Source organism: Panicum virgatum, chromosome 3N (assembly GCF_016808335.1).
Source record: "Panicum virgatum strain AP13 chromosome 3N, P.virgatum_v5, whole genome shotgun sequence".
In the NCBI taxonomy this organism is placed as follows: Eukaryota; Viridiplantae; Streptophyta; class Magnoliopsida; order Poales; family Poaceae; genus Panicum; species Panicum virgatum.
In genome coordinates, this window is record NC_053147.1 from 27,250,918 (window position 1) to 27,322,843 (window position 71,926).

A 71,926-nucleotide genomic window follows, 5' to 3' on the forward strand; every position below is an offset into this window, starting at 1 on the left:
CCTTGTGAAATATAAGCAAGGTCCTTTGAAAAGAAAAATCTCTCGGGAACAGCAACATGGTGAAGGCACCGAAGCGTCTATCCCTCTTCGCCAAGTGAAGAGGGGAGTCATCGGCGCAAAAACAAGCGATGACGCTTGAAAGAAGTAAGCACGGGACGCAATCCCGGATAGGGGCTTCGTTCCCCTTAGCTTTACTTTGAACTAAATTAATAACGAAGTCCTTATGAGTGAAAAGCCTAAGGCAGAAAAGTCCTTGCGAGCAAAGAGCCCAAGGCAGAAATTCGAAGACATAAAAGTCCTTATGAGCGAAAAGCCTAAGGCAGAAAAGTCCTTGCGAGCGAAGAGCCCAAGGCAGAAATTCGAAGACATAAAAGTCCTTATGAGCGAAAAGGCTAAGGCAGAAAAGTCCTTGTGAGCAAAGAGCCCAAGGCAGAAATTCGAAGACATAAAAGTCCTTATGAGCGAAAAGCCTAAGGCAGAAAAATCCTTGCGAGCGAAGAGCCCAAGGTAGAAATTCAAAGACATAAAAGTCCTTATGAGCGAAAAGTCTAAGGCAGAAAAGCCCTTGTGAGCGAAGAGCCCAAGGCGAAAAGTTCGAAGACATAAAAAATCTTCACGAGCGAAGAGCCCAAGGCAGCAAAGTCCTTGATGAGCGAAGAACCTAAGTCGAAATCTCGCACGTAAAAATTCATCGCCCCCCCCGTAAGTCGAGCGAAGGGGGGGTGGTGCTTCGCAAAACTGACATACGCTCGACTGCGGCGTCGACGACGTTCATCCTCTCGCCCGTGCAAAAGGGGGTGTGGCGCTTCGCAAAATACAAATTTGCACAGTCGAAGGATAAAACGAGGAAACATAAATATATTCATTGCATATAAAAAGCATGGTTTGCGTTACAAGAAAAATTACACTTCGCAATAATAGCGAAGAAAATGCAAGTATACACTTCGCATAAAAGCGAAGAAAGGTACAAATTTCTCCTCTTCGCGCTTAGTCTAAGAATCCACGAAAACTAAATCATGAAGTTACATCTAAAATTTCTTCGTCAAAGATAAGGCGGTCCAAGTCAGATATGACTTCGCGGACCGCAACATCTATTATTCCTTCAGCAGTCCGCGCGAAGAAATGCTTCAAAGTCAACCCCTGCAAGCGAGGGCATCCCAACGTTAAGAAGAGCCTTCGTCAAAAATCTCTTGGCGACAATACATGAATTCATGCAGAGCAATCATGTCTTCAACAGGCTCTGGCTTCGGCTCTAGAAGGCCCATGGGCGCTTCATAAGGCCTATCGGTGTCCAAAAGATGTTTTATTTCACGGCGAAGCCGGCACTCAGACAGAACTTTTGCGTGTTCTTCGGGATCGCACTGGAATTCCGCGAAGAAACACTTCGTATCGGCGTTCCGATAGTCATATACGCGTTCTCGATCAGACCAAAACTCATCAAATGAAAGCCAAGGGCGACGGGCACGGAACTTCTCCCAAGTTAAACCAGAAACATAAAAATTCCCGCGGTTCAAGCGCCCAAAAACAATACCTTCGATGATCCGCGCAGGGGCCAATGCAGGGTCCTACGCAGACATCGAAGGCGTTAAATACAGTGATACTTCTGTTTTCAATACGACACTACCACAAAAAACACTCGGCTTTCGGTCATCACACCTCGCCGGTCTTCGGAGCATCCTCCGCTTGCCCTCCACGCCATCTTCGCCCTCGCCATGGCCATGGGCTCCGTCTTCGTCGCCGGCGGGAGCGCCGCTGCGCAAGTTGCCGGCTTCAGCCTCGCCAAGGAAGCCTCGAGCGAAGATTTCAGCCTTCTCATGAATCTAAGAGAAATCAAACATGTCAATCAGCGAAGACGGTAACAAAAAGTGAACTTTGGGAAACGCGAAGTGGTACCTGATCTTTCATGCGCTCCAGCTCCACATCGACAAGTCCCCGCCCCTTTTCATGGAAGTACTTTGCGAAGTTCATGGTGATATTCTTCAACAGAACTGGAAGGGCTTCAGGGCGCAAGGAGTCCAGCGAAGGCCATTCGAAACACGAGTCCCGAAGAAGTCGCAGCTGAGCCTTCAAGATGCCCGTCGAAGAGCCGCTGCTCTCCGCTGGAAGCAAACAGCAGACGGCAGCACTAAGAGTACGTGCCGCAACCATAGCGGACAGCTCGCATTTGAAGTCCGCGCCAGATCTGGCCATCGCCAAGGAGGCACAGATCCAGCGGAAGAGCTCCGCCACTTCGACATTTTCCTCTTGCGATATCTCCAGGGGGTCAATAGCGAACTTCGCGAGCAGGCCGTGAATGTCAGCTTGCACCAAATCTGCGAAGGAGCTGATAGCGGTGCGCCATCGCTGAACAACATCTTTCCCACGGGCACGTTGGTCTTCGACAACCCTCCGGGCTTCTTCGGCTTCAGCTTTAGCTTTTTCAGCATTTTCCTTGGACTTCTCCACAGCAAGTGCGTCCCGGCGAGCAGCTTCGGCTGCCTTGGCATGGTTCTTCGCCTCAGCACGTGCAGTAACGAGGGCCTCCTCGAGAGTAGTTTTCTCCTTTTCCAGCGCTACCACATGCTCCTCCACTCTCGCCAACTGCGAAGTTCGTTCGTTGTCAATCCTGAGTTGACGGGAGGCGCAGCGTGAAGCGACGAAGGCCTTTAAGGAGAGGTCTTCGACGTCTTGAAGAATTTGGCTCACTCCGGTGGACATCAGGCGTTTCTCCATAAGGGGAAAGACGAAAGAGAAGCCGGCTTCAGCGAGAAATCTCCTCTCCCGATCGCTGCTCGAAAACCGAAGACTGACGACGATGTTGTCCCCGATCAACTTCGCCTCCGGCATCCCGAGATCGGCAGCCACCTCAACAGGGTTGGAGGTGCTTACATGGTAGCCGCTGCTCTCTGTCGAGGTGAACATCGCGGGCCTTCGACTGGAAGACCCGGCGGGAGGAACCCGGCCGCCCTCGCCGACAGCACCGGTCGGGCCCGTCTCGGGGGCAGTGGCATGTCTCTGAGGACCAGGACCGGACCCCTCCACGTCCTCGCTGCTTGACGACAACGACGAATCCGAAGATGTCGATGATGAATTCGGAGACGAAGGGGCTGCGACTGAGGTTTTCGCATGGGGCTCCATGGTTTCCAGGACAGATTGGATCTCCTGGACGAGTTTGTCATCGCTGTCTGGCTCCATGGCACTGTACTCCAAAGCCAGCGAGGGCTTCGGCGGTGGAGCGGCGGCCGCGATAGGACGAGCGGCAATGGGAGGCAAAGAATCAGTGACGGGACTTCCGTTTCCCTCGTTGTCTTCGGACTCCCCAGCACTACGAAGGGGCGAGGAGGTCAGGAACTCTAGAAGCTTCGAGCGTTTCGTTCCGCCAGGGCCAGAGCCCCTTTTCTGTTTTTTCTTCTCAAGTGTGGCAGTGGCACCCCCGGTGCCTCCAGCTTCCCCCCCCCCCCGCTTTCTGAACAGCGAGAAGAGCTTCGGCAGCGCGTTGAGGGGCTTCGATGCCAAAGAAGGAAAACACCCGATTGCCTCACGCGCGGGCAAGCTTGGACAGAAGCAAGTCATACTCATTGCCGGACACTTGTCCAAGCATCTCGTCAGCACGGGTCTCCACCTCCGCTACATCTATTTCTGAAAATGAAGACAAAGGTTCTTATTGTCCCCGCAAAAAAAAACTTACGTTCTTTTCGAAGTCCGAAGACTTCGCTGAAGTTGGGCATCGGAAGCCCATAAACTTCCCTCTCCGAAGGAGCCCAGGAGGAAACGATCTAGCCCTCTCTGAGAGGGAAGCACCCGCATGCGATGAACTCTTCTGTTATGTCACGCATGCTGAGCACTTTTGACACCCCACGAAGGACGGTCATGTAGGCTTCGTTCGCAGGGATGCGAGCCACGTCCACCTTCGGGGTGTCGCCCAAATTGCCAAGCTTCCGGACAACCGAAGGGTGGCGCTTCGTCTCCGGGTCGAGGGGAACCTTGTGGTAAAACCAGAACGAAGACCAGTCCCCCGGCCACTTGTTCTTCGACGCCCCGATGGGGCTGGGAGCAGTTTGTTGAAAGGCGAAGGTGTAGCACCCGTACTGGGGCTCCATCTCCGTTGAGGTACCATCAGAGCCACGAACGGAGATGCTCTTCGGCTGGTAGTGCACCCGCATCACCCGAGCGAAGTTCTCTGGGGTCGGGGCGATGCGGCAGGTCTTCGACAATCACATGAAAAGGTTGACGTGGGCAAAAGAGTTCGGGGTCATGTGGTGTAGGAAGATGCCGTACCGGGCGAAGATGTCGACGACAGCGGGATCGAGGGGGAAGCGAAACCTAGCGGGAAAGAAGTCCTTGAAGACGACCACTTCATCTTCTCGGGGCTTCGCATAGGTGTCCGTCTCTGGTGGAACCCGTCTGAGGCCAGGAGTCAGTACCCCTTGGTTCTCCATTTCTCCAAGCATCACCAGAGTCATCTTCGTCTGGCCGAAGAAGGTGGTAGGCGGGAACTTGCTCTTCTTCGGAGCCATCGCAGGACCAAGCGAGTTCGCCGTGGCGCAAGCGAAGGGAAAGGAGCTAAAACTGAGACGAAGAGGTACAAAAGCAGAAGGAAGCAAGAGAGTTCGGCGCCGGAAAACAAAGTGAGCGTACCCTCCCCCGCCCGGGCACCCTCACTTATATAGGAGGGGGGACATGAAAAATCTGTTTTACCCCTCCGGAATTTCCGCGGAGGGAGCGCGCGTGAAAGGGCAATGTCGGAATGTCGCACCGGAATCGAAGAAAAAAGTCAAATTAATTTTGATTAACCCTTTAATGTATTTATTAATACGCCTCGATGTCTGGTCCGTTGCTCAGCAGGTGAATTGAAAAGACTCAGGCCTCGATGGACCGCGAAGCGATCGGTCGAGGCATGAAGGGTGGCGCTTCGGGAGAAGAAGTCGAAGTCATCGCCCCTCCAAGGATGGGCAACGACTCCGAGGGGCTACTGTTGGGGGCGCCACCTTCGGCCATCGATCGAAGGCCCACGCGCAATTTGAATGCAACGACAAGGTCTCCTGCCGGCTCGGCAAGCCGAGCAGTCGAAGGGCTTCAAGCTTCGGGCGAAGACCGAGGTGCCATAGGCGAAGACGAAGAGGAGCGAAGAGTGACGAAGACCGAGGCGCCTACAGCGAAGACCGAGGCGCCACAGGCGAAGACGAAGACAAGCGAAGAGTGGCGAAGACCAAGGCGCATACGGCGAAGACCAAGGCGCATACGGCGAAGACCGAGGCGCCAAAGGCGAAGGCAAAGATAAGCAAAGAGAGGCGAAGACTAGGGCGCCTGCGGCGAAGACCAGGGCGCAGATTGCGAAGTCGAAGACCAGCAAAGGAAGGTGCCGGAGAGTAAGCGCTTCGGAAGCCGCGAAGAGAATCTTGTTCACCGAATGGAGATGAGCGAGTCTGGGCCCAATAGGCGGAAGAGGTTCGGATGTAATTTACCAAAGGATGTAGAAATACGGTTGTACCCCGGGAATATTCCGGGAATATAGTTGTTAGAGGGCATTACTGTGTAATAACGGAAGGTGGTAGGTGAACCGTTACCTATAAATACCAGACACATGTACATTGATGAGGGAGATTGGAATACAAAGAGAGAATCCTTCTTACTGTGCGGAGCCCTTTTCTGATTCAGAGTTGTTCTCTTCGACTGGTGCGCTCTTCCCTCACTGTTGTGGTGTTAGTCCGTTCCGGAGGCACTCTCCACCAACAGTCATCGCTGACTGTGAACTACAGCCAAGACTTGGACGGTAGTTTAGCGAGAACCTCCAGAACAATTCACGGTAACGGTAGGTATATGACCGTTCTTCATCATCGTTAGCATTCCAGCAAGTGACGCCGCTGACGGTCTCCACTCACGTCAAAACAACATAAACAGTAGTGCCCCGCGCGCAGTCAGCGATTGTGATGCATCTCCGCGTGCTTGCCCTCAAATTCCGTCAGAGAAAATATGTTCTTTGACTGTTTCACCTTCAGGTCAGGCCTTGACAGCTGTCAGCAGACTAAGGCGAATTAATTCATGTCCCTCCGGCCATGATCAAAGACTAGTATGCCGTCTTTTCGCAAAAAAAAAAAAAGACTAGTATGCCGTCTCTGATGAGGGACCCATCTGCCACCTTTTGTAACCGTCAGATTTAGGTACCCTAGTCTTCTTGCTTCCTTGGTTCCATGGCCCGCTTCCTTCAATTTACCTAGCACCACAACGGTCGCCGGTGCATCTTGCTATGCTACCGTCCTCCTCCCTTTCTCCGTTTCTTGTGTGCCTCCTCTTTCGTTTCTCACTCACCGTACGTGATCCTTTCTGCAAGCAGCCTTACACAAAACGGTTTCTAAAATATGTCATTTTGGTTTTGCAAAGCGGAGAATCCGTGATTGCAGAAGCCATTTTTTTAGAACCGCGCGGGCATCCGATCCGTACGTGATGCCAACAAGAAATGTAGCGTGCTCCTAGCACTAGCAGCTGGTAGCACTGATGTAACGCGGTGAGATCTTTCGAGAAATAGGGTAAATTCGATTGATGGAGTACGTGACGTTGGCGATCCGACTTCTAATCAGACACGAATTCGAAGCCTGCAACTATTACACTACCGCTCTGTTGGTTATCAACCAAGTACAACTTGATTGACCTCGCCGAGAAGATTTTTTCTGCAAGTGAATCGAAGGACACAAGTAAGAAGATGTAAACACGCAATCTAAGAATTACAGATATGGATCAAGCGAATCACAAGAAAGGGGTTCAAGAACTCGATTCCAAAGGACTAATCGACACAGTGGAGGAGATCAAGAACGGGGCCCTGATTCACAGCAAAAGGACTTGTCGTCACAGTTACAATGAAGAAGACAGTTTCATGATGGAAAATCTGATCTAAACAAAACCCAAGCCTAAGCGGCGGTGGCTACTGAGTTTATGGAAGAACCTAGGGTTGGGGGCGACCAGGGGGCACGTCCACAACATGGGCTGAAGGCCCGACACGATACACGGGCCATTGGCCCAAAAGAGGTGGCGCAGCACCCTGACAGATTCTGGACGTTGACTTATTTCGTGAATTGCTGTCGACTCCGAACAGCTATGGACCTGAATCTGGTGGCGTTGGAAAGGTTATGAAATTATCTTTCCAACCATATAAAGTTCTCAAACGGACTCCATATGTGGCCGTGGCGTCATTTTTGGTGCAGACTGATTCTGGAATCCGAGAAGGAAACAAAGTCCAAGTTGTAGACGAGTCGGACTTCAATGTGTATGCATCCGATGCAGCGATGTCCTCATCAACCACTTACTGCTGTCCTGAACCCTGGCTGACTCGCGGTCGTGGCGTCCCAGATCAGAGTCCCTCTCCGTCATTTCTGACCCCTTCTCGGTCAACCATCACTGGTCAAACTCGAGCGAGCACCTCACAGTCATCAACTTCAACAACCCCACAAGAAGCGCCTGAGATATAATGCAATGACACTTTTCAAGAGAAAAAAATTAAATAGATGTGTTTGGAGAACTAACTCTTGGCTATTTGGGCTAGAGCTATTTAGCTAAACAAATAGCTCTTCAATGAAATAGCTTTTCACATGTTTGAATTCAAAAGCTATTTAGGCTGTGTTTAGATCGTTGAAAAACCAAAATTTTATGAGCTACAGTGCATCATTTGGCATTTTGGAAGTAAACGACCCGGGCCGTAAAATTTTGGCTTTTGGGCCTGCGGAAGGTGCCTGCGCCACAGTGAACCTGCTACTCTGCTACTTCTACCTGTCAGTCCAAATTTTGGCAAATCTTGGCATCTAAACACCTGCCAGTTTACGTCCACATTTTTTGGTTGCAAAGTTTGCATCCAAATTTTGAATCTAAACACAGCCTTAGCCTTTAAAACACTTTTTCCTAATCATTGAAGCTCCATTATCTCTCTTATTGTGGTGGACCCCATCTTAAATAATCGCCGCCACAGGTATATATCTGCTGCTGCTGCTGCTGTGGCGGCGGCGGCGGCAGGGAAGGTGCGCGGCCAGCCACTGCACCTGCGACGACTGTGATGAGCAACGAGATGGCCGCTGCTGCGCGCGCGTCTCCCCTGCTCTTGCTCGTGCTGGCGCTGGTCGCCGCGCACGTACCTCTGCCCGTGCGCGCCCAGGACACGGTCGCCGCCGGCCGGCCGCTCTCCGGCGACGGCAAGCTCGTATCCCGCGGCGGCAAGTTCGCGCTCGGCTTCTTCCAGCCAGGTATATACCACACCCATGCACGTGTTGTGCCGATGGTGCATGTTACAATATACAGAGAGACTGTGCATATACTGTATGTGTGTGTACAGAAATTTAGTCGCCACTCCATATATGCACGTGAACATTTTTTTTAAATAAAATTTGAAACGGCGTGCGCGCCTGACATTTTGTACTCTGTTTTCGGCAGACGGAGGAGCCACCGGCAGCTGGTACGTCGGCATCTGGTACAACAACATCGCCGAGCGGACGCCGGTGTGGGTGGCCAACCGCGAGAGGCCCGTGTCCGACCCGGCAGCCTCGCGGCGGACGGCAACCTCGCCCTGCTCGACCCGTCGGGCTCGCCCGTCTGGTCCACCAACGCCACCGCCGGCAACGCGAACGCCACGGCCGCCGTGCTCCTCGACACGGGCAACCTCGTGCTCGCGCCGGCGGCGAACGTCTCGGACGTGCTGTGGCAGAGCTTCGACCACATCGGCGACACGTGGCTGCTCGGCGGGAAGCTGCGGCGGGACAAGGCCACGGGCGTCATCCAGGGGATGACCTCGTGGAGGGCGCGCGGGGACCCCGCGCCGGGGCCGTACACGCTCCAGCTCGACCCGGCCGGCGCGCCGCAGTACGTGCTGCGGTGGAACGGCACGCGCGAGTACTGGCTCACCGGCGACTGGAACGGCCGCTTCTTCGCCGGCGCGCCCGAGGTCGCCGCGTCGGGCGGCGCGGCCGGGTACGCTTTCCGGTTCGTGGACAACGACCGGGAGAGCTACTTCACCTACAACTTCGCCGACAACTCCACCGTGTACCGCTTCGTCACGGACGTGTCCGGGCAGGTCAAGGGGTGGTACTGGGTGCAGGCCCTGCAGCAGTGGAACCTGGTGTACGCCGAGCCCAAGGCGCGGTGCGTGGTGCCGCGCACCTGCGGCGCGTTCGGCGTCTGCAGCGACGCCGCCACCACGGCCTGCGGCTGCGCCAGGGGGTTCGCGCCTCGGGACGCCGCGAGCTGGAGCCTCGGCGACCACACCGGCGGCTGCGTGCGGAACGCTGAGCTGCGGTGCGGCGGCAACGGCAGCGCCGCCGCCGCTGGCTCCGAGACGAAGGCGGATAGGTTCTTCCGCATGGACGACATGAGGCTCCCCGACGGCGGTCGCGTCGCGGGGGCGGCGAGCTCAGGCGAATGCGAGAGGGCGTGCCTCGGCGACTACACGTGCTCTGCTTACGCGTACAACGGAAGCTGCGTCCTGTGGAACGGCGAGCTGCAGAACCTGGCGGACGGGCACGGCAGCCATCCCGGCGCGGGGAGCCTCTACCTGAGGCTGGCCGCGTCAGAGTTCCCCAGGGCGAAGAGCCACAGGCGGAGGACCGTGGGGATCGCCGTCGGCGCACTTGCCATCGCCTGTTTCGTGCTCGCTGCGTCCATCCTCATCGTCCGTGCAACAATGGCACGGCGAACGAAAAATGTCCAAGGCCTCACCAGCGCAGAGGGAAGCGTGATCAGCTTCAAGTACAGTGACCTCCAGTCCCTGACCAAGAACTTCTCCGACAAGCTCGGCGGTGGTGCCTTCGGCTCCGTGTTCCGCGGTCAGCTCCCCGACGGCACCGCCCTCGCTGTGAAGAAGCTGGAGGGGCTCCGGCAAGGCGAGAAGCAGTTCCGCGCGAAGGTGAGCACGCTCGGCCGGCACCATCCAGCACGTCAACCTGATCCGCCTCCTCGGCTTCTGCTCCGAGGGCGGCGACCGGAAGCTGCTCGTCTACGAGTTCATGCCCAACGGCTCGCTAGACCGGCACCTGTTCGGCGCCACGCTCTACACGCTCAGCTGGCGCGCGCGGCACCACATCGCCGTCGGCGTCGCCAAGGGGCTCGCCTACCTTCACGACAAGTGCCGGGACTGCATCATCCACTGCGACGTCAAGCCGGAGAACATCCTCCTGGACGCGGACTTCGCGCCCAAGGTGGCCGACTTCGGGCTCGCCAAGCTCGTCGGCAGGGACTTCAGCCGGGTGCTGACCACCATGCGCGGCACCATCGGGTACCTCGCGCCGGAGTGGATCGGCGGCGAGGCGATCACCGCCAAGGCCGACGTGTTCAGCTACGGCATGATGCTGTTCGAGATCGTGTCCGGGAGGAGGAACGTCGAGCACGGGAGGTCTGAGCCACCGGACTCCTCGTCCAGCGGCGCAGGCGACCATGCCACGACGGCGACGTCCTTCTTCCCCGTGCTGGCCGCGAGAAGGCTGGCGGAGGCGGAGGGGGACGTGATGGATCTGCTGGACCCGGAGCTGGGAGGGGACGCGGACGTCGAGGAGGTGAGGAGGGTGTGCAAGGTTGCCTGCTGGTGCATCCAGCACGGCGTCGATGCGCGGCCGACGATGGCGGAGGTGGTGCAGGCGCTGGAGGGGCTCACTGACTTCGAGATGCCGCCGGTGCCGAGGTACCTTGAAGTGCTTGCCGGCCGGACGGCCGATGCACATGCACCCGACAGGCCGACACAATAGACTACAGTTCGCGACTATTTGATTCATCAATGTAATATTGGGTCATTTTTCTTTTTTTTTTCTTGTTGGGGTTGCAGTAGTTTAAACTATAAATAGAATTGAAAACAGAAACGAAATGAGAGAGTATGAATCATTTAAAGTGGTCAAAATACATTTAAAGTGGTATGAATCATTTAAAGTGGTCAAAATACATTTAAAGTGGTCAAAAATTCAAAATACAATAGCTCAACGCCTCAACCGACAAGAACTTGCTTGCTTAGGCCTCTGTTGCTGCAAAAATCAGACGGTAATACGTGAGAGCGCTGCTTATCTCTAGCGCATGCAGATCCTGCTATCGAGGTTCAGGCATGCATGCAGATCCTGCCGGGCCAAATTCGGCGATGTACATGAGCCTCTAGTGTTATTGGACCTTTTCAGTGGATTGGACCTCTAAATTTTAGAAAAAAAATAAAGAGCGGCAGTGGAGATTATTGAGCCGCAACTAGGACCATGGCCCGGGTGGCCCTAGTGGAGGCCGGCCACAGGATACTACTATCGAGGTTCAAGCATACCACTTGTTGGCGCCGAATCAGGGCCAACACATGATTGCGCTCGAACGCGCGGCGCAAGGAGAAGCTCGATACAGCTCTCCCACGCAAGGCGGTCAGACCGGTCAAGGGGACCGGTCATACCGGTCGCCGGTGAAGATCGGCGACGACCGACGAACGCTCGTCCGGGAGGGACCTCATCAGGGTAAGCGCGCGCAGTGTTGTTCTAGGGTCGGCAGGCCGCCTAGAACGTCTTCAAACGTCGCGGAGACGAAGGAAGAACAACAAATATGGGGGTTGGAAGAGCTAGGGTTTGAAGAAGACAGAAAGTAATGCAAAAGAAAGAAAAGTAATGTATTGATGTGTTTTTGATCGATAATCTGTCGTGACCCTTTATATTTATAGGGTGGGATGGACTTATCCCGCAATGAATTCTTTTTACAGATCTAGATCTACAAATATCCTAATTGTATTCGGTCCTCTTCGACCGGTCAAACCGGTCGGACCCACCGGTCAGACCGGTTGGTTCCTGCCGGACTGGCTACAAAACCCCGACCGGTTAGACCGCTCGGTCAGACCGGTTATGGCCAATTTTGGTCGTCAACATATACCCCCTTTTTTTTGTAAAACTTACTTGCCAAAAAACAATCTGCTGGACCAAAATTGCCTAAGAGCGATGGTTAACAATACATCGACCATTTATTTGTGCTAAGGGCGATAAATAATTATCGGCCATGACTTGCTCTATTCAAGTCGATGTTGAAACAACTTGCTTCGGCCACCACACTTTTTTTTTTGTAATTGCTGGCTTCATTGTCACGACCTCTTCTTATTGCTCCATTGCTTTCTTTTTACGCAAACGTTGCAACCTTCGCTTCTGAGTATGAGATAAGCCTGAAGGACCCCACTTCGGCTGTAAATATTTTGAATCCTGCTTCTCACTTTTCTCATCCGCCTTGCTACAATCGATATCTCTTTTAACCAGATTATTGCTAGCAACAATCGGTCTTTGTGATGAAATATGACTTGGATATATAGGAGGATATTGAATGTAATATGACTGCATATGCATCCTACTATAATCCAGGGGTGTGCATAGCATAGTAATAAGGATACTAGTAATACCATGGAGCAATCGGTCCATCAGATGAGGCATGATTACCTTGACCTGATCGCTCTTGACGTTTCGACGATGGCTTTGTATCCTTAACCTTGCTTGATTGCTCCTTCTGTTTCTAGGCGATCCCCTCCTTCTCATATTTGGCCAAGAGCTCTTTAAAGCTTCGCCTCTTCTTGTCTTTACTTCTGGAGGAATTTTCAGGTTTACTAGGCGCACCGGTCAGACCGGTCTTAGCACCGGTCAGACCGGTCGAACTGGTCAGACCGCTATTTGAACCGGTCAGACCGGTTGACTTTCTGTCGGCCTTCTTTTCCTTGTCCTGCCCCCCGAGCGTTGAAACCTTTGTTGCAGCTCAAGAGGTCTTGCTCTACAGCACCCTTTTCTCAGGCCCACCTTCACCAACGACCATATTTTTTCCCTTAGCCGATTCGGCTTGATGTGGCCGAATCAACACTTTTGGATTTGTTAACTCAAGTGTATGAACGGGAAAAGGATTTTGATCAATTTGCATCACAGGAACAACCAATCGTCCTTCATTTATAGCCGATTGTTTTTGTCTACGAAAAATATTGCAATCATTGGTGGCATCAGAAAAAGTATTGTGTAACTTACAATATGCGCGCCGCTTCAATTCATCCATTGATGGAATAGTGTGAGAGAACTTAATCTTCCCAAGCTTTGTCAACTCATCAAAATCCTATCACACTTTGACACATCAAAGGTGAATTCAACCTCATCATGCCGATTTTTAGGAATCAGCTTTAAAGAAGCACAAGTGCTGGGCTTATCATTAGACGACCATACAAATTCAGCAGCATATACTTCATTGCCCTCATCGTCTGAAGATTCTCCTTGTAGCACATGCATACCAAGACGATTGGGTTTAAACTTTGCATCTTTACTTCGGCTTTCTTGAGCCAAAGCCCTTTGCAACACTTGATTAACGGTTAGAAACTCATACCTGTCTAATTTTTCTTTAATATGAGACCTCAAACCATTAAGAGCTAATTCGGTAAGATCCTTTTCAGAAATAACCAAATTATAATATCGGGTTTTTTATCTCTAAATCTTCTAATATACTCCGCAACGGACTCATCATACTTTTGCTTAACCGATGTTAAATGACATAGCCTCAATTTATTATCACCATTGTAAAATGCTCATGAAATTTACGCTCTAATTGAGATCATGTTTGGATAGAGTTAGGAGATAATGCCAAAAAAATATGAAAAAGTAGTACCAAATAATGACAAGGGAAACATTCTGATTTTCAAATGATCAAGACTACAATAAATTCCCATTTGTGTATTAAACTGACTAACATGCTCCCATGTAGTCCTACTATCCTCCCAGTGAATTTAATAAATCCAGGCACCTTAAAAAATTCGAGGATATGGTATAGAATCAAAACTCTTAGGATAAGGTTTTTGACAAACAAGAGTCTTGTTCTTAAGTTCTATGCCAAAAGATTCCTTAAACATAATAGCCAAATCTTTCTTATGTTTCTCAAGTATTTGATTAAAATAAGACTCATTTGGCCTTTGAACATTAGTACTAGAATTATTCGGCATTTGCGGTGCATGGTTCGGTTGTGTATACGATGTTTGCTGCAAATAACCATTATTTGGCGCTGCACCGTATGAAAAACATGAACTCTGGGAGACATAGGATACGGATTATATGCCATAGTAGCATATGGAGGAATACAATAACCAGTAAATCCATTTGTTGGGCTAAAATCAGTTTGAACAGGAAGTATACTAGCAATTGGTTCAACAGAAGACTGATACGCCACCAAAACACCAGGACCGGTCTGACCGGTTGGAACCAGTCCTCCAGGACCGATCGGACCAGTTTGTAAAACCAGTCTGACCGCTCCATTCGCATTGTATTGCTCTGGAGGTTTCTGACCATAATAAAAATTAATTGGCATGCCATACCGTGGTGCAGGTGTCGCCGATGATTCAAGAGGCATAGCATGATTTTGAAAAGTACCAACAATACTAGATACAGGAGCACTATTAATATTGGTCAAGGGTTGCTTTCCTAATGATTTATCAATCATGTTTTGGACAGTAGCAAACATCTTTTCTTGACCATCAACCAGTAATTGACTAACTTGCTCCAAAATAGCAAGTGATGCTGAAGTACTTATATTATTATTACCTTGTCTTTGAAGACTTCGCCCTTCCGATTCCTGGAGAAGTGAGACAAGAACCACTGACGTTTCTCTTTGATTTCTTTCTCTTTGTGTTGTATGCTCTCCTCCTCGCACTCCTTGATGAGGGCTTCATAAGCTTGACGATCTTCAACCGACAATTCATCGACAGTCGGCCTAACAATATTGCTGGCATCAACGTCGCTAGGACTTAACAGCTTCACCATTGTAGTAGATGGAGTAGATTAGATCGGTTTTTAAGTAACCAAGATCTTTCTTCTCCAGCGGAGTCGCCAAAATATGTTGGCGCCGAATCAGGGCCAACACACGATTGCGCTCGAACGCACCGCGCGAGGAGAAGCTGGATGCAGCTCTCTCAGGGCGGTCAGACCAGTCGCCGGTGAAGATTGGCGACGACCGACGAACGCTCGTCCGGGAGGGACCCCGTCAAGACAAGCGCGCGCAGGGTTGTTCTAGGGTCGGCATGCCACTTAGAACGCCTTCAAATATCGCGGAGACGTAGGAAGAACAACAAATATGAGGGTTGGAAGTACTAGGGTTTGAAGAAGACAGAAAGTAATGCAAAATAAAGAAAAATAATGTATTGATGTGTTTTTGATCGATTGGATTATGACTCAATCGGCCCAGCCGTGACCCTTTATATTTATAGGGTGGGATGGACTTATCCCGCAAGGAATCCTTTTTGCAGATCTATATCTAAAAAAATTCTAATTGTACTCGGACTCCTCTTTGACCGGTCAGACTAGTCGGACCCACCGGTCAGACCGGTTGGTTCCTGCCGGACTGGCTACAGAACTCCGACCGGTCAGACCGCTCGGTCAGACCGGTTACGGTCAATTTTGGTCATCAACACCAGTCTATTTGATCTTAAGGAGTTCCAGAAAACATATCCGCCATGAAGTCCGACACTGTGAATGAATCATCGGCTCTTCAGCAGATTCATTAATAGCAAATACAACCGAGAACAAACTTAATCACAAAGAAACATATCAAGCCGATGGAACCTAATCTAACGTCACTATTAGTCGGATCAGAGCTAACCGAGATAGCGCTAACAGTAGTATTCTTAACACCGAGGCCAAGGCTGAGATAGCGCTAACAGTAGGATGATATATAGTACCCTGGGTACTAAATAAAATTCAGTAAGCGAACCCAACCTCTCGGACCCGACCCGAGGCTAGCAGGTAGCAGCTCCGGCAGCCTCAATGACTCCCTCGGTGTGCCGGGGCCGCGCGGACTCCAACTCCGCCTCCCTCCTCGCCTACTGCAGGCCACGCTGTGTGGATCGAGGACGTGAACGGCAGCGGCCTTTCTCGGCCTCAATGCTTGCTCACCCTCACCTCAGCTATCGAATCATTGGGGATGTCCTCGCTGGTGATTCCTATGATTGTGCTTGATTTCTCGAGATTTTGGCATCTGAAATCTCTAACGATGCACCTCTCCCTCGCTGCAGGTATCAGATCGAGTTGGATTTCAGCTCCAAGAATTGCACCTGCTGCATTCAAAATGAAGGCATCACAGTTTGGCTAGTGCTGGATCTAGATCTCAGCCTTGGCCTCGGTGGAATGCAACTATGCAAGGTAGCGAGGATGCCGGCCATGGGAATCCCGGCATGCTCCAACTCACGGACAGAGCTGCACCGTACAGACGCAGGTATGGCCTGCAGGCAGGTTCGGATACGTTTTTCGTCCTGCTAGTTTGCCTATTATTGATCTCTTGAGCTTAGTTTTATTTTAAAACTCTTTTCATTCTCTGTGTTCCATATGCACATATTCGTCTGCAATTGAGATTGAGTACACATGCTGGATGGAGGATTTGAGCTAGCAGGTCAGTCAAACAGTCACGATTCAGCTTTTCACGGCAACTTTGATAAGTAATAATCTAGTAGAAAGCTGGATTAATTCTTTTCCTGTGAAAGCACATGGAGCCAGTTCTAATTTGGTCTTGAAGCTCAATGTACCTGCACATCTATTTGGATGCAATGATACTTGAATCGGGACTCCACCTAGTTTTGGGTAAATCTCATGTGCCGGATGCTTTCGACAATACTAACTGTGAGCATTGAATTGTGATCTCGATGTAACAAGCCTTCTGCATGCTCTGCCTCATATTCATGTAGTTTGTACTGATTATACTGTGCTGATTTTTTTCCCTTCTTGACAATCATTTTTAGTTGACAGTTCACTAAAAGATTTCAAGCACGCTACCCATGATTCAGAATTTCAGATCAGATATTCCTAGTATGAACAAAAGTGGTTCTTTTTATTTTTATTACTCCTTGCCCATTCCAACCTCTGTACCATATTGTCAGCATTAGTTTGTGAGTACTACCTCTAATTAAATCCACCTATGAATGGAAATGCTGCTGCATACGCATATCCTTGTGGGAATTGTTTTTTTAATTGAATACTACAACTTATGCAGTAAAGGGTGGAGTACATTGTTGATCCCATTTGCTTTGCTAACTGAACTAGCCTTTGGTTAGTTTTCTGAAATCTCCTGTCAGTTTAGCAAATAATATTGGTTCACCGTATAGGTAATTCAGTACCTAATGCTAGAGCATTGGAAGTTCTGACAATTTCCAAGATCAATTTTCTTTTGATTTTTGTTTACACAACTGATCAGGGGCGAAGCCGGGCCACAAGTTCAACGGGGTCTTGTCTACCAAACGATGGGGTCATCAAGCACTATTAACAAGTATGAACAGTGATTTACATTGTATTTTACAGATTTCGTCGGGGTCGGCAGACCCCGGTGGGAAGCTGCAGCTCCGCCCCTGCAACTGATTCATACCAAATTGTAGGTTAAAGAGCATTGGAAGTTCTGACAATTTCCCTGTATATATGTTCTTGCAGTTTAGCTGCAGACTTTAGCTATGTAGTATTTATGGCAATGCTTTTCGCGAACAAAGTATTTCTTATGCAGGACATTCACTCCATGATCCTGCTCACTGTACAGGTATTACCGATTATCACAACCGAGGAAACATTGTCTGTTTCTCTTTTTGACTAAGCCTGATTGTACTGTTCAATTTCTCTGTTATTTCCGCAGCAAATAGCCACATCGCTTCTGATACATTTTGATCAAGTTCTATGAATGTCAAACAAAAAGACTCCAGCTTGATAACAGCAAAGAAGCGAATTAGTGGTGTAAAATGAAATCTATTGCAACTATATTATGATAAATATATGTTTTATAGTATGTGTTAAAAGATTAAATAGATGTGAATGCGTGAGATAGATAATTAGCCCATGCAGGAGCACGGGTTGATATGCTAGTTTTACAAATGGGCAGAAATGCAGACATGTGACAAGCTTATTGTACACACTCAAGCATAAATAAATTCTTCCACATCAGTTTTAAACTAGGTGATAGGCAGTGGCCGTCTCTTATAACTTGCCATCACTTTCCCTTTAGGCTCTGGCGTTAACTTTCTCCAATCTGTCTCAGGGAAAGGGGATATCAACTTAAGCTCAAAGTTCCTGAGCAAATGGCTCCATATCACCTTAATCTGCATGTAAGCATAAGCCTCACCAGGACAAGTATGTCGTCCACAACTAAATGCTGCATAAGTGAATTTACCACCAACTTTGTCCTCCTGCCTTTCACGGCCGAAACGGGATGGGTCATACACATCAGGATCCTTGTAAATGTGAGGTAGGTTACTGTTAAACAGTATCGGGTTTGCTACGGTATGCCCTCTTGGGATCTCATACTTGTGACCTTCTTTGGTTTCTACCGTGAAGTTCTTGTGTACCTTCCGAAAATCTACTGCTGCTGGAGGGTGCATCCGTAGTGCTTCCTTGATGCTGCAACGCAGGGTCTCCATGTCTAACAGTACATTGTAGTCTATACGGTCCCCGTATTTTTTAACAATTTGTTTCTGCTCCTCAACCACCGCTGTCAAGGAGCTTTGCACTGCTAAGTAGGTGAGCTCCGGTCCACGTACTAGCAGCTGTGCTTGTGTGCTTTCCACCAAAGATTAAGAGTATGATCATACCCGTGACCTCTTCTTCAGTTGTGGAGCGGCCATCTTTATACTTGGCATCTACCAAGTTTTGCAACACATCTTCCTCGACTTGATTGGAGCACTTCCGAGACCTCACGATCTCAGTGAATATTTCTGAAAGCTTGGAGTGCGCTCTATCACGCCTACGGTTCACTGGAATTGGGGCATATGGGAACAAAACACTTGATAGGGACATGCCACTGTCTAGCTCATGAAACAAAGTGTGGATCTCATCGAACATCTTATTCCGAACATCCTTTCCAAGTAGACACCGACTTGATATCAGCATGAATAACATACTGAACTCATGTTTTAAATCAATTATGCCATCCTGTCCCCATTTTGCAAAGTATCCCTACAGAGTACATTATTATATTGTAAGTCCACTAAGCTCGTGGTGATGATATGATAGCAAATGTGAACTCGATGCATGGATGCATTCAAATAAGTGATATATAATGCACCTAAATGCTTTCTAAGCTGGTTTGCCATGTAAACTAACTGCTTTCTCCTTATTAATAAATGCCGGAATCTGTCCAGGTCTTTCGGAAAAAAAAAGATTAACAATGCTCGACTTCTGATCTCCACCAACAATAATATACAGCAAAAAACAGATTTTCTTCCATAAAAGAAGTATACATGAATATAATCAGATGGTTTAAAAATTTGTGCACAGTAATTTATGGTATACATACCTCGACTTCTTGAATCATAGGACCAACATGCACCCTCAACTTTGAAGGACGTGTTAATGCATCACTGTAGAAGCGGATCTGCTCATATCTGGTGGTAAAATCTACACCGTAGCCTACCTCTTTGCCAAACATGGGTAACATGAACTCAAGCATATTACCATGACTGATCTCTGAGTCCGGTCCTTGAAAATAATGACTTAAGTTCTCTGGTCCAACCAAGAATGTTAGCTTCAGTCCAAAGAAACTTATTGTGAAAACACTCCCCATCCTTTTATGTCGATCATGGATCGTTGCTCGTAGACCCTTTGTAAGGACCATAATTATAAATCGTATGAGAGATATGCCATCCACGACAGGTGGAGTTGGCATAGTACATCTGCTTGAGCCAAACATAATTCTTCCTTTTGCAATCTTTATGGCTACCGCAGAAATGAGAACAAATGACACTGTGAACCACACAGCACTATTTGTTACATCCATATTGCTATATCAGTGCTGATTGATGGATCCAATCAGCTTGACAATAGGAAGATTACTGCAAGAACCTAGGCATCAGTTGGCAGTAGGAGTATACCAAAGAGCATAAATAAATGGCCTTACATGCATGGCCAAACAAAAGCAAGAAGGGAATGGGTTGATCTGGTTTAGGAGCCACATAATAAACATATATATGGTCCAAACTTTAAGTTGAGAGAGAGAGAGAGAGAGAGAGAGAGAGAGAGAGAGAGCCAAAAGCGCAATCAAATAATTAGCTGCTGTAGAAACAGGAATAGAAACGCATACGTTTAGATCGATTCAGCAACAAGCTTTCCTCTCAAGTGCATCAACTTCAAGTTGGGCATCGATGAGGATTGCAATCCCACATACATACGCTCCCTCCTCAACTCAGATCAGTAGCTATGAACTTACGCAGCTATATATATAGCTGTGGATTAGCTAGTGTCCAAAGAAAAGGACAATCATACAGCGGGGCCAAATGAATACAGCCACCATACGTCACTGACTAAACAAAATTTACTACTACAAAAACGATTTTTAGGGGCGGACGTGATACCCGCCCCTAGTTTTCGTAGCTAAAAATCGAATTTGTAGAGACGGGTAATATGACCGCCCCCAAATGATTTGTAGGGGCGGGTCATGGGTTCATCCGTCCCTACAAATCGATTGATTGAATTGAATAAGTTGATTTGTACGGCTAAGTTCCGCTGTGCATATTTCATCATAAAAATTATATCTTGATAGTAGACGGGCTTGTGGTGGTGGCCGGTTGGTTGAGATGTTTTTTTATTATTTTGCTGTTTTCAAGTTTTTGTAATATTTTTATTTTCTAGAAATTTATTTGCCCGCCTCTACAAATGGATTTCTAGGAGCGGGCACGTTACACGTCCTTACAAATAATTTTTCTAGCTGTGAGAAACAGAGGTGGGTACCGTATGCTCTTCCCTAGAAATATATTTTTCACCCCCCTAAAAATATTTTTGTAGTGGTGTGTTTTCGCGCTAGTTGTCTACCAATTAAAATTCCACCAATGTTCAGAAAAAAATTGCTTGGCATTCGAAACATCAGGGACCTTCAGTTTGCGTAGCTCATATATCAGCCGCCGGTGGCGACTTTGTCTACGACCCAATAGCTGACATGTATTCGCTAAAATTATGCATACGTTGCATTGTACTCCGAAATACGATTCCAACGACCTTGCTTTGTTTTTTGAGAAAAGACCTTGCAGTTAATATAACAGAAATAATCCAAACGCATATGCGACAGCGTAACTTAAGAGCAGGATCAGTTTTAGGTGCTATGAGCATCATCCGATCGCTTACGTTTGGTGTTTAATTATTTTGTTTCCTGGAGGTTGAGATCGATGTCCTACGTACTGTCTGCTGAGAGCTGTGATAGACGCGCCCAGTTTATTTCTTCCATGCCTTCTGTTGTCGCCTTGCAATTAGTAATTTAGTAGTATCTTCTTAATACTCTAAAATTAAATTTAGGTTGTATGCGTGGCTGCTTCGCAAGATACAGATGCTACAGCTGGACTGCCGGTGGATTACAATATTGGTTCCGCCTTCCCCATAGCCCAGTTTGTGTTTTGCGTGTAGGCCACCTATTCTTGACTGGGTACAATATTTGTTCCTCTGAAAAAAAAGTTTGGAGTTAAGTTGATTGGGAGGGGGAGGTAAACCCTGGGTTTGGTCCTCCATATAAGAATTTATACCAGAAATTATTTCATTATTATAGCGGGCTTGAGTATCGAGGCGGGGCACCTTGTTATTTTTAGAAGTGATCATGTTAGTGCTAAAAAAAATCAAGTCCAAAGTTCTCAAAATATAAATAACACTGATACATTAAAGGTCTTTAATTCTTGACATTAGTCCCAATTGAGGTTGGGCCCAGGACTATGAAAGTTCAAAATAGACTAAATATAGCCTGAACGATCCTAAAACCCCCTCAATGGAGTCCAATGGCTAGGGGGCGGGAGGGCTCTTTAATCTTGGATGAAGTCACCAACCAGAACTAAAATGTCTTTTATATATTAGTTGAAACTTGAACATAAACAATCCCATGTGAAATTACATATGTTGTGTATGTGCGGTGGTAAAGAATCTATGTGCAAGATAAAAAGTTTTGATCGCAGAATTAGATGTGCTTATGTCAATTAATTTTTTGGACTAGCAACCGGGAAGAATGTGGTTTGCTCTTCAGATCACGAAATACTATGGATAATTGGGCAATCATCGAGCGCAACCAAACGCTTGAAATGGTGTGCTTGTGGCTGCGTTTGTGCTGGAATGTACCAATTATTACGATCTCTATCCAGGCAATGAGAAATATTGTTTCCCTAGTTTAGGTGGTATTATTGTAGTGCAAACAATATTCTATTACCATGTCTTAACGAACCCAAACGGCTGTGCGATAGCCGCCATTTGCCACAGAAATAATCTAACTGCATTGACTTGCTCGCATGATTCCGACCCTGCAGCAAAGATAATCCAAACGCATATGCGACAGCGGAGCTTAAGATCAGGATCCTTCTTTTTTTATTTTGCAAGTGAAAGAGAGCTTTATTTACTAATTAGAAGGGTTACAATCATTGTTGACAAGATCAACTACGCACGCAGGCGCACGACCCAGCCAAACTGCAGTATGAGTTGTCCTTCTAGTTAGATGAGCTAACTCATGAGCAACTAGATTACACTCTATTCTCACTTTGGCAACACGCCAATCAGGTAGCATCCTCGCCTGATCCTTCGCCTCCTTCACAATGAAGGAGATCGTTGAGCGGTCTTCCTTATCTTGCATGGCTTGAATTACTCGTGTGCAATCTGATTCCACAATGACTGGCCTTTGCGTCCACTGAGCAGCTAGCCGAAAACCCTCCAGACAAGCTCGGGATTCCGCTTCCGTTGCATCAGGATCCTTCTGGTTCTATGAGCATCACCTCTACGATTTGGCGTTTATTTTTTTTAAATTTCCTGAAGCACATGACGTGCTGCTGCCATCAGCTCAGAGCTGACGCGCGCTCCAGTTTGTTTCCTTCATGCATGCCTTCTGTCCGGGATCCAGCTTACCAGTCATCAAGCTCGCACTTTGTCGCCTTGTCATTGATACAGATGTTGTTGGAAGTATGCGTTTAAATAAAACTAGATTTTAATTCGAGATAAATTATGTAAAACAATATTACTGCTATATATTTCAGATAAAAAAACAGACAGATCAAAATGAACTGAAATAAACCCATGTATAAACCCATCACACTTAGCACTCCGTCCTCATGCAAACATGATGCAGTGCAGGTCGTAGTTGGGGCAGCGCTGGACGAAGGTGATCGGTTTCGAGCGGTCGTGCAATTGCGCTACCGAGAAATTTTATTGTCGTCCCTTGTGTAGTTTCATAATGGCAACAGCTCGGAGATATCATTCACCCTTCTCCTCGGTGCACGCTAAGGAGAAGAGCCTGCAAGACTCAGCAGCTTATATTAGTATCACAGCACAGATCACCAGATGAAAAAAGAGAGAGGAGGATGTGGGTGTTTCGTGTGGACTTCTTATGGAAGAGAAGGCAGCCCTTTACTGACTGTTTTCTCGATAAATCCACCACAAATTAGTAGTAGGAATCACCCATGTAACTCGAATTAATATTGCTCATTTAACTTGGGATTATGGTATTGAGTGCGTAATAATCACATCTAATGACAGTTGTCAAATGATTAATATGCAGATGGAAAAAGTTCACACCAACCTAGCTTGGCTGCTCGTTGCGTCCTAAGTCACAAGTCAAGTGGTTCCTCCCGCAAAAAATATACGCACATATGTGCGCGCGTACGTTGTGTAAACCAGTCTCATTCTTTCTTTAGTTCTATGTTCAACCACAAAGGCTCTTCATTTAAGTTGGCTTGCACCAACTCAAACTAGCAGTTTTGCACTATTGGATGTCATGAACTATTGCTTTGATGTTTCTAAAATGGACTTCTCATGGGCCTATTTTATAGCAGATGTTATGCCTAGAATCAAGTAGATGTTGTGTGTACATATTTATTACCTCATCAGCTTATGCTTATCTAGATCAATAAATATTTTAAAAAGAAATTTTTTTATATGCCACAAAATTATAACTATTCCTTACCTCTTACATACACTGCTACAAAATTCTTAACCGAGGCGGTTAAAAATGATTAACCGAGGTGGTTTTCGCAACCGCCTCAGATGAAAGGTGACGGTAAATGATTTTTTCGATGCGGTTTTGCTGCCCGCCTCGGTTAATCAAATAAAAACATAAACACCCGCCGAGCCCATCATCGGCCCGCCGAGCCCATCACGACCCATCTGTCGCCGCCGTCGCTGGATCCCGCCGTCGCGTCCCGCTGCCACCGCCGGATCCGGACCTCGTGCGGGTGGGGGAGCTGGGCACTGCTCATTGCGGCGCCGCCGCACGGGCACTGCGCCCCACCAGGTCCCATGCTCGTTGGAGCGCCACCACGTGCTGCTGGGAGGGAAGAAGGGGAGAGGGGGGGGAGATGTTTGATTTGTCAACTTTCCGCCGAGTTTGGGAGCATCAGCTGTTTCGGCAGGTTGATCGTCGAGTTTTGCCTCTGGTTCCTTGGGCGTGATTAGGTGGCCAGTGAAGCCGCCCGATCCGTCAGCCGTACAGGCCCAAGAACCAAAGACGAGGGTTGTTCCTGAAGGCACGATGTTGGCGTCGCTTGATTCGGCCATCGAATTCGCTAGTGAACTCGCCGAATCCCCTACCAGGCGCGCCAACTGTTGGTGTTTAGCCGCCAAGCCTGCTTAGGATACCTTTAACAGTAGGATTGTAGGTAAGGAATAAACTAGCTCTGGAACTCGATTGTGCAAGGAACACAAAGATTTAGACAGGTTCGGGCCGCGATGTGCGTAATACCCTACGTCCTGTGTGGTTGCTTGTATTGTCTTAGGTCTTGTTGTGGTTGTCTCTGTTTTGAGGGGGTCCCTGCCCACCCTTATATACTCTGGGGGGATAGGGCAACATGAAAAGTTCTAGCCTATTACTGTTGGAGTCCAACTACAAACAAACTGGGTTATTTCCTTGTACTACGACTAGTTCTACGCCTATTCGGGTAGTTACAAAAGAGATAATGTATATCCATGTGCTATCCCTTACTCTAGAACATTTTATGCATATGAGCAGTCCTGCTGCCCCGGATCTGACAGAGAGGGTGGAGGGGAGCCTTGGGGGGCGGGGGAAGGAGCTGGGTGCCACGTGGGAAGGAGGGAGGGAGAGAGAGAGAGTGGAGGGAGGGAGAGGGAGAGGGAGAGGTGAGGGGGTTAGGGTTTGGGTTTATTTATATACTCTTCTCAGTAATCAGGTTCATATGTGTTTTTATTGGGCTCGGTCTATTAACGAAGGCGGGTCTTTACGTCCGCCTTAAAATAGGGGTATTAACCGAGGCGGAGCATTTTAATGGTGCCCGCTATAACATACCGTAAATTTGTATAATATTTATTTGTGCAAAAGTGGATTTTCAAAAAAAAATTGGGTGCAGTGTGAAAGGATAGAACAATTTAAGAATAACTCTACTCATCCTTCTCTTAGCAACAATAAAATCAAACTGTAAATAAGGATATAAATGCTAGTGTGTTTGGATCTTATTGGAATTTATGCCTGCCCATTGTTTAAATTTATTTGGATAATTTTTTGTTTGAATTTGAGTGGATTTCTAATTTGAATTGGCCATTCAAATTAAAAATCAAAAACTAACCTAAACCCTAAACCTAATCGTGCTGGAACCCGCTAACCTACCAAGCCCAAAAACCAAACCAACCCAACCCACCAAACCTACCTAGCCCGCTAACCCTGAGCCAGCCCAACTCGCAAAACCCGCCTGCAGCCCAACTCCTGCGCGCGCTCGCCCCTGCGCGGCCCAGGCCGGCCCACACCGCTGCGTCCCTTAGCCCAGCAGCGCCCGCTCGCTCGCCCGATTGCCCCGACCCGCTGACAGGTGAGCCCCATCTATCAGCCGCACACCCCCGGGGAACTATTCTCCTTTCTCTTTCCTCTCGCCGCGCCGCGCACGCCAGCCACCTCCCCCCCTTTTTCCGCCGGTCGCTCCTGCCCCGCTGACGCCACAACCTACCGCCTGCACCCCTTGTCGACCACCTCCCGCGCGCGCGAACCTGAGCCCGGAGTGGAGAAGGCTCATATGCACGCCACGTGCCCCCACGCCGCACCCGCTCCATCCGCGCCGCTGCCTCGGCGTCCGGGTCCGTCAGTGCCCTAGCCGCCGCCGATAAGAGACGCATCGGCACCGCTACGAAACTCTAGAGCCCAATTAGGGTTTCCCTTTCCACCATCGCCAATTGAAGAAGGAAGGAAGAAACAAAGGTGTGAGGGGGGAGGAGAAGGGGGGAAGAAGGAGGGGGAGGAGGAAGCCGCTGCTGGAGCTCCGCCACCTCAACTCGTCGACCTCGCCGTAGGAGCGCTGCATGGCATGGCATCACCAGGCCTCTTTGCACTGCCTCTCCGCTACACCGAGCCCCGTCGTCCACAGGCCTGACGGTGAGCTCACCGCCGCACCTCTTCCTCCGCCCTCCCCTTGTACCGGCGAGCCTAGGCCACTATAGCTGGACCCCAGCTGTCCCTAGGACCTACTTGCCCCGTTTTGTGCCATCTGCAGGGACCCGACGCCGCTCCGCCTCCCAAATCCCGCCGGTGCCGCCCATGGTCTTGCCGTGGTCGGTGATCGAGCACCGCCGCCGTCGTAGCAAGCCATGCCTTGCATGTGCGGCGCACGCGCAGAGGCACCCATGGCAGGCCCTTTTGGACGCCTTGGCACCTAGGCCCGCCACCGCCAGCCAGCCATGGCCACACCAACGCGCGCATGAGCACCCCCAGCCAAACGTCGTGGCCTTGGACACCCCCAAGCACGCAGACGCCCAAGGTAGGGTCTTTGTCCCATTTCGCCACCGGACCAAGCCGTCGCCGCTGCCGAGCCTCATCGCCACTGTGTTTCGCCGCCGCTGTCGCCGCGGGCCTACCCTGTCGGGCACGCGTGCTCGCCTGAGCCGCGCAAAGGGCCAAAGGTCGGGCCTTTTCCGGCCAGGGTGTGCGAACGCACCTCGCCGTCGCCGCCGTAATCGCTTCGTGGCCACGCCAACGCCACGACATCGCGAGCCTTGGGATTTTTCCCTAAGCACCTTGCGTGCTGTTGACACACACACCCCTTGGAACACACATATGCGCGATGGAGCCACACTGGATCGAAGAAGCACCGCACCGGATCTAGTAGCCACTAACAGGCGGGGCCCGGTTGTCAGAGAGAAGGAGACGACACTGAAGCGTCCACTCATAAGAGAAGACTTAAATGTGTTACAAACATCAGTCCCAGGAGGCTGATGACACATTTATTACATCAGATGGTTCATTACCGTACAACTCTACGCGGTAGTGAGCAGAGAAGCGCCACTATCGTGAGGATTACAATCCACACACACGCAACGATATTAAATATAAAAAGATCATCAGAGTCTTGCGCCATGCGGTATCTCCTGTGGGTGACCCTAATCCACAGGCAAGGCTGGGTGCAGGACGGTACCCTACTCAATGTCCTCTGGAACGAAGTCTGGGTCTTCCTCTGTAAAAATTAAGAATGGGGTGAGTACAAACGTACTCAGCAAGCCCAACCACACCCAAGGAGGGGGTATAAATAGAATATAATGCACAGGGTAATTCAAGGATAAGGCTAGGGTTTGATTTGCGGAAAGCAATATTTTATGCATGGGTTCATTTGTAAGAAAGCATTTTCCAAAGGCAGTTTTCTTGTACCGAGTAACACGAGGGGTTGATCCACACATGATCCAAGTTTTAAGCTACTACCGGACTCCTCATCCGCCGTAGCACATGGTACAACTGCCGGACATATTTCCAAAACAACTCACGCCAGCCCATCCCAAAGTAAACACTAGTTATGTGACCACACCGTAACTCGCCCAGTACCGTGGGCACGGCTATTCGAATAGGTTCTTAACTCTGCAGAGGTGTGCAACTTTACCCACAAGCGGGGTACCGCAACTCGATCACTTTAGTGTCAGTGCAGATCCCAACAAAGCCATTACCCACCTTAGCTAGACCTGACTAGCCATCACGGGATGCACCAAGGGGTTATCGACCAATCACAGAGGTTCTAACCGGGGTATAAGTCACACAGAGCTAATCCCTTCTCCTTGATCACATGTTGCTCTTAGCTGTCCTGATGGCTATCAGACTAACTAGTGGGGTTTATGCTAAGACGTTGCCCATACAAACAAACACACAATCAAGAAAAAGAAATAAAAGTTTTATCGTTGAGCTCGAATCGGAAATAATTAAGATATGGAGATAGAAGTAATATCTTTGGATAATTTCTTAATGGCATGGCCAAAACTATGCTAGGAAAGGCGTGGTAAAGTTTCAGGTCGATCGGAGATTGTTTGGCGCATGAAATGACATGTCAGAGAGGGGTTTAGGGTTGAATAAGGATCCAGGGGCTCATTTGTAAATTGTCTGGAATAGAAAAGGACTTAGTTATAATTTCTAGAAATATTTGTGGCATACTAAAAGGTGTAAGGGCTTATTTAGTATTAAGTTTATATGGTGGAAGGGTTTATTTGTGAATATAATAAAGAGCAGGGGTTCTTTTGCAAAAAGGGCAAAAGGGTGGAGGGGCTCTTAATTAAAAAGGAAAAAGAGCAGGGTGTCTGGGAAAAAACGCCCCCTTCTTCCTCCTTCCCCCGCTAGAAAACAGGGGAGGGGCGGCGCTCCGGCGGCGGCCTGAGGCCGGCGGCCCAGGGCTCGACGGCGCTTCGGGAGGAGAGGGAAAAGGGAGAGGGCAGCACGGGGAGTGGATCCCCGGCTGCGGCTCGGGCGGAGATGGCCCGAGGCGCCCTGGCCACGGCAGCGGCGGCCAGCAGGTGGCGGCGGTCCTGGGCCGGAGCCCTGGAGGCTTGGTGGCGGTCAAGGGGAGGGGGAAAAGGGAGAGAGGGTCTCGGGGAACATGTTCCCCACCTCGATTTGGGCCGGGGCGCAGCGAGGAGGTCGGTCCACGGCGGCGGGCGGCGAGCAACAGAGGTGAGCGTGGCGGCGGCGCTGGGGGCTTGGGAGGAGGTTGTGCGGCGGTGGAGGCGGCTGTGGAGCTCAGAGGCGAGGAGGGAGGCCTACTTATAGGCGTGGAAAGGCGGTGGTGGCCGGTGAGCGGTGCGGGACGCCATTAATGGAGCTCCGGCCGCTTGCTCGTGTCGTGACGCGGTGGCTCGGGCGGCGAGGCGGGCACAGGACGATGGGACATCTCGGGCAGGCGGCGAGCGGCACAGGCGACGCTGTGCGAGCACAGGGCGACCGGCTGCGAAGCGGGGCGCCATACGTGGGCTCGGCGGGGCACGCGGCGTTGCGGCTCGGGCACGGCTCGGCGAGCGGCGCGGGCACGCGGAGGTGGCAGCGGCGGGTCTTGGGGGCGCGTGGAATGCGTGCGGCGCGCGTTGACAGGCGGTGGCGAGCGGCGCAGCGTGTGGCACAGCAGCGGCACGGCGAGCGGTGCGGCGGCGTGCGTGTGTGCGTGCGTGTACAGCAGTGCCCACGCAGTGGGGCAGCAGCGTGCTTGGGGTGCCGAGAGCGGCCGGGGCGAGGGCGAGTGCGCGCGCGGGAGGCGATGGGGGGTCGGGCCGGTGCGTGCGCGGCAGAGGGAAGAAGGAAGAGAGAGAAGGAAGGAGAGAGGAGAAGAAAAGAAAAAAAAAGAAAATGGAAAATGGGAAAAAGAAAAAAGAAAAGGAGGGGAGAGAGAGAGAAAAAGGAGAGGGAGATGGAGAGATTCGCGCCGCGATCGCGGCGCCGGTCGGCCACGCGCGGCGTCGCGTGCGCGCGCGGACGAGGCCACAGGGAAGCAGTTGGGGGTTGGGAATCAGGCACTTGGAACAGAGAGAGATTCCGGAAAATAGGGTTCGGGGTTTATTGGGGTTTTGAGCTCAACGACGAAAAGTTTTGCGAATAAATATTTTTAACGCGTGTCTTAATTTGGTTGATTTTTCGGGATGTCACAAACCTACCCCACTTAAAATGAATCTCGTCCTCGAGATTCGGCTGGCTCCTAAACAGATGGGGAAACTCCTTCACAGCGTCTTCGTGTTCCCACGTAGCTTCTTCTACTCCGTGTCTGCTCCACTGGACTCTGCAAATCTGTACTTCGGAATTTCTCGTTCTCCTCGTTACAGTATCCAGAATCTTGACCGGTATCTCCTGATATCGCAAGTCCAGCTGCAGATCTATTGCTTCTATTGGCACGTGTTCCGCCTCGGGTACCTTTAAACATCTTCTTAATTGCGAGACATGAAACACCGGGTGTATATCCGACATCTCTTTCGGTAGCTCCAGACGGTACGCTACTGCTCCGACTTTCTTCAGAACTCGGTACGGTCCAATGTACCGAGGGGCCAGCTTTCCTTGTACCTGAAACCTTTGGGTTCCTCGAATGGGTGAAACATTGAGATACGCGAAATCTCCTGGGTTGAAACTTATTTCCCGTCTTTTCTTGTCCGAGTAGCTCTTCTGTCGAGACTGGGCTGCTTTCAGCTTTTCTCTAATATCGGCAACTCTTTCTTCTGCTTCCTTTATGAGTGCGGGTCCGACTAGGGCCCGTTCTCCAACTTCTGACCACATTAGGGGAGTTCTGCACTTTCTCCCGTAAAGAGCTTCGAACGGTGACATGCCCAAGCTTGCTTGGTAACTATTGTTGTATGAAAACTCGGCATAGGGTAGACTCTGTTCCCAATCCTTGCCATAGGTAAGGACACATGAACTCAACATATCCTCCATAATCTGATTCACTCTTTCTGTCTGGCCATCTGTCTGTGGGTGATAAGCGGAGCTAAAATCTAATTTGGTGCCCATGGCTTTATGTAATCTTTTCCAAAATCTAGAGGTGAACTGGGTCCCTCTATCTGAAACAATTCTGCTAGGTACACCATGTAACTTTACTATGTTTTCCACATAGAGCTTGGCTAGCTTTTCTCTGCCGTAGTTGGTTCGTACGGGTATGAAATGAGCCGATTTAGTGAGTCGGTCCACTATTACCCATATGGACTCATGTCCTTTTTGGGTTCTGGGCAAACCTACTACAAAATCCATTCCTATCTCATCCCATTTCCAAACTGCTGGCTTCTGATGTTCGGCCTTGATCCTTTGACAAGTATCACAATGGGCGACAAACCGTGCAATATCCGCCTTCATTCCATTCCACCAATATTTTTGTCTTAAGTCCATATACATTTTGGTGGATCCTGGGTGGATGGAGTAGGCCGAGTTATGGGCTTCATCCATGATTGTTTGCCTGAAGTCTCCTTTCTGGGGCACACAAATCCTGTTTTTGTACCACAAGGTTCCCTCATCATCTACTCTAAAATTCGGTGCCTTATTTTCTCCAGTCTGCCTCCGGATTTCCATCAGCCCCTTGTCCGAACTCTATGCCTTTCTAATTCTGTCCTCTAGTGTGGATTGGACGTTCAGCACTTGGCTAGAACCTCGAGGAATAATGTGCACATTCAATCGTGCCATTTCCTCTCGCAGATGATCCTCCTTGGGTCCATAGGATTTCCGGCTTAGGGCATTAGCTACCACGTTGGCTTTTCCGGGGTGGTAATGGATTTCCAAATTATAGTCCTTAACCAATTCCAGCCATCTTCTTTGCCTTAAGTTCAAATCCGGTTGGGTGAAGATATACTTCAGGCTCTTATGGTCAGTATAAATCTCGCACTTATTTCCAATCAAATAATGCCTCCAAAATATAAGTGCGTGCACTACGGCTGCAAGTTCCAGATCATGGGTTGGATAATTCTGCTCATGACGTCTGAGCTGGCGAGAAGCATATGCAACGACTTTCCCGTCTTGCATGAGTACACAACCCAATCCTTATCGGGATTCATCACAATAGATGACAAAATCCCGATGAATGTCCGGTAGGGTCAGCACTGGGGCGGTTGTCAACCTATTCTTCAATTCTTGAAAACTCCTCTCACATGACTCTGTCCAGGAGAATTTCTTCTCCTTCTTGAGCAGCTCTGTCATGGGCCGGGCTATCTTGGAAAATCCTTCAATGAATCTCCGATAATACCCAGCTAATCCGAGAAAACTTCTGATCTCACTGACGTTGGTCGGTTGCTGCCAGTTGGAGACTGCTTCGACCTTCTCGGGGTCCACTGCTACACCTTCCACGGTCAGAATATGATAAAGGAAAGCTACTTTCTCCAGCCAGAATTCACATTTGCTGAATTTGGCATATAACCTGTGTACTCTTAATTTTTCCAGAACTACTCTCAGATGTTGCTCGTGCTCCTGGACACTCTTCGAGTAAATAAGTATGTCGTCGATGAAGACTACGACAAACTTATCTAACTCATCCATAAATATCTTGTTCATGAGGTTCATGAAATAGACAGGGGCATTTGTGAGTCCAAAAGACATCACAATGAACTCAAATTGCCTGTATCGTGTGACAAAGGCTGTCTTTGGGATGTCGCTCTCTCTGATCTTGAGTTGAAAATATCCTGACCTCAGATCGATCTTGGAGAAGTACTTGGCCCCTTTTAACTGATCAAAGAGGTCATCGATCCTGGGGAGGGGATACTTATTCTTAATGGTTACTTCGTTCAGTGCCCGATAGTCTATGCACAACCTCATACTCCCATCCTTCTTCTTGACAAATAAGACTGGTGCTCCCCAAGGCGACGAGTTTGGTTTGATGAAGCCAATTCGTTGTAATTGTTCTAGCTGCTTCTTTAATTCTGCCAATTTGGAGGCTGCCATCATATAGGGTCTCTTGGCTATAGGGGCAGTTCCAGGGACAAGGTCAATAACAAATTCTATGTCCCTATCGGGTGGCATTCCTGGGAGTTCCTCCGGAAAAACATCCGGGTACTCATTTACTACTGGGACTTCTTCTAAGGACTTGGCTTCCATGCTAAACACCATTGGGTCTGATCCACTTACCCAGGTATGGCAGGTCACTCGTACTCCTTCCGGGTTTGTCAGGTGTACCACCTTGTCCGTACAACCTATGAGGCCATTGTGTCGGCTTAACCAGTCCATTCCAAGGATCACGTCTATTTCCTTGGACTTTAGTACTACTAAGTCTGCTAAAAATTCTACCCCACTTAAATTGATCCTTACCCGTAGACAACCTAGTTGACACTTGATGTCACCCCCAGGCGTCCGGGTTATTAGGGGTGTTTTTAGTAGTACTGTAGGTATGTTATGCTTTTCCACAAAACTCGAGGATATGAACGAGTGTGATACTCCAGAATCAAATAACACTGTTGCAAGAGCTGAGCTGACTAGATACTCACCGAGCACTACGCCCTGAGCTCCTTGAGCCTCCTGTGCATTGATATGGTTGACGCGGGCTCGTCCAAATGACTGCTGGGGCTGCCTCATCTGCTGACTGTTGTTGTTCGTGTTGTTGTTGTTGTTGCGGATGGGCACTTGGTTGGCACCTGACAGCACTGGCCTTGGTCCATTCACTGTATTAGAGAAGGCTGATGTGGCAGGCTTGTTCTTGGCATATGGGTAGTTGGCAATGAAATGCCCTGTCTCCCGGCAGTTGAAACAGACCCTAGCATTGCTGTTGTTGGTGGTGACCTGGCTTGCAATTCTCTGCGGAGCCTTCATGGTGTTTTGGCTCCGGAACTGCGTGTTAGAGGCTTGTGGGCCTGTCACTTGAGATTGAGTCCTATACTGCATTGGAGCCTGATACCTTGGTGTAGTATAGTTGAAGCTTCTTGGTTTCTGGAAGTGATCCTGCTGGCGGGACTTGCTTTCCAGAAACTTGCGCTTGTTATATTTCCTTTCATCAATTTTGGCCCTCTCTGTAAGAATAGCCTTGTTCATTAGTGTGTTGAAATCCGGGTAGCTCTGTGGAGTAAGCAAGGTCAGAAGTTCTGGGTTTAATCCTTTCTTGAACATATCCTGCTTCTTCTCATCGTCATTCACCTCTTCCGGGGCATATCGGGCCAACTCCATGAACTGATGGGTGTACTCTTCCACTGACATGCTTCCCTGCTGCAGAGCGCGGAAATCATCTGCCTTGCGCTTCATGGTGGCCGAGGGGATATGATATCGGCTGAATTCCTTCACAAAGTCCTTCCAGGTGATGGTGGAGGCATCTTCGGCGGCTGCACAGTAATTCTCCCACCAGGCTAAGGCAGTCCCGGTGAGTTGGTGTGCTGCCAGCAGGACTTTGTCTCGGTCCTGACACTCGAACGGCTCGAGCTTCCTCTGAATCACATGCAGCCAATCGTCTGCATCCAAGGGGTTGTTGGATCCGGCAAAGGTGGGCGGCTTGGTCCTCAGAAAAGCCGTCAGCTTGTCATTCATGGTTTGCTCTCGGAGCCGCTTGTTTACGAGAGCATTGGCCAGTGTTTCCAAGATGAGGGCCTGGTTGTGAATTATCTGGGCCAAATCTCCGAGGGGTGGAGGTGGTGGCAGTGGCACTTCTCCTTGATTCTCTCCTCGGTTCTGACTCACTTCCTGTTCATCCTGGGGAGGGTTCTGTCCATTCGGCTGCACTCCCGTGCCAGCGACTGCAGGGTTCCGAATGCGGGAGGCCATATGTAAATTGGGTAGAGTTTTTGTGAGATTGGGATTAAGTGATGTTTAAGTTATTTAATTCGAAATTTTGAAATGGCAGAATCTAACTTCTACCGATAAGCACACAACTAACAAGCACACAAACATGGCAAACAACAAGCACATACAACTTCATTACTGCAAGGGAGGGTACAACACGAGGACAAGACTAAAACACGTACTACACGACCAGATACAGGTTCATACTTAAGGGTACAACTTAAGCCAGGGAAGCTGGGAGGGTACAACACTAGAATGGCGTCGGGCATTCTACTCGCGGGGCGAGCCTTCTTCTGGGGCGGAGTGTGCGAGTAGTCCTTGCCCACCGTCCTCTAGGTTTCCATTTGCCAAGGGTTGCGTAGCAGTTTCTCCTTCATCGGCGGCAGTAGACCTTTCAGGGTTCTCGGGTGGGGCTTGTGGGGTTATCACGAGTGGTCCCCATCCTATGACGGGTGTCCCGAGTAGAACTTGGTATTCCCCAATTGCCGGGACTGGGGTTCCACTTCTGGTCCATTCTTGCATACGCCGGTCTCGGGCTTGCCTGAGGCTCTCCTGAGCAACTGCTTCACTGCTGACCGCGGTTGCGGCTCTTGCCTTGGCTTGGGCTGCTCGTACCTGTTGCAGTCTCACCGCGAGCTCTGCTTGCTCGGCTCGATGGGTCTGCTCCCTCAGAATGTTGGCTTGCTCGTCAAAGAGCTGATCCAAGGCGGCTAGGTAGGTAGCCACTTGGTACAGAGGGTCCTCTTCATGGCGGCGCTGTTCCAGACTCCTCATTCGAGCTTCCCAAACTGGGGTTTTGATGGCCGGCGGAAAGAACCTCATTGGCGTGGGGGCTAGGTGTTCTTCGAAAATCTGGCACAGGTAACGGAGCGCCTTTCTGATGGCCAAGGGATAGGTGTCTTGGTGCCTAAATCCCGTAGCGGTCACTCGCCAAGGCTGGATGTCGGGGTAGCGATCACTCCAGACGATGACCAGGATCACCCTGCAGCGGAGGGTACCATGGTGCTCGTACTCTCTGTTGTAGTACCTTGGGCGTTCCGTAACGCCAAGGCTCTCCAGGGCGTTGATCAACAGGCTGGGGAAGCCAGGTGCAGCTTGGCAATTGCCCTGGGTCCATCCTTCCTCAGCCATCTAAAAACAAATATAGGGTGAATAAACTTGCACATTTATTTGGGGTACACAAAGGGAGTAGATGATATTTATTATTGCAACATGGTGGGATACAGACTTCATAGATACACGATTATTTGGGCAAAGGTTCTAGCTTGGGGTGCTACTCCTATCATGGGGATTCTTCCTCGATCCTAAGAGGGCGCTTCTTCAGTGGAAGATACTGATCCATCACGTCATCTTCGATCTGAGTACCTTTATCCCAGTGGGTTTCCTCGGGTTCTTCCTCTTCAGTCTGAGTGCCTATGTCCCAATGGGTTTCTTCGGGTTCTTCTTCTTCGGTCGGAGTGCCTACATCCCATTGAGCTTCTTCGAGTTCTTCTTCTTCTTCCTCTATCCACCCACCTATTCCTCTGCGAGCTTCGTACTCTTGCACTCGGGCTTGGAGAGCGGCTAGGGAATTCTCGGCGCGTGTGGCTCTTGTCTGTTGTTCTTCCAGTTCTGCCTCACACTCTTGCATTTGGGCTTGGAGAGTGGCTAGGGAATACTCGGCGCATGCGGCTCTTGTCCGTTGTTCATCCAACTCCTAGGTTGCCTTCTCTGCTCTGTGGACCTGTTGCTTCAGTTGTGCCGCTTGTTCGCGGTAGAGCTCATCTAGGCCAGTGAGATAGATGGATAGGAGGGAGACCGTATCTTCTAGGTCTTGTTCTTCTCTTCCAAGTCCTCTCATCCAAGCAATCCATGTGCGTCCTCTTCCTTCAGTCGGCGGGAAAAATCCCATAGGAGTCCGCTGAAGGTGGTGCCTGTAGATCACGCGTAGACGTCGCAGGGCTTTGCGGGCGGCTTTTCGATAGGTGTCCGAAAAGTGAAAACCAGTGGTGGAGATGAACCAGGGATCCACATCAGGGTAGCAGATGCTCTTTCCCACGAAGACCATCAGGTCGCACCGAAGAGTGCCCTTGGAGTCGTACTCCCGGTAGACGTACTCTGGTGGGTCCACCACTCCAATGCGTTCCAGGCTGAGTATCAACAACTTAGGAAGGCCGGGCTCTGCGTGACAGATTCCGCCAGTCCATCCATTGTCAGCCATCTGGAACAGGGCAAGAACCAGCAGTGAGTGTTTGTGTGAAAGAAGGATTAAGGAAAGAAAAGTCCTAATGTGAAAGGGCCAGAAAAAGGGTTTCGCTCCTAGGGTCACGTCCTACGGCCAACCTATGGCTCTGATACCACCTGAAGCGTCCCCTCATAAGATAAGACTTAAATGTGTTATAAACATCAGTCCCAGGAGGCTGATGACACATTTATTACATCAGATGGTTCATTACCATACAACTCTACGCGGTAGTGAGCAGAGAAGCGCCACTATCGTGAGGATTACAATCCACACACACGCAACGATATTAAATATAAAAAGATCATCAAAGTCTTGCGCCATGCGGTATCTCCTGTGGGTGACCCTAATCCACAGGCAAGGCTGGGTTTATAAAAACTAGGACAAAAGCATGCATCAAAGGATGAGATTGAACTTGCCGTCTTCGAATCCTTCGGGGAGGTCCTGGTCGAAGCACTGTCCTTCGGGCTCGGGGTCGCAGAACTGGTCCTCGTTCACTGGCTCGCAGTACTGCTCGTCAACGGGCTCTCCTTCGTTCACACCGTGGTCTACGACGCATACAAACAAACACACAATCAAGAAAAAGAAATAAAAGTTTTATCGTTGAGCTCGAATTGGAAATAATTAAGACATGGAGATAGAAGTAATATCTTTGGACAATTTCTTAATGGCATAGCCAAAACTATGCTAGGAAAGGCGTGGTAAAGTTTCAGGTCGATCAGAGATTGTTTGGCGCATGAAATGACATGTCAGAGAGGGGTTTAGGGTTAAATAAGGATCCAGGGGCTCATTTGTAAATTGTCTGGAATAGAAAAGGACTTAGTTGTAATTTCTAGAAATATTTGTGGCATACTAAAAGGTGTAAGGGCTTATTTAGTATTAAGTTTATATGGTGGAAGGGTTTATTTGTGAATATAATAAAGAGCAGGGGTTCTTTTGCAAAAAGGGCAAAAGGGTGGAGGGGCTCTTAATTAAAAAGGAAAAAGAGCAGGGGTGTCCGGGCAAAAACGCCCCCTTCTTCCTCCTTCCCCCGCTGGAAAATAGGGGAGGGGCGGCGCTCCGGCGGCGGCCTGAGGCCGGCGGCCCAAGGCTCGACGGCGCTTCGGGAGGAGAGGGAAAAGGGAGAGGGCAGCACGGGGAGTGGATCCCGGGCCGCGGCTCGGGCGGAGATGGCCCGAGGCGCCCTGGCCACGGCGGCCGGCGGCCAGCAGGTGGCGGCGGTCCTGGGCCGGAGCCCTGGAGGCTTGGTGGCGGTCAAGGGGAGGGGGAAAAGGGAGAGAGGGTCTCGGGGAACTTGTTCCCCACCTCGATTTGGGCCGGGGCGCAGCGAGGAGGTCGGTCCACGGCGGCGGGCGGCGAGCAACAGAGGTGAGCGTGGCGGCGGCGCTGGGGGCTCGGGAGGAGGCTGTGCGGCGGTGGAGGCGGCTGTGGAGCTCGGAGGCAAGGAGGGAGGCCTACTTATAGGCGTGGCAAGGCGGTGGAGGCTTGGCGGGACGCGGTGGAGGCCGGCGAGCGGTGCGGGGCGCCATTAATGGAGCTTCGGCCGCTTGCTCGTGTCGTGATGCGGTGGCGCGGGCGGCGAGGCGGGCACAGGATGATGGGACATCTCGGGCAGGCGGCGAGCGGCGCAGGCGACGCTGTGCGAGCACAGGGCGACCGGCGGCGAAGCGGGGCGCCGCACGTGGGCTCGGCGGGGCACGCGGCGTTGCGGCTCGGGCACGGCTCGGCGAGCGGCGCGGGCACGCGGAGGTGGGAGCGGCGGGTCTTGGGGGCGCGTGGAACGCGTGCGGCGCGCGTTGACAGGCGGTGGCGAGCGGCGCAGCGTGTGGCACAGCGGCGGCATGGCGAGCGGCGCGGCTGCGTGCGTGTGCGCGTGCACGCACAGCAGCGCCCATGCAGTGGGGCAGCGGCGTGCTTGGCGTGGCGAGATGCGCGGCCCAGGGCAGCGTGCGCGCGGCAGGCGGCCGGCCGGACGGGGTGCGCGGGTGCGTGCGGGAGCAGGATGCCGAGAGCGGCCGGGGCGAGGGCGAGCGAGCGCGCGGGAGGCGATGGGGGTTCGGGCCGGTGCATGCGCGGCAGAGGGAAGAAGGAAGAGAGAGGGAAGGAAGGAGACAGGAGAAGAAAAGAAAAAAAAGAAAATGTAAAATGGGAAAAAGAAAAAGAGAAGGAGGGAGAGAGAGAGAGAGAAAAAGGAGAGGGAGATGGAGAGATTCGCACCGCGATCGCGGCGCCGGTCGGCCACGCGCGGCGTCGCGTGCGCGCGCGGACGAGGCCACAGGGAAGCGGTCGGGGGTTGGGAATCAGGCACTTGGAACAGAGAGTGATTTCGGAAAATAGGGTTCGGGGTTTATGGGGTTTTGAGCTCAACGACGAAAAGTTTTGTGAATAAATATTTTTATCGCATGTCTTAATTTGGTTGATTTTTCGGGATGTCACAGACACTGACACGTGGTACCAAACTGTTAGTGAGAGGAGGCGGGAGAAGAAAAGAAAAAGAGAGAGATAGAAGGAGTTGGGCCGGATTCGGCCCAAATGACCTAGGAGCGGATCAAGCCCGAGGCCACTTCTAGCCCACCAACCCGTTAGCATTTTTCTTTTCCTTTTTCTTTTTCTTTTTTCGAAGCACTGACTCATGGGTCCCACCTATCGGTGAGACCCAGCCGCTGACACGCGGGCTCGGCTGACCGCGCGACCGGCGACCGGGGACCGGTCAATGCTGACGTCAGTAGAGCCGAGCCCCTAGATGATGTCATGCTTATGTCAGCATTCCACTTGGAACGTCCAGAGGCTGCCATGTGTCCCAAGTTTTCTTTTAAATTTTTGAAATAAATTTATTAATTCAGAAATTCTTTTTAACTTCAAAAATTCATAATAAATCAACAGGAGCTTCAAAAATTATGAAACTAGTTTCATAATTTTTCTAAAACCATGATCTACACGTTAGAATAGGTTTTGAGTGCTATTTTTGTCTTATTTGAGAGTTTTGTGCATATTTGTACTTTGGCCCCTATATTTATATGTAATTGCGAATAGGACCCACCATCGAAGAGCTGACCAAGCACCAGGAGTACCAGGAGGCCCAGGAGTTCTTCAAAGAACCACGAGGTTCACATCTATCTCTGCTCTTATCTCCTATAAACATCGCATGCTAGATATGCTATCGCTTTACTTACTGTTGAGTGAACCCGCATGACTTGTTTATATACCTACTCCTTGACCACCTACTCCGGCATTATATGGTTGAGAGAACATGAGTGCATTGAATATGAGTGGCATAATGGGATATATTCTAGGCGTGAGTGGAGTGCTATATATTTATGAGAAGAGGGTGGATAGGGTTATACCGCGGGAGTGAGCAACTTAACTCGATCATCAATCGAGGGCTGGGGCATGTGTTGGTTATGCCCTGCGAGTGCCTATGGTAGGTACAAGTGTTCCTGTTGGGGGGAAGTGATCCTTCGGGATCCGAGGTAGTATAGGGAAGGTGTATGAGGGGTAATACCTGTGATGGGTGCCATTCGCGGACCGTTGCGGTGGAGACGCACTTATGACAAAGATGCTCATTTCGGCAAGTAAGGACCGAGTTAGCTGGACCTGGAGAAGGAACTTTGTCTACGTGCACACCATTTATCCTTTATGAGGAAGGATCCGGTCCAAGTTAGCTACGCGTGGCACCAAGTCTGCAGGAGGATAGAGATCAGTGCAGGGAGAGAGCCAGTATCGGCGTGAAGGGGTATTCGTCCTCACGAACCACGATACAGTAGGGAGAGGCTTCATAGTCCCGGTACGGTCTCTTGCGGGAGATCGTACCTAGACCCGGGAAAGCATGATGGTGGCCGTAGCCGTTAGTTTTCAGACAGTAGACTTGTGTCTTGCTATATGGGAGGGTATTCCCGACTGGCTACAATTCGAGTGGGTCCAGGTGTATAACCCCTGCAGGGTGTAAAGCTATACGTATAGCCACGTACTCGGTCATGTACGACTCTTGATCCAGCTTCGCTAACTAGAGTAATGTTACTTAACCTCTACCTTTTCCTAGTGATGTTTTCCTGCCGGTGTGCAGTTGAGGTGCGAGAAGAGGGAGTTCTCGTACCGATTGGGTGAGTGGGGATATTTGGAGGTGTGAGTAATCCGGGAGTGGGATGCCGGAATGGCCCGTGACAAGATGATAGATGAGTTTTGTATCTATCTGAGTTACTTCTGTGCATAGGAAACCCCTTATCTTTTCTTGGCTATAATTTTATACCGATGCATCCACAAAGTTGCATACGGATGGCGATGTGAACTTATCCTATCCTTGGAGATAGCATGGCAAGATGCAAGATCCGAGGAGGAGTACGACACCAACATCGACGGTTGGTACGACTGAGACTCGGGCTACACTCAAGTCTACCTGTGGAGGAGGAGTCCTGAAGATGGAGGCCCTAAAGACCTAATTCCGCTGTCGTTTTCTGTTTGCTGCGAGAATTAGCCCTACGGGCTTTGTAATGAGAACTATACTGAATCTGTCTGACTATGATATTGCCTGAAATGATAAATCTGTATGTGATAGCGTCTGATCCAGGGACTACCACGACGATACAGGGAGTCAGTATTGTCTTGCGGGATCCCGGTTCGTTTCAACCGCCTCCGTTAATGTATTTGGCGAGCAGTTTCTTTAACCATATCGGTTAATAAGAAATGACAACCAAACAGTTGGAATTCCTGCCTGTCTCGGAGTTGTTTAGAAAAGTTCGCGATAAATTATTTTTTTGTAGTAGTGATACCATTAAAAATTGACCATCCCTTCATTTTAACTAAGCTTTGAACTATTAATATTTCATCTTTTATATACCATTTCGTCAAATACACACCGTCAATTATCATAGATCCTGCCGTAGACCCGGCGCATCAGTGCCAGAGAGGAATAATTTTTTTCCTTTTCTTCCTTCCCTTTAGATGGAGGATAGAACCATGGAGGTCGTCCTCAGGACCTCAGTCGCGTACACCGAGCGGAGCAAGTGCGAGCACACCGACCACCTCCCTGATCCTCGTTCCGCGGCGCGGCGGCTGCGCTGGGGTGGGGGCGAGGCGGCGCATGGTCTCGTGGTGGAAGCGGCCCGCAGCCCCGCGGCAACATGACTGCCAGGGTGGCTTGCAGTAGTGCAGCGCTACTCCATGGCTGAGAAGAGGTCAAGAGGACGACCTCGGGCAGGACGCAGACGCAACGGGTGAGCTCGGTGGCGTGGCCGTGGAAGGCACCGCTGCGGTGGACTTGGTCGCAGGCCGCAGACAGGAAATAATGGAGAAGGAAGGCAATTAAGGGATCGGAAATGAAAAACAATGACAATAAAGGGTACAATTAATTTTTAACATAGGAGGAATTTACTCCATATAAATGGTTCGATCCAAACTGACTGGGAAAGATTGCTCTAGGGTGGATGTTCGTTGGGCTGAAAGTTTTGCCTTATTGGGTTGGAAGTTTCTTCCTGAAGGCCTCCTTCGCTGGGCAGTTCAACTCGCTAGGCTCTTTTTTTTTCTTCAGGCCCGTGTTTTTTTGCCTCCAGCCTGGCAGATTCAGCCCAGAATCCACGAGTTCAATGGGCCTTTGCGCCGCCGCCGCCGGCCGGAAGCAGCACGACAGCGCAGGCCGCGGGGGCTGGAGCTCCCGCCTCCGCCTCGCGCCTCCGCCGTCACGAGCTCCGACGACCACGCACGCACCACCGTCACGGGCTCCACGAGCGCCGTCGAACCGGAACCAGATCCTCTGCAGTTGGGCTTCTTGACTTCACTCTGCAATCACGCGATATCAGCCGTCGATCCGTGATCCTACGATGCTCCCGTGCTAGCGCTCGCGCGCAGCTCTCCTAGCCGCTGGCTCTTTCTCGCGGCTCTCGTGGCCGACGGCTCGCTCTCCACGGCAACTCATCCCCCCGCCTCCTCCCTCGTCCCCTGCGCCGCGGGCTCGCGTCCCGGCGAGGCGCCGCCGTGGGAGCGCCCGATCCTCACCGCCCAGCCTCCTCCCTCGTAGGCCTTCCCTGCTGGAGAGGATCAAGCGCAGCGGCAAGAGCGCAAGGGACGGCCCGCTGCTGTTTGGCACCCAATTGATGAAGCACGAAGGGAAAGACGACGAACTGGTGGTTGAAGCCGCACCACAAGGAGCAAAGCAATCGTCCCATCAGAGTCCCAGGAAAAGCAGCTCCGACGGCCGTTCAGGTGGACAAGGCCAAGCTCTACTGCTCCATGTGCGCTGCTTGTTGACGCCTCCCATCTACTAGGTCGGGTTCATGATTTGATTTCTGTGTGCAAGCTTAGCTTCTCTCATCTCTGCAATCTGCGCACATAATTTCGATTCCTAGTGGTTCATGGTCATCATCTCCTGTTGGCGTGCAGTGTGCGGTGGGGCACCTAGCGAGCTGCAGCTGCCGCGTCAAGCTCCCGGGCCGCCATTGCCGGACCTGCCGCGACCGCGGCACCGCCTCCTCCGCCTACGCGCACTGTCCTGGCCTCGACTTCTTCTTCGCCGACCTCCGCGTGCCGTGCGACTTCGAGCAGTACGACTACAGGGCCTATGTCCCCTACTTCCGCGGCGCCAACCACGGCTGCAGCTCCCTTCTCTGCTCGCCGCGGAGGCGCGGACGCTAGCCGCCCACCTCGCCGTCAACCACTAGTGGGCCCTCCACGACGTCGCCTACGGCACACCGCTTCCGGTCGCCGTGCCCTTGCCCGCGGCGGCGCCAGCCTCGGCCCCGACACGGGACCTCCGGCTACTGCGCGGGACGACGCGTCGCTGTTCCTGATGGCCGCGGGCCCGTTGGGCGGCGGCGCGCCGGTGTCGGGGGTGCTCGTCCAGGCCACGGCCAGCCCTCCGGCGCTCCCGCGGTACACGTGCACCTTCTATACGAACCCGCCCCCGGGCGCGGTGGCGCCTGGCCGGGATGCGAGCCCATGGCGCAGGGGACGAGGGAGGAGGCAGGGGATGAGTTGCCGAGGAGAGCGAGCCGTCGCCCACGAGAGCCGTGAGAAAGAGCCAGCGGCTAGGAGAGCCGCGCGCAAGCGCTAGCACGGGAGCATCGTAGGATCACAAGTCGACGGTTGATATCGTGTGACTGCAGAGTGAAGTCAAGAAGCCCGACTGCATAGTATCTGGTTCCCGTCGAACCATGCTGTGGCCCCGCATCGCGAAGGGGTTCTCGTATGAGGCGGAGACGGACAACGAGGTACTATGCTTTCTCGTACGCATCTACGCCGTTCAGTGTACGGAGCAGAGCAGGGTTAAAGGCTGAGGACGGGCGATCCAACCCCTAGCGGCTCAGTCTCGGCCGGATACGTACGGTTTGATTTCAGTGGCAAATTCAGTCTCAGCTTTTGGATGCTGCCAACTTTAAACCATATCACATAAAAAACAATCTTAATATTTAGAAGTGTTAAATGAAGTCTAATTACAAACTAATTGTAGAATCTTGGAGCTAAACTGCGAGCCGAATCTAGTGAGGTATATCAATTCATAATTAGTGGATGGTTCTGTAGCATCACTATAGTAACTAATGAATTAATGTTTACTTAATCCTTCAGAAGCTAAATCTAGGTGACCTAAGCTCTAGGAGTTGGGATAACTGTTGCAGATGTCTTCACCGTACAACAGTATACGTGTTCAATGCAGGACATGAAGGTAATAAGAGAAAATTAGTTTGGAGTTGGCCTCCTATAATCATGTTGGCCTCCTGATTTAGTTGGAGAAGTGATGCTGCTGCTCCTGGGTTGATGCACCAGTAGGTCATTGCCACAGATTACTCCTTCCAAAAGTTAGATCCTTTCCTCTTCCCATTTAATATCCTTACGATTTTCTATCTTGCTGAATGATTGAATATAAATCTGTACCTTCGTCACTTGTGCCATACTCTATTTTATTTGCTTGAGTTCATGTCTCAGTGATGCACAAAATGATAGCGGTATACGTACATAACATGTCCTGTATAAGCTGCATTCATGTGCCAACAGAACAACACTACATGACCAGATTTAGTTTATATTTAAGACTTATTTAGTTCAACATAACTATTGCTTGCAGATGGATGGATAGCAATACATGTCTTTTTTTCCTTGCTAAATTTGCAAACTGACTTGTCTTTGTTACAGTCAATTAACCTATGTCAACTAAAGACAGCATTGCTATGAAATGGAACGGAGGGGAGTCAAGCAGCACATGATGCCCTTGTACATATTTTGCACGTGAAGTGATGCAAAACCACTTTTGGTAACTAGCAATTAAGGATGAAACCAAACCTTTTGGTTCCATGTTATTGTTAACCACTCAAGTGGATGTCTGTGGCTTAGTGCAGGTTTTGTTCACATCATCACATGACATCTCTTAAGAGTTAATATTAATTGTGTTTGAATGCATGAATGTGCAAGCTGAATAGTTATGGTCGGAAACATGGCTACATATTCATGATTTACTTTTGCAAAGAAAATTTGTTTCATCCTGCACTGGCATTTTTATTCATGATTTACTTTGCAAAAAAAAAAGTTGTTTCCTCCCGTAGCAACGCACGGGCATACACCTAGTGAATGAATGAAGAAGCAATCTCCCCCCCCCCCCCCCCAAAAAAAATTGAAGGAACTAAATTAGCACCCCGGAATACGCCCAGGGTTCAGTATCAGACATCCACCACAATCCACGATCATTTCTAATTTCTAATTTCTAATTTCTAATTTCTAATCTTTAAAGACGCACCGCTCGGCGCGCGCTCATGTAGTCCACGATAGTAAAAAAAAATTTAGCCGTTTGATCTATATCCTGCGGTGGTCATCTTTCACCCGGTTGCTGTAAAAAAAAATTCATTCGCGAAACATCCGGCAGCCTCGACGCTGCCCCTGACCTCTCCGATGGCGCTCGAGCCGCGATGGATGGGAAATTTCTGCCGCCGCCCGCGGCCGCCTGCGGACCTGCGCTCCGCTGCTGCCGCCTGCACGCGGACCTCCCCAAACCCTAGTCTCTTTTGTTCCCCCCGCACCTTCATTGCTGCCGCCACTGCTTCCTTCACCAACGCCGGTCGCCGTCGAAATTCGTCGTCTTCGGTGATCCTCCCTTCGATTCACCGCGGCTACACCTTCACCTTTCCCTCCTCGGCCTATTTGAGCCCTCACCCGCTCGATTTCTCGGCCGCACAGCGCTCCCGGCGACCACCTCCGCCCGCCGCCGCCATCCACCGAGGATATCCTTGGCCTCAACGCCAACGGCGGGTCAGCGGCGATGGGCAGAGCGGTCCAACACGCCCACGGGTGGGCCCTCCCCCATGAGTGGCTTCTTTTTCAAGGCTTCGCCTCAAGAGCCGCAGACGCTGACCTCTCCTCACCGTGTGCCTCTACGGTCGTCGTTCGTCTTCTCAGCATCACGGCCGCCGCAACTAGCGGGAGCAAGAAGCGGCAGCGGCCGAACCTCCACGTCAAGTTGGCCTCACGCTGCATGAGACCCCGGCAATGGGAAGAAGAGACGTCGCTGCCGCAGAAGCTCGCCAAGACGAACTCATCTGACAACAAGAGTCCTCCCGCTCGGGCAACATGTCCAGATGGTGCTGTTTGTTCATCACTTTGCTGGCCAAGGTGGCCAACTGACCAATCAGGTACGGCCGTGCATCTTCACTTTCTGATTTCTTTGCCTCCGTGCGTCTATGAATTCCATCCCATGCTGCCTAGAAGTGCTTCGTCCATGGAGGATTTACACAATGTGTTTGATGGCTTGCTTTTGCAATCGTTGCTTCGGGCCTTTGGCCATAGAGGATGCAAGATATGTGTTTGATGGTTTGCCTCTGCAACACAGACCAATTAACAATGCGAAATTAAGCTAACAAGGAGTCCTATTTGATGGGGGGAAAAAGGGACACATCCAGGCTATTTGTCTTCTCTAAGTTAATGTTTCTTGCTCGAATATGGATTTTATTTTTATTTTTGAAGCAATAATTTAAACAAGTTAAAAGTACCTTCGATATGATGCTCCTTTGTTGGTCTCACATAAAAAAAAAGTTCAGTGAAAAAGCACATATTTGACTGATTGGTCTCCCATTAAAAAAAATTAAAAGATTTTGTTAGAATGCTAAATCACAGTTAATATTTTCTCATGTTCAGAACTAACCTTACGACTAATTGGTATATGGACATATGCAGATTGGTATTTGCAGTTTCAGGTATCTGTAAAACACAATTGGTTGAATAGAACCATGCAATACTCACCACACAAAAAAAAGGGATGCATATTTCAACAAAAGTATTTTTTTGAGCAACCAAAAGAAGTATTTCATATTGTTCTTTTTTTTTGTTGAAAATGCATAAGTATGGCAACAGATAAAGGAAAAGGGTGGTAGCTAATAAGCTCCTTCAGTTTGTGGTGGAGTGATGCCTGCTGTTAAAAAATCCTTATTTATGTCAAGCTATGTTAAGCTAATCACACATTAGAATTTAACTGTCGGCTCTGATTTTAACTTTCTTATTCGATTACGGTGTCTGCAAGATCCAGCGCTATAGTTCCAGGTAAGCAAGAAAAACATCCTATTCCAAAGTTGTAAATACAGTTAAGAACTATAACTTTTTTCTTATATTTGAGAGTGAACATGTTTCATTATCTTTAGCTTGAAATACACAGATAGTGAAGGCTTATCAGCCAATTGAATTGCAACCTCTCCACACAGTGAATTTATATAGTATGAAGGGATTGTGTTTTTTTAGATTAAGGGACAACCCAGTCTTGAACATTCACAGGTGAATGTCTACGACCACAAAAAAATATATCTGGCCATAAAACCAAAAACTTACATGAGTACTTAGACTCCAAACCTCCAATCGAGGAACACAAAAGACAAGAAAGGAGAACATAAAAAAGAAAACAAAAGACTAAACTTTGAACTTCTTCTAGATCCTTCCTTTAACCTTGCTTTGGTCCTCATGTCTTGTGATCTAGAAACCGTACTGAGTCGATCTCTACCACGCCCATAGATTAGACACTGCCATTGCTCGAAGTTGACCATGGTGTTGCAAACAAGGACTCCAAGACGACGCCTCAAGAGGAGAGCAACATTACGATGCTGCCGCCGCCCGAACCAGTGAGTCGGTTTTTCGGTTTTCACTTGAATCTGTCCCTGCAGGTTGAGATCCTTGTCGGGATGGATGACGCCCCCAACAGGGAGAACGATGCCCTCGGACGTCGTCGTCATCACCGCCAGCAGGAACACCGGCAAGGCTTTCGGCTGGAGAATCTCATCCACTGCAAGCACACAACCCGACACCTCCCGGAGCAGCGCCGCCCCAGCCTTCCCTCGCGAGAGCCGCGTTGCAGCATCACGCCGTCCCTCGCCGTGCCGTTGCCGTAGCGTGGCTGATGTTATGGCCTGGCCCCCAACTGCACACGCACAACGCCGCCGGGAGCACGCAGGCTGCATGTCATCAGACACGCTCTGCACCTCGCCGGCCGAGCCGCAGATCCTCACACCGACCGCCGAAATGGGCCATCTCCCCGCCAGATCCACCCCTGGCCTTGCCGGATCTGGCCGCCGAGGCCACAGATCCGAGCGCCAGCGGCCGCAGACGGGCGCCGGTGGCCGGTGACGAAACGCGCCGCCGCCGGGGGAGCCCCTGCCCCGAGGAGCAGCAGGGAGAAGTCCCCGCCGCCACCATCCTCTCGACTGCGTGGCGTTGCCGGCAGCTCGCTCCAGTGACGGCGAGATGGCAAGGAGAGGGAGGAGGGGCTAGCGGCGGCGTAGGGCGGGTCGCCGCCCGTGTCGCCGAGACAGGGCGACGCGGGGGCCTTTCGTCTGCCTTTGGAACTTGGTACATCATGAAGGGATTGTGTAATGTATCTATATGTTTTTTCAGTTTTTTTGCAGTGTGATAAATAAGAGCTTTGACGCCAGTCACAATAGCAGTCGCATGAAGTTTATTCTAACTTTAGTAGATAGGAAGATAAATTTATTTGAACTTGAGTGCTTAGTATTGCTTTGAATGTTGAATGAACAACGCAGGTGAGTGCAAACAAATCAGATATGTTATTTTGGTCACCTTGAAACTGCAGGCGGTATGCACATGGATAGATATCATTGACATAGGGTCAGTGGACGCCCTCTGAAGGCTGTATGTTCCCTTTGCAAATTATCTGTCTAATTTTAGACAAGCAAAAGGCAAAGGCTATTTCTAATTGCGGATTCTCACTGGCTTATATTGTTGACACAAAGTTCATACACAATGACATTGATTCTTGTGGAGCGAAGACGAGGCCATGTGGGAAGGTGAAGTTGATGGAGGGAGGGTCATGTGTGGAAGGATCTCTCATCGGTGGAGGCGTTCGTGGGGGGTGGCGCCCAGAAGTCCAGGACGTCTGCATCATCTACCTCGAGACCTTCTCCAGCAGCAACCCCTCTGCGGTACTGCTCCCTGCTTCCCTGCTGCCGTACTGAAGGAGATGGAACTTCGATTTGGGTTATGCCTTGCTGGGGCTCTTTAGCATGCTTGCTCTTTCTTGCTCGTGCTTGGCGCAGGTGACCATCTGATCTGCAAACACACTGTCCATCTCCAGGGCGTCCTTCAGTGGTGAGCACCTGCTCTGTAAACCTGCAGCTGCTTCATGATGTTCAACATCTTTCTACAGTTCTTCAAGTTCTTTTGATATCTGTGTTGCTAGGATCATAGTGGTTTCATCTAGGACTGCATAACCATTTTGTGGATATATTTCCTAATCTTTTTTCCCTTCTACTGCCGTTTCTAGAAGAAGAAGAAGAAGTTGCTCAAAAAAGAAGAAGAAGAAGAAGAAGAAGAAGAAGAAGACTCATTCGCTTCTAAACTGATTCGATCACGGACTTTTTCTAAACTGATTTGATGGATCCCTTACTTCTTGCAATTTTTTATTATACTACCTCCACAACTCTATGAGTTATATACTCTAAATTTTGTACATCCATATCCATATGCAACATTAATATAATTTACACCTTGATTGATTGAATTGGTTTCTGTAGGTTGCGTAGCTCATCTTGAATAATTTAGTCCACTAAACTACATATACATGGTACGTTGCCAATCGACATAATTTATTCTAGTGTTTTAAAGTCAATGGGCATCAGAATGGACTCTTTCAAGGTAAATTTAGACTCTACTAATTTAACTGCGCTTCGATAAAGATTCTTTACAGCTCTCAAACGTCACATGGCACCTGCATCAGTGCCATCAAATGTTCTGAAAAATGTGTTTATCTATATGAGTAAATTCACCATTCCTGACTCATGTGCTACAATGTTCTGAAAAATGTGATTATCTACATATATGCTACCTTTAGTACTATTGTACATAATTGTGCCTGTGTATTTGGATTCTATTATAATAACAAATAATGACCCATCAGATTTAATGTATATGTGTGCATGTTTGGACCTCCACAAAAAAATTCATACTGTTGCAGCTTAAAATAGTTTTTACGCATAAATACTCTTAATCTTTGTTTATCTCATTAAAAATAAAATGAGGGCGCGCCAAGGCGCGCGCAAAGTACTGTACAGGATCGAGACTCACCACGCCGCGGTCGTAGATAACACGGAGCGCGTCGCCCGCGCTGATCGCATCGTGCGACTCCACGGCAGCGACGGTCATGCACCCGGCTCCGGCCTTCCCGGCCCACCCGGACTTGTCCAGGTACTCCATGACCTGGTGCGAGTGTGCACAGCCGAAGACGAAGAACTCATCCACTGCCGCCGTCTCCACAAACGTGAGCGTGTACCAGGGTTCACCAAACCGGTGGGAACCGGTCCGGTTTGACTGGTTACCGGTCAAACCGGTCCGGCCCGGTTCCGGTTTGGACCGGTACTAAACCGGTCCAAATTCAAAATTTAAATTTAAATTCAAAAAAATGAAAAATTCCTAAAAAAATTCCTAAAAATACTTCAAGGTGCGACGAATCTAATTGTGTCAAATTTTCTCAAAAATTCGTTCATTTAGTATAGTTTGCGGGGATTTGAAGTTAAATAAAAAAAACATGCATACAAAAATATACAAATACAATGTAAAAGTAGTATAAAAGAGGATTGGAGAGTTCATTTAGGCTAAAATATATTATACAAAAATTTATTTAGTATACTTTGCGGGCATTTGGATTTAAACCAAAAAAAAAAATTGAATTTGACCGGTTACTAGTCAAACCGGCCGATAAACCGGTCAAACCGACCGGTAAGCCGTTCGGAACTGGTTGAACACGCGATTTTCAATTTGATTTTGAATTTGACTGATTTCCACCGGTTTTCGGTCAAACCGGTTCGGTAAACCGCTACCGGACCGTGCCGGTTTGACCGGACCGGTCGGTTTACTTAACCCTTTCGTGTACTCGATCATCGGCATGTGCATCAGCGGCAGCAGGACCTGCGAAGAGGCAGTAGCAGAGCTCATTCAGGGTCTGGAAGTGGTGATGATGTAGGATTACGGGAGCGGGTAGTAGTACATACCTTGGGGCGCTCGAGGGTGACGGGGAAGCTGTCGGCGAGGAGGACGGCCCGGAGGGGGGACGGGCGCCTCCGCTGCGGGATTTCTTCTTGCTGCGGAAGCGGCAGTGGAGGGCAGGGTTCAAAATTTCGGTGAAATTTCGGCGAAATTTCGGTATTTTTTCGTTTTCGGTAGTTACCGGAAAGTGGAATTTCGGTAAATTTCGATAAATTTCGTTTCAAAATTCAAAAATTCAAAAAAATTTGTAAAAAAATTTGTAAAAAATATGATAAAAAACTAGGTGTTTTTCTAAGCAAATAGGACTAGAACACACTCAAATCTAAGATCATTTGCTAGGCTAAAATTAACATTTGAAACCTTAATTTGAATGACTCGTCATTTCATGTGCAAAAATTTGTTTTCTCCCCTCGACTTCAACTAGATTTTGGTTTATCATGATATTAGTGAGATACCTATTCAATTTCATATGCATACCTACAACTAGGATGATGATCCATCGGCCGGCCCGGGTGGACTATACTCTCATCAGTAGACTAGTAGATCTGGTTTCCTCGTGCTGTCCAATTAGGCTCGTCGTCAATCTTGCTTCGCTTTTGCCTTTTGCATCTGCTTTTATATTATCATCTAGCAGCTCTTTTCTTTTGTATGTAGCGGTGAGATCGAATGAGATGGCAGCTAAAGCCCTCTGTCTGCTGTAGTCTATTATTCTTAACCAGGCCCTCGATCTGGCTCTTCTTCTAGCTTTGTAGCCGGTAACTGTGGAGACTTGGGAGTTTTTTTTTTGAAGTTGTGGCCATTGCTGATACGTGTTAAATTCCATTGGCAATTCTTCTCCATTGGCAACTGCAGATTAAGTCAGTTGTGGCCTTTGATCTGCCCCCACTTCGTGGAAGAAAGCTTTGCATTGCAATAGTAGGTCGGTGACTGTAACCTTGATTCCAGTGAATTTCCTCCGACGCCATTCCAGTCCCGAGGATAAGAAGAGAAGGTCAAATTCTTGCATCCACAGCATGCATGTGACCAAAATCTTAGGCCACAAGAGAATTGTCACCATCTATAGAGCAGGGAAAAACTTTCCGTTGGAAAACTGCCGGAAAACATACCTTTCAGAATGCTTTAACAATTCTCTATACAAATTGAATCAAACAAAAAATTCAAACACTGTCACATGAATTGATAACCAATTCAAATCATGTTTGTCCTGGATTTAAAACAACTTTTAATTGGATCAACTAATGTCCCTAAACATTTATAGGAATATCCGCCATAACAAGAATAATAAAAGTCCAGTTGAGGCCTAAGAGAGAAAATGAAAGTTGTCACATGAAATGACAAGACTTTTAATTGGTAGTTTTTGAAATAATTAAATAACTTTCAAACCATTGCTCAAATGAAAAAGTTCCTGAAACAAAAGTTGTAGATCTCGAAAAACTGAACAAAGTTGGTATTCAAAAGTTTTTCATTTGACCTCGGGAACAGTAGGAAAATCACAACTGACATCATTTTCCGGTCGTAATTCACCGAAATTTCGTTTTTTGAATTTGAATTCCCTTTCCGTTCGGAATTAGCGAATTTCGGCGAAATTTCGGCCGAAATTTCGTTTCCGGCAAACGGCGGGATTCGGAAAAAAAACGAAAAGGTGAACCCTGGTGGAGGGGGGTTCCCGGTGGCTCGCTCGCGGCGTCGACGTCGGCGAGTCTAGCTGCTGCTGGACTCTGGACATGGGCCCAATTCTCCAAACAGGCCCATGGTAAACTTTCTGATTGAAGCCCAAAATTCTGGAGCCCATTTGCTGCACACCAATCCAAAGCCAACCGACATCCAACGGCTGTTCGGATGGCCCTATTTGACTGGGCTGGAGCTGGTCTGAGCTCAGCCGTTCGGCTGCACAGGCCTAGCCGAACAGCCAATAAGCCGATGCTCCTCTCCAACCTTGGCGCCGACGCTGCTTCTCCCCGACCTCGGGCCGGCGCTCCTCCTCCCTAAGCTCCTCCCCGACCTTGCGCAGGTATGGATTGGTAGAATAGTAGCATGTTACTGAAACTAGTATTCGTGGATTGGCAAATCTTTTGAGGTCTGAACCTTTGATAGAAGCTAGTGTAGGTTATCGATGGTCTTCAAAGAAACTAGTATAAGGTTATCTGAACCTTTGAGCAAACAATATTTGCTTATCATTGTGCATTGTTGAGCTAGAACACATTTGTAGTGCTTGTTTGTTTCTAATACTGCCACTGAACGATTATTTGCAGCTATTTAATTTGGCAATGTATGCTATTCAAACCACCTTCGTATACAAACTATGTAAACTCCAATCTGTGCCATCGGATCAACATCCAAGGAGATGGGCGCATGAGTGGGAGGGGGGATTTGCAAAAGTGTGATTACCCAATCCAAGAGCGGGTCCAGATTGTAAAATTATCCCATCTCCATATCCCTTGGATGTTTATCCGATGGCCCAAATTGAAATTTTTATAGTTTGCATATGAAGGTGGTTTGCGTAGCATACTTGCGATTAAATTTAGGGTTTCTTATGGCAGGATCTGGAGGAACACCAACGAGAACAGATCCGGTTGCCTTGTCTCTCGCCGCCATGGCAACGAAGGCATCGACTGTCCTTCCTGCGGGTTGCCCGTAAAGCATCACTCGCATCTCGCGCCGCTGCTGCAGCCGCATCTCGCGCCGCTGCGATGGCATCCCGCTCAGCGCGTGTGTCCCGCGTAGCCGCAGACATGGCATGCGCCGCCTGTAGGGAATCGGGTAGGCTACGCTAGCATCACTACCGCATATACCCAAGATACTTGCGAGTAGAAGATCATAGATCGTTACCACTAGACGCGCAGCGCAGCGGAAGAAGTCGCGCGTCGATGTAGAGGAAGTAGTCGATCACGTCCCACGAACCGAGCTCCTCTTACTTGATCCCAGCAGCCGATCAGCGCAACAGTCGCAGCAGCACCTCCACGGAGTCCACACGTACGGGGATGAAACGCCGGGCGTCGGTGTGCTAGCACCGCACGCACGGCATGGGCGGCGGCCGAGAGAGAGAGGGAGGGGCGGCGGCTAGGAGGTGGCGCAGCTCTCTGGTCGTCGCCCCCCTAGCCCCTCCCTCGTATATATAGGGCGTACTAATGGGCTTCTATCTCATAGGCCCATTAGTAACCCTAATCCCTCTTGGATCAATATCCTCTTGGGCCTTTAAACCGTATTATGATGATGGGCTCTTGGGCATATCACCAACAATCTCCCACTTGCACTAGAGACAATCATACATGCAAGCTTTCCAACATTCCAAACTCCTTAAGTGTGTGACCCGTTAGGTTCATGTGTAGGTGGTCGTGATCGGAAATCATTTCTGAATCACAAGTCAATAGCGGCACCTAGCAGGGCATAGTGACTCACAAATACACATAAAGATCATATCGGCCGAACCATAGATATACTCATACACCGATCCCTTTGCCACACGATACCAGTCAAGCTCAAAGCGAGATGCGTGCCACCTTTGTGATAGCTCGACCATTCTCTCGATCTAATAGTGGATTCTATTCATAACTAACCTTTAGTCATCATGATTAACTCTTTAATCACTTTGGCATGGCCATGCACTTTCAAATCCAACTCTCTCGAGGGGCCCAGAGATATCTCTCATGTTATCTAGGAGGGGCAAATTCCATCTTGATCCGCTCACATCCCATTCCATGTTTCATGACACACTTGTAAGCTGCTTTTGTAACTACCCAGTCACGGAGTAGCGTTTAGCAGCCCCAAGATGCACCACTACACCCAGTGAGAAACAATGGCGATCTCAGGTCTAAGGATTCAGTAGGTATAACACTCAAGAACAACTGATGGCACATACAAAATAACAATCCCAACATTGTCTTGGAGTGGGTCAATCCAACACCATGTTCACCAACATGTGTCCACATCATTAATCCGATATCTCCATATCCATGATCCGTGAAACATGATCATCAATTAATGCATGTGCTAGTCTCAACGTCGTTGTTGTCCCACACAACGACATAAACTAGGGATAATTTAGAATCATATCATTGTCAACAAAGAGTTTCACGAACAAGTCACATACTTGATAATCAATGTAAAAATAATCATCCATGGAACAAATAACAATTATTTATCATTACATAAACATACTCATGACATAAAAATCTCCCACGCACACTAGAATCACTGATGTAAGTATCTAATACCCATAGATCTCATGTGCGCCTCATGCTTTGGTTGTGAGAGAGACTTCGTCAACGGATCAGCAACGTTTGAATCCGTGTGCACCTTGCAAAACTTCATATCACCTCTCTCAACAAAGTTACGGATGAGGTGATACTTCCGCGGTATATGTCTGGACTTCTTAGTTGTTCTAGGCTCCTTTGCTAGTGCAACGGCACCACTATTATCACAATAGAGATCCACTGGACTGGACGCACTAGGAACAACACCCAAGTCAGAAACAAACTTTCTGATCCAAACAGCTTCTTTTGCAGCTTCGGAAGCTGCAATATACTCGGCCTCTGTCGTCGAATCAGCCACCGTATCTTGCTTGGAACTCTTCCAGCTCACTGCCCCACCATTGAGGCAGAAAACAAAACCGGATTGCGATTTGGAGTCATCTTTGTCTGTTTGAAAACTAGCATTGGTGTAACCCTTTACAAGGAGCTCATCTTCGCCTCCAAATATTAGGAACATGTCCTTAGTTCTTCTCAAGTACTTAAGGATACTCTTTACAATTGTCCAGTGAGGTTCACCGAAATCTGACTGATACCTGCTCGTAACACATAGAGCAAAGGAAACATCTGTGCGCGTGCAAAGCATAGCATACATGATCGACCCTATGGCTGAAGCATAATGAATCGTACTCATCCTCTTTTGCTCATCAGGTGTCGTAGCACACTGACTTTTGCTTAGAGTAATGCCATGTGACATTGGTCGAAACTTTTCTTGGAATCTTGCATATTGAACCGATTCAATATCTTGTCAATGTACGTGTCTTGGCTTAATCCAATTAGCCTTTTTGATCTATCTCTATAGATCCTAATACCCAGAATATAAGCCGCCTCTCCTAAATTCTTCATCGAAAAACTCCTTTTCAATGAGGTTTTAACGGCTTCAAGCATTGGAATATCATTTCCGATCAGTAATATGTCATCCACATATAGGACCAGAAACACAAGTGCGCTCCCACTAGCCTTTTGTAAACACAAGGCTCATCTTCATTCTTGATGAAGCCAAACCCTTTGACTACTTCATCAAAACGAATATTCCAACTCCGAGATGCTTGCTTCAATCCATAGATGGACCTCTGAAGCTTACATATTTTCCCAGCATTTTTAGGATCGACAAAACCTTCAGGCTGTGTCATATACACATCCTCACTTAGATGTCCATTAAGGAAAGCGGTTTTGACATCCATTTGCCATATCTCATAGTCATAATATGCGGCAATTGCTAGGAGAATCCGAACAGACTTTAGCATTGTGACGGGCGAAAAGGTTTCCTCATAGTCAACACCCTGAATTTGTCGGAAACCTTTCGCCACCAATCGTGCCTTATAGATGTGAACATTTCCATCCATGTTTAATTTTTTCTTAAAAATCCACTTACAGTCGACAGGTCTTACACTGTCAATCTGATCGACCAAGTTCCAAACTTGATTATCATGCATGGATTTTAACTCGGATTCCATGGATTCAAGCCATTTGTCGGAGTCGGGTCCCATCATTGCTTCTTTGTAGGTCAAGGGCTCATCATTTTCCATCAATAATACGTGGCGCTCCTCCGTAATAAGGAGGTTGAGCTTGTCAGTAGCGCGACGTGCCCTTATAGACCTTCGTGGGGCTGGTGCCTCAACTATGGGTTGTGCAACATCTTGCACATCCCGTGGATCTTCAGTGGGTGCTGAAACAGTTTCGGGTGTTTCCTGAATTTTTTCAAGTTGCACCTTGCTCCCACTAAATCCTTTTGAGAGAAACTCCTTTTCTAAGAAAACACCATTGCGAGCGACAAACACTTTGCCTTCCGCCTTATTGTAAAAATAATATCCTTTGGTTTCCCTAGGATACCCCACAAAGAAACATTTATCTGACTTTGGAGTGAGCTTATCTGACATCAAATATTTGACATAAGCCTCACATCCCCAAACTTTGAGAAAAGATAATCCGGGACGCTTCCCAGTCCATATCTCATATGGTGTCTTCTCAACAGACTTACTTGGAATCCTATTCAGTGTGAACGCAGCAGTTTCAAGAGCGTAACCCCAAAATGACAATGGAAGATCAGCTTGGCTCATCATGGACCTAACCATGTCCAACAAGGTTCGGTTCCTCCGTTCGGATACCCCATTCCATTGAGGTGTTCCGGGCGGATTTAGCTGCGGAATAATTCCACATTGCTTCAAATGGTCACCAAATTCAAGGCTCAAATATTCTCCTCCACGATCAGATCGCATAAATTTAATTGTCTTGCCTAATTGATTTTGTACTTCATTCTGAAATTCTTTGAACTTTTCAAATGATTCAGACTTGTGCCTCATTAAGTAGACATAGCCATATCTACTAAAGTCATCAGTGAAAGTAATGAAGTACTGAAAACCACCTCTGGCTATTGAGCTCATTGGTCCACATACATCGGTATGTACAAGTCCCAACAAGTCACTCGCCCTCTCACTATGACCAGTAAAATGTGCTTTGGTCATCTTTCCAAGCAAACAAGACTCACATGTGTCAAATGATTTAAAATCAAATGAACTTAACAATCCATCTTTATGGAGTTGTTCAATGCGTTTCTCATTTATATGACCTAAGCGACAATGCCAAATAAAAGTGGGATTCAAATCATTTGGTCTAAGCCTCTTAGTATTAATGTTACAGACAGATTTATCCTCAAGATCAAGAACATATAATCCATTCACCAATGGACAATGAGCATAAAAAATACCATTGCAAAAGATAGAACAACGTTTGTTCTCAATTACAATCTTAAAATCACCAACTTCTTCCATACATGAAGAAGAAATAATGTTCTTGCTCAAAGCAGGAATGCAATAACAATTATTTAATTTCAAAACTAATCCGGAGGGTAGAGACAAGTGGTAGGTGCCGACTGCCAACACCGCAACCTTTGCGCCATTGCCGACACAAACATCCAACTCGCCTCTTGCAAATCTTCTAGTCTCACTTAGACCCTGCAACGATTTGCAAGTGTGAATCATCGATCCAGTATCAAATACCCATGATTCACTAGAAGATAATGCAATATTTATTTCTATAACATTTATACCTGAAGTGGAAGTCTCACTTCCCTTCTTCTTCTTTTCTTCCAAGTACTTCTTGCAGTTCCTAGACCAATGTCCCTTTTCATGACAGTGGAAGCATGAATCTTCAGAAGTAGGGCCAGATTTGGCCTTAGGTGCTGGCTTTAGCTTAGAGCCCGAGGACTCACCACCGGAACTCTTTTCCTTGCCTTTACCTTTGGGATTAGGAGGCGTCCAACGCTTCCTCTTTTTGTTCCCCTTCTGAAACATCATCACATGATTGGGATTCTTCTTAATGCTCTCCTCTGCTGTCTTTAGCATCTCATGCAACTCACTCAATGTTTTATCCAAGCCATTCATCTGAAAGTTCATGATAAAAGGCTCATAGCTCGCCGGGAGCGACTGGAGAATAACATCAGTAGCCAAGTCTTGGTGAATTTCAGAACCAAGTCTGTCCAAAGTCTCAATGTAACCAATCATTTTGATCACATGAGGACTGACTGGGCTACCTTCTGCCAGCTTGCACGCAAACAAGGACTTTGAGATATTGAACCTCTCAGTCCTGGCTTGGTTCTGAAACATCCCACGCAGTCCCTCGATCATGGTATGAGCATCCGCATGCTCATACTGCTTCTGCAGATCAGGGGACATGGTGGCGAGCATCAGACAGCTGACATCAAGTGAGTCATTACAGTGCTTCTCATAAGCTCTGCGATCAGCAGCAGTTGCATTGTCAGGGAGATCATCAGGATATGGCTGCTCAAGAACATACTCCTTTTTCTCTTGCCTGAGAACAATTCTCAGGTTGCGGTACCAATCAATAAAGTTTGTTCCATTCAACTTTTCTTTCTCAAGAACAGAACGCAAATTGAAAGCGGAATTGTTACTGGCAGACATGATCTACAACATTAAAGTAAAGGAAGATTTCAGCACTAAGTTTATGTAAAGACTTTCATTAACTGATTTAACAAAAGACAACCTACTATATCAAAGTCATCTTCCCTCTAATGACATATAGTGGTTCAAGATCCATAATCACTAAAATTCTAGTGAGCTTTAGCATCACGGCTAGAAAAGTAGTGATACAGGTAAGTAACAAATTACTAATCACATCTCTATGCGACTCTTGTTTGTTGGGTGGCATCCAATGCCCCGGCCCCAACCCTATGCCTTAAAGCCCAAAACTGTTTTGATAGCTTTGCTGAGTAAACCAATACTATGCTTGTGAATGTCCGACATTCACCCTATACAAAAGTGATAGCTGAGGGTACTCTACTTTGGTAAACCTACCACACAACGATCAAAATTTATAGGTGCATCTATTGGTAAAAGGCATCAAAACTCAACCTTTTCTGAGAGAAGCTATTCTATCATGATTAAAGCATCCACCATATGTAAAAGCATGAAAGAATAGTATGACAGGAAAATAAACATCACAGACATATAATCATATTATATTGTGAATAGTATGGCCTCTTGCATCACAATGGGCTCCATCGCCATGGCTCCAAGGTGACCTCCATTGCCATCCGTCCTGTCTTGTGGTGATCATCATCGCCATCATGATTGAAGCCTCCATGAAAAGATACTAAGCTACTACATCTAATAGCTAGTGAAATAATTACATGAGGATTCAAACATCACAAGTCGACACGCAGGTCGTTATACAATAATGGTGCAACCTCAACCCGGTTGTGTTAACTTGCGACACGCAGGCCGCACAAATCATCACATAGATCATCACATGACATTGAGGCCATACCATTCACATCACATGCTGTAAAAACAAGTTAGGCGTACGACGTGTTCTACCAAAGTAGCGCTTAGGAAGCCGCTACAGCGAGAAAGCAACGGCGCTTAGCGGGCGGGGGGTCGAGGGGGGAGCCGCCCCCCGCGGGTCTCAGGGCAGCGCCCTGAAAACCTCACGGAATTACACAGATCGCATCTATGGAATCCCTATGAAAATCTCATCAGAGTGATCGCATCACCTCAAATCCGAGCCATTCATAATGCCTCAATTTTCACTAGGTCAATCACATTGACCGTGCAAACTTTGCACTTGAGAAGACTGCATCTACACATGACCTCGATCTGTTGGTCCAATCTGCTGACTTATGCACACAGTTAGTCCCGATGGTGATTCCAGCCGGTAGGGACATGTCGTATGCATAACAGAGAAAGAACACAAACTAATCTTTTGTCACATGCCGCGCAATCAACTCGCTCCAGTTTTAACCCCTTATGACCAATTGATCTAATCAAACTGTGCAAAAGTAATAGATCCAATCTACTACAACAACATATCACATATATGCAAATGATCCAGACCAAAAACTACGCAAGATGGCTCTGGTACCACTGTAGGGAATCGGGTAGGCTACGCTAGCATCACTACCGCATATACCCAAGATACTTGCGAGTAGAAGATCATAGATCGTTACCACTAGACGCGCAGCGCAGCGGAAGAAGTCGCGCGTCGATGTAGAGGAAGTAGTCGATCACGTCCCACGAACCGAGCTCCTCTTACTTGATCCCAGCAGCCGATCAGCACAACAGTCGCAGCAGCGCCTCCACGGAGTCCACACGTACGGGGATGAAACGCCGGGCGTCGGTGTGCTACCACCGCACGCACAGCATGGGCGGCGGCCGAGAGAGAGAGGGAGGGGCGGCGGCTAGGAGGTGGCGCAGCTCTCTGGTCGTCGCCCCCCTAGCCCCTCCCTCGTATATATAGGGCGTACTAATGGGCTTCTATCTCATAGGCCCATTAGTAACCCTAATTCCTCTTGGATTAATATCCTCTTGGGTCTTTAAACCGTATTGTGATGATGGACTCTTGGGCATATCACCAACACCGCCCGCTTAAGCTCGGACCTCATATGCCACCCCAATTGCTGCTCAAATTGCCGCTTCCCTACCAGCGCTGATTACGAGCACTTACCAGGTAAACCAACCTCACCTCACCCTCTTCTCTTTTTTTTTGTTGAATCAAACCCACCCTCTTCTCTCTTTTTTGGTTGAATCAACCCCACCCTCTTCCTGTTAAAGGAGGTCCTAGTTTTCCTAGATAGCTAGGGTGGAGGCTACGAATTCATCCATCTCATAAATCCTTTGTGCTCACGTGAAAAACCCAATTGCATGAAATTCATTGTGTGTTCTTGACACTACTAACTCCTATGAAACTACAGAGGATTCGAAAACTCCAACGGAAAAGGACCTTGAATCGAATGAAGCTGTTTGGGCCTTATAGGAGCGCTGGTGCGTGGCTTTCGGCAAGAACCGTTCCTATTTCTCCATGATTCGCCGGTTCGAAATATTCAGATATAACGCAGAGGACGTGCACAGAAAGCAGCCAAAGAAATTCTTCCTGCAGATCCAAAGAAAGCAGCCATTTGCCTCAAGAAAAGAAGGGAGGTCAAATTACTTCTTTCAAAAGGAGAAGATGTCTCGCACTACGATGACTGCTATCTGCCGGCGATGTTAGGTCCACTTGCCGATGGGGGAGATCCTTTTCTTCGTGAATGTGATTATGACTTGTTGAGGGATCTTGAAAAGAGGGATGTGCGCCGTGCTCCTAAAGATGTTACAGTGGAGTAGTGTGTTTAGGGAAATCCCAGACCTTGAATGCACCAAATCACTTGAATGCAGAAAGAGGTTTATCTGAAAAGAGCAAGTACATACCATCAAGATGTTAAGCTTCTAAGTGAATGAGTGATGGGATGGATTGGTATGAGTAGAAACATTGCAAGGTTGAAGCGGGACAAAGGAGTTTGAAGCTTAGTCTTCTAGGTTTCTTGCTTTGTTTTATAGCTTTTTCTTGTATTGTGAAATTCCTCATTTGAGGTTTAGAGTCTAAGAACTCTTGTAACTCTTTTGGCTGTAGTCATTCACATTCGCTTGTGAATGATTAAAGCTGGAATTTCTTCCATAATCTAAAAAAATGTACTAATGTACTAAGATACCAGGCCAGGCCGCACACTTTCGCCACACGCGGGGTGATGTGTGTCTGTCTGTTTTCGTTTATTGTTGTGATTCTTCTCCTATTGAGGCTACATCACTTTGTTCATCATGAGTTGTCACTTTTTGGTATTCGTGCATTGTGGACTAGCATGGGTTGCCTGTGGATTTCCCTTTTACATTGTTGTGCTATATGTATTCTTTTGATCATTCGTTTGGATCTTTCTTTATTAACTTATATAATGGTTAGGTATGAAGTCAGAATAGAATACAGAGGGGATGCAAGGCAACTTAGAACAGTATACATATGCAAATAGTAACTGGATTCATACATGGAGCATATAATTAATGTGCTTTGCTTAAATATCCAAATCTTCCTAAGTGTGTCCGAATTTCCTCTTATCAAAACAGCGCGAGACAGCAGCAGCTAAGCATGTACATGATATAAAAGTGGGGAATTCCAGGTAAACGAGAGCGGCTCTGCTCCGGCGCGCGCGACAGCGGCGACCCGCCGGACCTGTCGTTGCTGTTGGTGTTGGTTCGTCGCCGTCGGGACATAGTTAGGATTGAAGTCACATGATCAGGTATTGGATCATTAAGAATTTTAGAATCAGCTGCCAAGATCTGATCCAGGACAATGGCATCTAAATGGTTAACATTGGGCAAAATGGCTGACGAAGTCATCATAAAAGCTGCAGTTCAACAACTATTTTTTATGCTAACAAGTTACATGAACAGTGTGCTAGAGTTGTACTCACAATAATCAAAACCGATGTAAATCCTATAGTGAACCCCTCATTTATTTGCCTGAGATATCGGTCAAGCAACAGAGAGTAAGTTGCAAGCAAGCTCAGAAGTAGGCCACCTGGAATACAGAGATGACCTTTTCTCTTAGGAAAAAAAAACATAAATGTGCAGAAGGGCAAATCAGAATAAATTTGACAATCCGAATAGCTTCCTTCAAGGACACCTACCCCAGAAACGCGTTGAGGTTTGTATCTTTGTAAGATAATCTACTGTTGCTCTTCCAGGCTTTATACTTGGTACCCTCGCACTCATCTTATTCAGGTAGTCAGATATCTCTTTGGGTAAGTCGGCCTGCAGCAAATATTTGCAGACAATATGCGTAAATAAACACGCCCTCTAATAGGAAATGACTTAGTACCTGAAAAACATTAAGACCCCGAGTTCAACTATGAAATTATAGACTATGATCATTATAAGTTAGAGCCTATAAGTTACTTCTCTGTGAATTGTCCTCTGCTGTTTCACATATAAGTTACTTTGTTGCGCAACTAAACCAGTAATTACAGACAACAAGCAGCCATAAATGATAAACAGTGTGACCAAAATGTAATATAAGGTACATTATGTTTTATCTGATAAAGAATATGTCTGAACATTGAATATGTAAGTTCAATATTTCAAAGTGGATGGCATGCCGATATGGAAAACTATAGAAAATGCTTCTGGATGTACGTAGCCATTAGATGCATATTAGAATATAGCGCATCACGGCACTAAGGAATATTCAAAATTTAAATACCAAGCAACAAAGAGCCCTGTATGATTCTATTGAACTATATGAGATCATCAAAAGAAGGTAGATAGATGTAAAATTTGTAAATCATGAATGATGTAGAGGATGTTTAGAAGTGAGAAGTAATCTTGTAAATAACTAGGAGTATAGCCCGCGCATTTGCGCGGCTAGTATTGAATACTCAAAAAATTGCATATCGTTGTATCCTTACTTAAATATTATACTATTTTTTTTACCATACATCACCCTATTCATTATCGTAAATTATGTCTTATTGTTGGTTAAAACAATTCAAATATGATCTACTTATAATAACAATTTTATTTGTTGAGCTTTAATAATATTGTGCATATAATTATTTTTATTTTTGTTTTATTTTGATTGATTATTGTTAGCTTTAGTTTTTATTCATAGTATATGTTTGTAACTGATACATAGCTAAATGCTATTTTATATTTAATTTTTCATAATGGCATTGGTGGGTGATTTTTAATTAGGCATATGAGTATTTTAGGCTAATTTTATCATAATGGCAGTGGTGGGTAATTTTTTTTTTCTATTTTTCTCCGATTAATGTGGAAATTTCTAGTCCTTGAGAGTGAACATGAAGGCTCCGTTTGTTGGCCAAATAATAAGATAATAGATGCTCCCTCTGTTTTTATTTACATGTCATATTAGGTTTGTTCTAAGTCAAACTTCAAACTTTGACCAAAGTTATAGAAAGAAATAATAACATTTACAATACCAAATTTGTTTCATTGAATCCACCATGAAGTATTTGCTGATAGTGCATATATTCCATAGTATAGTTGTTGCTATATTTTTCTGAAGACTTTCAAAGTTAGTCAAGTTTGACTTAGGACAAACCTAATTAAAAATAGAATTAGGTTTGTCCTAAGTCAAACTTGGCAAACTTTGACCAAAGTTATAAAAAGAAATAATAATATTTACAGTACTAAATTTGTTTCATTGAATCCACCATGAAGTATTTGCTGATAGTGCATATATTCCATAGTATAGTTGTTGCTATATTTTTCTAAAGACTTTCAAAGTTTGTCAAGTTTGACTTAGGAAAAACCTAATATGACATATCAATAAAAACGGAGGGAGTAATATCATTTCAGTCATAAGTGCATTCTTGGGTTAAATAGAACCTACACAAACAACACACCCTATTGACTGAAACACAATAATTAAGATGAGACATAGACTATTAGACTTACAATGTCAAAAATGTTGAAGACGAAGACAAGAAAAGCATATGTCAAATAATAAACCCAGGGACTACCTTTTTTTCGCGACCGTGCCTGAGCACATTTTTCATTAAGAGGGAAGCAACAAGAGCAATACAAGAAGTTCCTAAAGTAGGAACCGACCCAAAAAGGGACTCGACGCGATTACACCGGCACTAAGTCGCGACCCGCGACCATTACAGAGTTTGCAAACACAAGTTCTAAATGCGTATACCCTGCGAGCGACCAAGCAGAGATCTCATCAAAAATTCGGTCTACGACCTTATCTAATGTGTGGACTCGACGATCAAAAGTTCTATCATTACGCTCCTTCCAAAGCTGCCAACATACGAGGATGACCAAAGAATCAAAACCACATCTGTTAGGCTTGGGGATATGCTTCCGTGCCTCAGTCCACCAAGAAGCGAGATGATCCATATGCAAGTTCTGTGTCGCCGAGTCCCACCCGGCTTTTCGTAGGAGTTTGAACCAAACCTCCCTTGAAAAAGGGCAGGCGATCAACAGATGGTCGATCATTTCGGGAGACTGATCGCATAACACATAAGTATCGTCATCTTAGAGACCATGCTTCTTTCGACGAGCTGCAGTCCAGCAACGTTCATGCAGCACAAGCCAGATAAAAAATTTGCACTTGGCCGGTGCACGGGTTTTGCGTAGGCATGCAGCACAAGCCAGATAAAAAATTTGCACTTGGCTGGTGCACGGGTTTTGCGTAGGATCCTTGCTCCCTCGATCGGATGCTGCCCAATGAAAAAGGCCGAGTAAGCGGATGAGGTGGAGAAAATTTTATCAAAAGTCCACTTCCAACAGATCTTGTCAGGCTGATTCTCCAGGAGTTGAACTCCTTGCAACCGATCCCAAACCTGAAGATACTCAAGAAGGACTTGGACAGTTAGAGCCCCTGTGATGTCCGAGGTCCACTGATTGTTCTGCAGAGCTTGAGCTACCGTTCTCTTTTTCTTGATGCGATCACAGACAGTGTTAACAAGGCAAGGAGCTAAGTCAACCAAAGATTTACCCTGCAGCCACTTATCTGACCAAAACATAGCCTTACAACCATCACCAATCTCGACATAAATTGAGGCCTGAAACATACTCTCGACCATGCTCTCGACTTGAGCAGGCAGTTGAAACCAAGACCTCTGATCATCAGTTCATTTGAGCCAAAGCCATCTCATGTGTAATGCAAAACCAAAACACTGCAGGTCTGGAATACCTAGCCCTGCAAGCTCAGGTGGCCTGCATACCTGTGGCCAAGCAAGTAAGCAGTGGCCATTTTTGACCTTTTCAGCTCCAGACCATAGGAAACTCCTCCTAAGTTTATCAATGCATTTGATAACCCAAGGAGAGAGGTTAACCGCTAAGGCCGTGTGAGTTGGTATGGCTGAAAGAGTGCTCTTTATCAGGACGGTGCAGCCAGGTCTATTCAGTAAGTTTGCTTTCCATGTTGGTAGTCTGTTAGCAACTTTGTCCACCAATAGTTGCAGATCGTTCTTAGCCAGCTTTCTCAGCCCAAGCGGGATACCAAGGTATCGAATTGGGAAGGGTTCGATTTTTGCAGGGAAGTCTATTAGCAAGGTGACTGTTGCTTCTAGATCGCATCAAATCGGAGAAATTAAGCATTTAGCCAAGTTGGTCTTGAGTCCTGAAGCCCCAGCAAAGATGTCCAGGATGGTGGCCAGAAGCATGAGGTCCATTTTTACCGGGGAGACAAAAGCGACCACGTCATCGGCGTACAAGTACACTCTTTCCTTGATCTTGGGATGGAGCACTTTGAATAGGCCCAACTCATCAGCTCGTTTCAACAAGGCATTGAGGGCCTCCATAACCAAGACAAAGAGTAACAGTGAAAGGGGCTCTCCTTGGCGCAACCCTCGGGCATGGCAAATTCTTCTGCTGAGTGATCCATTCATAATTATCTTTGTGCTTGTTGAGGAGAGCAAGAGAGAAATCCAGTCAATCCATCTCCTGGAAAAACCAAGATGCTGTAACAGACTTAAGAGAAAACGCCAGTTCACCGTATCAAAGGCCTTTGCAATGTCCACCTTGATGAGAGCACTCGGCGTCTTGGATTAATGTAGAAGTCTTGCTGTTAAATGGACAGCCTTATAATTTTCATGAATGAGCCTTGACTGAATGAAGGCACTCTGATTGTGAGCGACAAGAGTGTGCATATGTGGGGCAAGGCGTCGTGATAGCACTTTGGTAAACAGCTTGGCAAAACTGTGAATCAGGCTAATAGGCCTATAGTCACCAATGTTAGCAGAATCCTGTTTCTTTCGCAAAAGAACCATGAATGCTTGATTAACTAAGTAGAAGCTACGACCGTCAAGCGACCAGATAGCTTGAAAAGCTCCAAGAATATCTGTTTTAATGATGGGCCAGGCTGTTTTGTAGAAAAGCCCAGTAAAACCGTCCGGCCCCGGCTCTTTATCGACAGGCAATTCGGATATAGCTTGCCAAATCGCTTCCTCGGTGAAGCAATAGTCTAGATGAGTGTCATGCAGTGGGTGAAGGTCAAGCTGTTCTAGGTTAATGTGGCAGAGCTGGTCCCCCCTAGATCCCAAAATGTCATTGAAATGATTAAAGAATGCCGAGGCCAGAGCATCATCAGTTTCCAACACTACATCAGCCGTGTGAATTTTGCCAATGTGATTTTTCCTGCTCCAGTGACAAGCTTGCAAGTGAAAGAACTTGGTATTGGCGTCACATTCGGCTAGGAAGGTGATACGATGAAGCGTCCCCTTATGAGAGAAGACTTAAAAGTGATAGAATATCAGTCCCAGGAGGCTGATAACACTTTTATTACATCAGATGGTACATCACCGTACAACTCTACGCGGAAGTGGGCAGTGAAGCGCCACTATCGCGAGGATAACAACTAACACCCACACAATGATATTAACTACGAAGAGGGGGTCATCAGAATCTTGCACCATATGGAACTTCCTGCGTGTGACCCTATCCACAGGCAAAGTTGGGTGCAGGACGGGACCTCTACTCAACGTCTTCGGGAACGAAGTCTGGATCTTCCTCTGTAAAAATTAAGAGTGGGGTGAGTACAAACGTACTCAACAAGTCCAACCACACCCACAGAGGGGTATAAACAGAATATAATGCACAGGGTAAATCAAGGATAAGGCTAGAGTTTAATTTGCGGAAAGCTAATTTTTATGCAGGGGTTGATTTGAAAGAAAGGGTTTTCAAAAGCAATTATCTTGCATTGAGTAACACATATGGTTGATCTACACAGGATCCAAGTTTTAAAATGCTACCAGACTCCTCGTCCGCCGTAGCACACGGCGCAACTGCCGGACACTTTTTCCAAAACAACTCACGCCAACACATCCATTCCCAGAAGAAACACTAGTTGTGTGACCATACCATAACTCACCCAGTACCGTGGGCACGGCTATTCGAATAGATTTTAACTCTGTAGAGGTGTGCAACTTTACCCACAAGCGGGGTACCACAGCTCGATCACCGTAGTGTCGGTGCAGATCCCAACAAAGCCATTACCCACCTTAGCTAGACCTGACTAGCCATCACGGGATCCATCAAGGGATCATTGACCTATCACAGAGGTTTTAACCGGGGCATAAGTCACACAGAGCTAATCCCTTCTCCTTGATCACCCGTTGCTCTCAGCTCTTCTGATGGCTATCAGACTAACTAGTGGGGTTTATGCTAAGCCGTTGCCCATACAACGGTCGAGTGGTTTGCACGATAGTGGAGTTAGGTGAGATGACACACCAACTCGGTCCTTAATTGTGATAAGATGGATATCTCCCTTCCTTGCTCAATCACAGAGGTACGAGCACACCGTTCAGCAAATCACACAGAAGTGCCATCCATCCCATCTAAACTCATCTTTCAAAAATTCCACGTTTTCCCTTCCCACACACACTCACACATTTTCTTTTTATAAAACAAGTTGTACCATGTTTAAGGTCCTAAGCGTTCTAGCAGCGATTAACATCCAAACAAATCACATTCAGACATTAATCTAGGTGGTCAAGGAATGGTTATAGCAAATCAAGGGGTGGCTATCCAACCATGTTTTCAGCAGTCAAAACATATGCAGTTTTATAAAACAGACCAATAGGTTGTGTTTATAAAACTGGAACGAAACATGCATCAAAGGATGAGATTGAATTTGCCGTCTTCAAAGCCTTCCAGGAAGTTCTGATCGAGGTACTGTCCTTTGGGTTAGGGGTCGCGGAACTTGTCCTCATTCGTTTGCTTGCAGTACTGCTCGTCGACGGGTTCTCCCTCGTTCACACCGTGATCTACGACGCACACAAACAAGCACACAATAAAGAAAAAGAAATAAGGATTTTATCGTTGAGCTTGAATTGGAAACAATTAAGATATGGGGATATGAGTAATATTTTTGGATGATTTCCTAAAGGAATGGCCAAAACTATGTTAGGAATGGCGTGGTAAAGTTTCAGGTAGATCGGAGATTGTTTGGCGCATGAAATGATAGGCCGAAGAGGGGTTTAGGGTTAATTATGGATCCAAGGGCTACTTTGTAATTATTTTTGAGATAACAGGGGCTTGGTTGGAATTTTAGAAAACATCGGGGTCACTCTGGAAAAGTATAGGGGCATATTTGAAATTAAGTTTATGGTGGAAGGGTTTATTTGCGAATAGGGAAAATAGAAAAGGGCTCTTTTGTAAATGAACTAGAGAGGTGGGAGGGCCCTTAATGGAATAACAGAAAGGGCAGGGGGGGTATGGGCATATTTGCCCTTCTCTTCTTCCTCCCGACCGGGAAACAGGGGAGGGCGCGTGAGGGGCGGCGGCGGCCCTTGCCGGTGGCCCTGGGGGCTCGGCGGCGGCCGGGTAGGAGGGGGAAAGGAGGAGGGGTGCACGGGGAATGGATTCCGCCCTCAATTTCGGAGGAGGGGCCCCGCAGGGTGGGGAGCCATGGCGGCGGGCGGCGGTCGGCCCGGGCCGGTGCGGTGGCGGCGCTGCAGGGCCTGGCGGCAGCCGGGGTTAGGGGGAAAAGGAAGAGGGCGACAGTGGGATCCTTTTCCCTCACTCACCATGGACTGGGGTGCAGCGGAGCGTGCTAGCCACTGGGGCTGTTGACGGCGGGCAGAGCTTGCTCGGGCGGTGGCGCTAGAGGGCTGAGGTGGAGAGCTTGGGGTAGTGGGCTTTTCGTGGAGGTCGGAGGTGAGGTGAAGGGCCTACTTATAGGCGTGGCAAGGCGGTGGAGTGGGCGGGGCATGTCGGGCGGCCGGTGAGCTAGCTCGCGACCATTAATGGCGTTCGCCATTGCGGAGCAGCGGCGCGAGCGGCGAGGCAGCACAGAACGATGGTGTCGGGTACCACGATTAGGGACACCCTAATCGGGGTACTAGAATCGCTCTAAAAACACATACACATGTTAAGGCAACTGGGCCCACGAAGACCCGCGGGCTCCTTCCAATCTGAAAGAAAGGAAAGGACTCAAAGAAGCCCAGCATGCAGCCCATTCACAACCCTCTCGGGCCCACGAGACGATCTCCGCCTTGCTCGAGGGCTCCCATCAGGACCCTCGACTGCACTCCGCATCTCCGCCTCTTTCGAAGGCAGCGAATCTCCCCTCGAGCGGGCAGATCATCTCTGCCTCGCTCGAGGGCTCCCATCGGGACCCTCGACTGCGCTCCGCATCTCCGCCTCGCTCGAGGGTTGCGAATCTCCCCTCGAGCGGGCAGATCATCTCTGCCTCGCTCGGGGGCTCCCATCGGGACCCTCGACTGCACTCCACATCTCCGCCTCACTCGAGGGTAGCGAATCTACCCTCGAGCGGGCAGATCATCTCCTCCTCGCTCGAGGGCAGCGAACCTCCCTCGAGCAGGTAACTCGTCTCCACCTCGCTCGAGGCCACCCCTCGGCATAAGGGACAAACAGCCCCACCGCTCAACCGCCTGTCGTATGGAGGCATTGAATGCCAACCACTCCTCCATAGTGCTCAAAACAGACGGTGTCAGACCGCCATCCCCCACAGTGGCAGTGACCGGAGTCCCATCCGCCAACTCCGGTCACTGCTCCGCCATCCCGGGCGCTGTGGCGCACTGTGGGACCTGCGACGCGGGACGAAGCGTGCCCGGCACTGCCCCCGTACTATTCTGCCAACTTTGGCCGTCCGGACTCCACCTCATCACACATATGGCCCCGGACCCACCTCCTGCCTGGGAAGGGATCCGGCGACGCCACGTGCCCCTCCAAGAGGGGCGCACAACACACGCAGCCGGAGTCCCGGACATCCCCCCTCGAGGGGTCCGGGACCTCCATGCAACCCTCGGACCCCCTTAGTGCGCGCACCGGCACATTATCCAGGGGGGTCCAGGACCGCCACGTGCCCCGCCACCGCTGGGGCATGTAAGACCTTGGCCTACGGGGTCCACGAAATGCCATCACGCCACGTCTGGAGGACAGTACACCCTACAGCGACGACCATGCCGCCTGCTGGAACTGGCAGGACGCCGGCGCAATCTCTGCAAGACCAAGGACGATATCCAGGATGACCGCCACGCCCGACGTCATGCCCCACAGTGTACTTTCTACAGTGTTCGACCACTGCACCCCCGCGATTCGGAGGAAGACGACGACTTCCACGTTCCCTTGCACATGTACCCCGCCCCTCCTTGTGACTATAAAAGGAGGAGGCGGGCTTCCTTTAAGGGGGGTTCTGACGTTCTGGACATCAGCGACCATGGTCACCTACACTCGCGATCATCGCCACACTCTCAGCATCACTGAGCACTCGCCTCAACCGACTCCACTTCTAGCAGAGATTTGGGAGCCTCCCTCCCTCTCTCGCCTTGCTTGTATCCCCTACTACAAGCACTTCGGGTGTAAGATAATACAGTGCCCTCGCACACCCCCTTTGCTGGACGTACGGC

General features: G+C 48.5%; 1 protein-coding gene, 1 long non-coding RNA gene and 2 pseudogenes across 15 annotated transcripts; 3 read left to right on the forward strand and 1 right to left on the reverse strand.

The window, feature by feature from the left end:
* Nucleotides 1-7,996: 7,996 nt before the first annotated feature.
* Nucleotides 7,997-10,837, forward strand: LOC120665459 (annotated as a pseudogene).
* Nucleotides 10,838-15,658: 4,821 nt separating this feature from the next.
* On the forward strand, nucleotides 15,659-16,898 carry LOC120665460. Its single transcript, XR_005671167.1, has 2 exons — nucleotides 15,659-15,894; nucleotides 15,974-16,898. It is a non-coding gene; the product is annotated as an uncharacterized LOC120665460 (long non-coding RNA).
* A 986-nt stretch (nucleotides 16,899-17,884) lies between these two features.
* Nucleotides 17,885-33,810, reverse strand: LOC120667710 (annotated as a pseudogene).
* Nucleotides 33,811-45,336: 11,526 nt separating this feature from the next.
* LOC120665461 lies at nucleotides 45,337-49,532 on the forward strand. 14 transcript variants are annotated; one of them, XR_005671175.1, is made up of 4 exons: nucleotides 45,357-46,167; nucleotides 48,606-48,664; nucleotides 48,766-49,120; nucleotides 49,296-49,532. XR_005671175.1 is itself a non-coding variant. In XM_039945030.1 (4 exons), coding segments are annotated over exons 1-4 (576 nt in total). In that variant the 5' UTR covers nucleotides 45,363-45,797; the 3' UTR covers nucleotides 49,297-49,532. The 14 variants fall into 14 exon arrangements, 5 of the variants coding, with proteins under 5 accessions (XP_039800964.1, XP_039800965.1, XP_039800966.1 ...); XR_005671176.1 differs by having other exon boundaries at nucleotides 48,802-49,120; XM_039945030.1 differs by lacking the exon at nucleotides 48,606-48,664 and having other exon boundaries at nucleotides 45,363-46,167; nucleotides 48,802-48,954; nucleotides 49,069-49,120.
* Nucleotides 49,533-71,926: the final 22,394 nt, after the last annotated feature.

Bases quoted from the DNA above. Each gene is read 5' to 3' on its own strand.
- LOC120665461 (XM_039945028.1), top strand. From the start codon at position 45,798: ATGGGCAGAGCGGTCCAACACGCCCACGGGTGGGCCCTCCCCCATGAG. The intron at 46,168-48,801 runs GTACGGCCGTGC...TGTGGAGCGAAG, and splicing joins GTGGCCAACTGACCAATCAG to ACGAGGCCATGTGGGAAGGT. The intron at 48,955-49,068 runs GTACTGCTCCCT...TGCTTGGCGCAG, and splicing joins CCAGCAGCAACCCCTCTGCG to GTGACCATCTGATCTGCAAA.